Source organism: Temnothorax americanus, unplaced genomic scaffold, assembly GCF_048541705.1.
Source record: "Temnothorax americanus isolate GAGA-0224 unplaced genomic scaffold, ASM4854170v1 Scaffold157, whole genome shotgun sequence".
Lineage (NCBI taxonomy): Eukaryota > Metazoa > Arthropoda > Insecta > Hymenoptera > Formicidae > Temnothorax > Temnothorax americanus.
Window position 1 is genome coordinate 1 of NW_027509294.1, and position 72,089 is coordinate 72,089.

Here is a 72,089-nt window from a genome sequence, read left to right on the forward strand (position 1 = left end):
AAAAATTAATAAAGCTACTACCACCTAGGTTAGAATATATTTTATTTATTTTGAATAAAATTAATGATAATACTACCACTTGGGTTTTTTTTCGAGGTAACAACCACGCGTGTACTTGGCGCCCTTTTTTTTACCTTTTTTGAAAAAGTCTATAGTTTACGTCACGTACACTGTAGCATTTTAGTTAACTAGAGTGAATTTTGGAACGCAGCCCTGAAATTACAAATAGTTTATGTAGAGTATTACAAAGTAAAGTTAGACAATTTATGGAATCTAGACAAATACTTGATGATTCTGATGATGTTAGAGATTTGTAGAATCTTTCGAAATAAGTAAATCTTTTGCAAAGGCTTTAAACTGTTGAACAGCAAATGGAAGCTTTAAAATGTACTACAGAATACATTCAATCTCAAGAAATACCTTTGGGTACACGTATTAATAATATACTTGATAAAACAACAGATCTTTTGTACCAAAAAAATTGTTGAGAGTTGTCAATATGTTCCCATAATTGATTCTTTGTCAATGGTACTTAGAAACAAAGAAATACGCGATGCAATAAAAGCCGAAAAAGAATCAAGTTATAATGGTATTCTTGCTTCCTTTATTGATGGACAACATTTCAAAAATCATCCCTTTTTTCAAAAATATAAGCACGCAATTAGACTTCAATTATATTATGATGAACTAGAAATCACTAATCCGCTTGGCTCTAAAACATGCATTCACAAATTAGGAGTATTCTATTATACTATACAAAATCTTCCGTTTCACATGAATTCTGAGCTTAGTAGCATTTATGTTTTGCTCATTTCTTGTCATGTTGGCATAAACAAGTATACAATAAATAAAGTATTGAATCCTTTTCTCCAAGATCTTGCAAAGTTGGAAAGTGATGAAGGAGTTCCTATAGTTTTACGAAAAGAAAAATATACTTTGCGTGCATCATTAGCCGCATTTTGTGGAGATGCATTGGCTGTCCATGACGTACTCAATTTTCTGAGTCCATCCTGTAACTTATTTTGTCGAATGTGTCTTTATACTACAGAAGATTTACATAACGGAAGTATAGAAATGAGGCAACAAAGGACTGTAGAAGTTTACAACGAGCACTTAAATTTATTACAGAATACTAATTATAACAATAATACCAAAACTTTAACGGGAATGCATGGAGAATGTTGTTTGCATTCATCTCGGTTTTTTCATATATGTAGAAATTATATTTTTGATCCAATGCACGATATATTTTGTAGTATTGGACCCAATGATATTAAAGTTAGTTTTAGAGCTCATTATGTTACAGAAGAAAAAATTTTTTAACATAGAAAATTTCAATGATAGGTTAGTATCATTCCAATATGGTTTTGTAGAAAGGAAAATAACCCTTCAGCAAATTTAATGAAAGATTATTGAATCAAAAGGGAAATACTTTGAATCAAAAAGCTATGCAAATATGATGTCTTCTTCGTGCTTTTCCCTTTTTAATTCTGATTGGGTTCCAAAAGCAGACGAGCATTTGCAACTAATTCTTCTTTTGCTAAGATGTATGGAAATAACATTTGCACCAAAAGTTGCAGTTTTCCTCATATTTTATTTGAGAGCTCTTATCACATATTTTTTGCAGAAATTCAAGAAATTGTTTCCTACTGTAAATATGATCAATAAATTTCATCATTTAATGCATTATCCAGAATGCATTTTGTGGTCAGGACCTCTTCAGTTGTATATAATTGCATGCGTTATGAAGCCAGGCATAATGAAATCAAAGTAAGAGCTCAAGTTGTTAACAATTTTAAAAATCCACCTAAAACATTAATAAGAATTACTCAATGCTCTGAAAGTGCTCGATGGGGAAGAGGAGATGCTACAACTTTTCGAGCTGAAACATATAATGGAGAAACAGTTAATGTGCAAGATTGCAAAAGTCGTACATATTTACATAGCGTAGGATGACGACTTTATATTTAGCACTAACGCTGTAAAAGTAAATGGTGTTGAGTTTCGATTTCGTTTATTAGTATGCCTTGAAGTTGATAAGAAAGAAAAGATAATCTACCACTTTTTGGACGTATAGATGAAATATTAATGTTAGAAAATAATATTTTTCTTGACCTCTTCATGTAAAACTCATTTATTGATACTGATTTTAATCCCTATCATATTGATTTTTAAATGATGAAGCTTCGCAAGTTTTCATAAATTGTCTTTATTTTGGACATTATAAACCATTTTCTATTTGGTCTGAACCAACATCTAGTCGCTCCTACATTAGTCTACGCCATATATTATTATGACTAATGTATTTTTTCATCGCAATTCGTCAACTACAGAAATTTTAGACATTTTGTATTACTTTTAAATATATTTTTCAAATATAAATTTTATTAGATCATACTGATATGTATGGAATATTCATAAACTTTCTAAATTTTCTATATAAGAAATATCTCAGTGAAAACAGCCTAATCAAAATGATGGCAATATGACATCATTTCGACTAGGTTGTTTTCACACTGCAGGGATTTATTAATAATAGCTTTTTTATAAGTCTACTTTCTCTGTCTCTATTCTACATTGTTCTTGTTTTTATTAGTAATTTATATTTCTTGCTAAATTTTTAGATGAAAAAATCGAAGGGTTTTCTTTTCTTTTGCTCAATGAAAATGATTTAAGAAATATGGGATTAAAGATGGGTCCAATAAAGAAAATTTTACAATTTCTTCAAGATTGTTCTTCTCAGGTAACGTTTTTTCTTTGTCTTTTTGTAATTATGTTTTTTATTATTTTATTTATTTCTTGTAATTTTATAAGCAGACATCAGGACAATCATTTCAAGTGGCAAATAGAACATATGAAGTAGGAAAAAATGGAGAAGTAATAATCTCTTCAGGTTTTCCTTTGTTATTAGGAAATTCCGTGGAAATAGAACCTCAAAGTCCATCTATCAGTAGTAATGCTATTACATCTATGTCAACTAATCCTAGCAATAACCAGGAATTTAAAATATCCAAGAAATGTTTTTCGGTAAAAATTATGTTTTTTGCTTATGTTTTTTGTAACAAAAAAATTGGGGAATACAGAATATACTAATACAATAAAAATGTAAATTATATGTTCTAATTCAGTGTTTCAAAACGGTTTATGAGACTCTTTTGAGGCATCTTCAAGGAGCTAATATTTTAAAAGCCTGCACAGATGGCATATTCACAGATGATAGACGAAGCCTCGTGAGGGTTGTAACATCCAAACTGGTAAAAGTACATAATTAGTAAATTGGTTATGTGTTTCTGAGAAATTTATTTATATTTAAACTTGCACCCCCCTTTATTAGGGTGTGTCATTTTGGAACAACTTTTTTTTTATTTCACAAATAGCATATATACTTGCAGGAAGGTAAAATAAGATACCTGTTAAAATTTTAACCTTTAATATTAATATTAACAGGTCGCTCATCGCGATTTTTTATTTTTTATTTAGTAAGATAGAAAAAATTTTATAACTATCTAACAAACAGTAATACAGCATTGCGCCACATAGATTTTCTGTAGTAAATTTACCGTTCTACAAAAAATATCTTTTATCATTTTTTCATAAATTCAACCGTTCAAAAGATATTCAAAGTTAAAGTTTGATAAATTTTATAAAACTTGTTTTTGCTTTTTATGACTTTTGTATCATATCGACTATCAAAAATTATGAAATAATCAATACCTATTTTTGTAGAAAATTTAACGATCCACAAAAAAGGTCTTATATTTTTTTCATAAATATAACCATTTAGACGATATTAAGGTTTAAAGTTCAAAGTATAAACCTCAAAATTAGGTCAGCGTGGTGTGTATGTGCGAGCGAGTGATATGGGTGTGTGCGTGCGTGCGCGCGCGCGTGCGTGCGTGTGTGTGTGTGTGTGTGTGTGTGTGTGTGTGTGTGTGTGTGTGTGACGGTGAATAATGCGGTTTATGATTAAATATAGGATAAGTTTAGATTTTAAAGCGATTAGAATTAAGTACAGAATAAGTATAGAATATAAATCATATATACAATTGTAAAAGGTTTCTCTCTCTCTCTCTCTCTCTCTCTCTCTCTCTCTCTCTAACAACGCCAAGTTTTTTGACAAAAAAAATTTATGTATTTTAATAAAATATTTTAATGTTATACTGTTACCTCTGTAATTCTTTGCGATGCAATTAAATCTTTTAAAATACATATATAAACTTTGTATTTAAATACCTTGTATTCCTTTGTTGGGTTTAAATATTTTAATAAAATATTTGTATTTTGTATTGTTACCTCTGTAATGTTTCACCTCGAAAAAACCTAAGTAACAAGTGATAGACCGTAATCTTTGTATCTCGAAAAATACACTAAGACAAAAAATTTTTAATCTCAAGAAATATTTAGTTCGATATTTTCAACTAAACATTTTAGTTAGTCAACTAAATATTAGTTGATTCAACAATTTATTTCGTATTTTTAATCAAAAATTAATCAATTCAACTAATGTTTAGTTAGCTAACTAAAATGTTTAGTTAAACGTATCGGACTAAATATTTCTTGGAATTGACAAATTTTTTATCTCAGTGTATGTTCTCTCTGTAGTTGGCGCTGTAATTTAAAAAGAGATATCATTTCTTTTTTGTAATTGTAATAGATCACTTGAAGCACGACTCATTTTTTGATAAAGTAACGTAATTTTGTGATGTGTATCACTTGAGTTATAATTTTTTTGAAATAAAAATACTACTGCTTAGGTTTTTTCGAGATTTTTTGAGATACAAAGATTAATTACGTCTACCACTTGTTACTTAGGTTTTTTCGAGGTATGATAATACTACCACTTTGTTTTTTTTCAAGGTAAAGATACTACTGCTTAGGTTTTTTCGAGATTTTTCGAGAAAGATTACGTCTACCACTTGTTACTTAGATTTTTTTAAGGTTCTATATATACCGGGTGTCTGAGACCACCCGCCCACCCCTTTTCTTTTAAAAACTAAACATTTTAGAAAAAAACGTCCCAGACAACAATTGTATGGTTTTGAGTGGAACATAAGATGGTGTCATTGATTTGACTTTGGATGGCATCGTTAAGGACAGGTCAAGGACACCTTCAGTTTCTTAAATAGAACCTCCTATTTTTTATTGCATATTCTTATAGCTTAAAAATGTCTTTAACAATGCCACCCAAGGTCAAATCAATGACACTATCTTATGTTCCCCTTAAAACCATACAATTTTTGTCTGGAACGTTTTTCTCTAAAATGCTTAGTTTTTGAAAGAAAAGGGGTGGGCGGGTGGTCTCAGACACTAAAAAATTCTCACAAGGACGTACAAAAAACCATTTTTTTTTAACGTGTGGAAATCTACTACCACTGGGACACCCAGTGGCCTCCCGTTTGACAGGGGGGAAGACCCCCTCACCCTCCGGGGAGAGGAGTAAGGGGAGTGCCGGATTCCATGTACATCGCCCACGATACTACATGTATGGCCTACCGGCTAAAACCACACGGTCGTCCCTCTCGGCACATCGAGAAGGGGTCCCGGAAAACGTAATGATACCATCCGGGACACCCTCGACGTACAAACAACCAGTAAGAATAATATCTACCCTTTAAAATAAGTAACATATTAAATCGTCATCACGGTAAAAATCAGTTGTTAATTGTATCTACTGACAATTAAAATTAATAAATAATTAAATAATTAGTTTTAATTATAAGAACAATTAACAATTAATTAATTGTAATTTTGTAATTATGTAAAACAAATACATATTCACAAATAACTAATTTAATTGCCAATTGCAATTAACAGTTAAAATTTTAATTTTTAGTTGTTAATTATCAATACGATTTAATTGTGCCAAACACGCGAGAAATCTAAAAATCGTTCTTACGATGTATAAATATATGTATAAAATGTTTAAACCAATAAGTCTGCAGGTATTTGATTCACACAATTCGCACAACATAATTTGAGACTGGTTCGTAGATAGGACTCCGTAGCTTTGTACTTTGAAATGTGGAAGTTTGAAGCTCATCAGAAAAGGATTTCTGTAGTACAACTTGAGTGTTTCACTGGTTAACAAACGAGGAATAAAATAGAAAACAACAATCAAATGCTTGATTATTCGCTTGACTACCTTAGGTGTTTGAAAAAGAAACCGCAATTGACGTGCTCGAATTGAACGGAGTTTGAATGTATTACATATTGGTTATTAAGGTAAATAATTAAAAACTGAGTAATTTATGATATTAAATCAATAATTCCACAATTCCGCAACTGTGATATGCAATACAAGTATTTAAAGGCAATAAAATATCCGATAATAATATAATTTTATATCCAACATGGAAATACATATTATGTACTATACATATTAACGGTATATATACAATATAATTTACGTATATTGCATAAAAGGTAGCATTCGTGCATTGATTAAATTACTTTGTTTCTTCTTTTTTCACTCCACGATATTCATCTCTTTTGTGCATTTCGATAATAATGCGTGTAGGCGTATTTGTCAAATATTAAAGCTATAAATTAAAAAATTAAAACGTAAAAAATATAATAAAATTGTAATTGATATTTTACGAACAAATTTTTTAATTTTATCTAGTCATATAGAAAAAAAATATTACTAAAAAGTATTAATATTTTCCGTGTGCCTTCTTAGCAATTATGTCATTTCTATTTTGTCATCAACGTAAATCATGCATTATGGCCCTACATTTCTGATATGGAGTGGTTCTTCGCGTTTACGTCATGTGAAAAAGCAACAAACGTCCAGCACGCACAAGCAATGGTTTATTAGTCGTATCAAGAGAATTGTATATTTTTTGAAACTTATTGAAGCGTACTCTTTTTTAATAAACTCGCGAGATGAAAATTTTGCGGAAAATGCGCAAATTAAAATCTTGTAATTTCAAGAAACATTTGTCATAAAAACGGTGTTATTAATCACTGACCAACGCAGCTCGAAAAAGAATTACTCAAAATTATTATTCTTAATTAATTAAGCCTAATAAAGTATTAATTCAATGTGAAATATATCTCAATAACATTTTAGTAAAAAGTCCGTGGATTTTTTTTGATAGCACGCCCATGCAAATTTTTTTTTATTGCTGTGTGTATATCCGAATACGTCGTAATTTGGTAATGAATCAGTTTAATATAGCTCTTGCAAATGAACGAATCTCGTTATTAGAGATCCCTGGGTAGAAATTTTGACTGGGCGCTTGCATGGCACTGACCAGCGTGCCACACTGCCACTTCAGGAGCTGGCATGGCACGCTGGTAAGCGCCATCCGCGAAACGTCACGTTTTGCCCGCTAGCGCCACAGATCTGAGGTGGTGCTGGCATGGCGCTAACATGGCGCCAATAAGGTACTATCATAATCTAGACATGGGACTAGCGAGTTTTTAACGTGGCACGTGTATGGCGCTAACATGGCGCCAATAAGGTACAATTTCTAAATTCATATTAAAGATTATTCATTTAATTAGTTATTTTTAACAGACTGCGTTAATTAAACTAATAATATTTCCTACTCCTAAATTTACTTACTATCTCATAAATTAGGAAACATAAAAATAAATATGTATACAATGACAAACGTGACTCTATATCAAGAGATAAAAAAAGTGGTATTAAGTTCAATAGGGTGATAAAATGACACCATTATAATTAAAAATAAAATACCTTAATATTTAGCAAATAATCGCAATTTTACATCGACAGTTTTACAATTATTAATTTTCTATGTTTTATATAGATAAAAACAAAAACTTTGTACTTCTTTTCACCTAACACTATAACTATATAAGGCCTTTATTCGCGAGTACACCTAAATACATTATCTTTATCTTATTGTAAAAGTTCATGATAGCATTTTAGTGGTATACCCCAGTACAGAAATCAATAAAATTAAATTTTAATAAAAAATAAAAAATGGAGCAATTTATGAAATTGGAAGAAAAAACGCAATTGAGCGCTTCTCGCGTCTCCCTTTGTCTATAAATGAAAAAAAAGGCAGTCGAGTGTATATGTCCGTCGACTATTAATTACTGATTGCAGTAAGTACGCAGAAACAGCGAGAAGACTGTACTTTAAACTAAACAAAAATAGAACGCAGAAATAGTCTCTAAGGTGCGACTCTCCGTAAGTCCTTACCCCGCAGATTTACTACAGTTCGTTATATTATCATTTTGTCGAAGTCAAGTTAAGCTTGCTTATTGCGATATGATGCTCATTGTCAGCTTCATTAGCTGAGTCATATAAATACTCATTGAACGAAATCTTACATTCAATAGCTCACAACCGTATAGTTTCGATATTTCTTCAATTTCTTCTACATTTATTATATTGTGCTCGTCCACATCACTCTGATCGCTATCGTTATTATCGATTTCTTCATTTACAATGTAAGTTTCTGAATCACTTCCATCGGAATCACTCAACACTTCTCCTACGGTTATATTGTCATTTATATAATCTACATAACAAATAATAAAATATATTTCTTTATTATACATTTGCTTCGATATTATTCATTGCATGATATATATGAATTATAACCTTCTGATGTTGTTTTTGAATCACTTCCATCGGAATCACCTAAACCTTCTCTTACGTTTACATCATCTGTGTGATCTACATAAAAAATAATAAAACATATTTCTTCACTATACTATTACATACAATACAATATTTGCTTTGATATTATTCGTGATGTATATGATTAATACTTTCTGATGTTGCACCGCTAGTACTTGGTTTATTACATGTATCGTATTTTTCTTCTTCAAATAATGGCAAATAATGGCGTTTAAATTTTTTAATCTGGCGTCGGGCACAGATGACGCGCGCGCAATGGGCCACTTTCCACGCACTTTGTGTAATATAAAATAGGGTGTGTAACACGTGCGGGTTGAGAATTGGACACTCGTGCGGGACACTCGCCTTCAGCTCGTGCGTCTATTCTGCACTCGTGTCCAATTCTCAACTTCTCGCACTTGTTACACAAATAACTATTATATAGATATATATTGGCATAGATATACGCGGTTTACGACGACTTCATTGCTTACGATCACGATCAAAGCGTTACGATAGATGTATTTGTAGCTTATCAGTTCTTCTAAAACTGATTAGCGCCCAATTTAATTATTTATTATTTATTGCCGAACACAAAATTATTTATTTACCATTTATTTATTATTTATTATTATTATTTAATATCATTTATTATTATTTATTATTATTTATTATTATTTATTAGTATTTATTATTATTTATTATTATTTATTATTATTTATTGGCAGATAAATTAGTAGAGCCCTGCCAGCCGAAAGACCCCGGCCGCGGCAGGTGAAGGATAAAATAATCCTGTCTCAATTTTAACGTACAAATTTCTAAAACAATTAGGAAGTCGATCTAGAAGCTAAAGAGAAAAATCTCGACAGCACCTAATGTAGCGCAAGTATGAATCGCATTAAAAACTTAGTCAAATTCAGACTTGCGCCCGTTCAATTTTATGTAAATGCCACATTAGGCGCGGACATGGCTTTGATATGGTTCTTTCTAGTTTTTTAGGATAAGGCTGTGGCGTGGCAAACTTGCATGGCGCTGACAAGTGTCGTGGCGCTAGCAAGGCAATTTCTACCAGGGATGTAATGCTTGATTTATATGGCATTCTTGAACACGCAAAATGAAGGGAATTGTGCCTAAAATGACATAGGCAAAATGACGTGTAGTGCTAGTTTAGTACTTAATATCATTGCTAGAGGAGCGATGGTATATATTATGTTAAAATCCATCGTGTCAATACCTGTTGCAAGTTGGTAGTGAATATACACTTGTGAATGAGATTTTTGCCATCTAATCAAAAACATAAGTTTAAAAAATTGCACATTTTTTTTAGCTTATTACTGTATTTTTTTGTTTAATATCTAATCTTTTTATGTTTCATCATTGAGTTTCCTTATATAAAGCCATGCTATTATTTACTATTTATATTTTTCTAATGTAATCTAATTTTTTTTTTATGGATAGAAAAGTTTTATTAGTGTTAGGGCAGCTTAACCCGCTTTCAAGTCGAGCGACTCGAGATAATCTCGTTAACAACGAAAACGACTTAACGAAACCTCATGGTTATCGTGTACCACGGCTTGAATAATGAGCGCAAGCTCTTTCATTTGTCCCCAAATCATTTCATCCCTGACTTTGGCGTTCGAAAAATCGAACACGTTTTCCAGCAAGCTAAAAACCGTTTCCGTATTAAGCAAATATTTAGTTTGAATTTTATTTTTAGCTAACAAGATTTTAATGCTTTACATATTATACTTTTTGTTAATTAAATCTCATTTCCGAAAATCGAATATTTGCGATTGAATCCCGTTTGATATTGAAGCTGATTTCTACGCTTCGCTCGCCCACGCTTTTTTCGTTCGCAGTTACTTCAAGAGAGAAAATCACATTTTTACGTGGCTGCGCCATGGAAACCGCGAGCAAAAAGGAATTACAGAGATTATATACCACCTCGCCGGCAACTAATTAACGTTACGAAGCAACGTTATGACGCCAATCACTGATGATTGTTACCACGGAATTGTTAAAAGCAGCGATTTGATCATGCCGTTTTATTTTACGATCTCAATTTACTTGTCGTTGAGCAATCCCGACCGCAAGAGAGATAAATGATAAAATGGTATATAATCTTTCGATTTTCCTCTGCGAGACACATCGACACTAACAAGTACGTTACAGTTATAGAGTAATTCGTTACAGTAACCTACGATATTTCCACGTACGACATGTCCCGTTAATTAAATCGCCATTACAGATCTATCCCAGACAGCACACAATATCCTATGGATGTTCATATTATGTCCAGAATGCCTATGGACGTTATATGAATATTTATAGGATATTGGTGCTATCGGGGTGCACCATTATGATTTTATTTTATTATAAATAATGCCAGACTTAAAAGTACGCACTCGTCGATACTGAGAAAGGACAAATCAATAGCTTCGGTAGGTTGAAATATTTTTAATTGTAAACGTGCGTTTGCGAAGAAAAACATTTTACCATTTATTTTATTTATTGATGCAACAATTCTGGGCATGTATTATGAAACTTTTCGGAATGGATTTTGATCAGAATTGTTTAGTTATTTCTATTTGTCTAGATTTCTATTTGTTTTTTAGGGAAAAAAACAGAATGATTCCGATCAAAATCTATTCCGAAAAGTTTCATAATACTTACCTACGTGTCCTGATTTTAAATTCATTGAGATTTGATTTATATAACTGTTCGCTCTTTCTTCTTTTTGAAACATTTATCCTGTAACGTTACGCAATGCATTTGAAGTTTACATTTGTCTGTTGATTTACCTTTCACAAAAATTGAATTTTTCACTGGATATTGCACGTATTAATGAGAATTATGCAACCGTGAAATTAAAATCGAGATTAAAAGTCAACTTAATTTGTAGTTACGAGCACAATTATGACGCTTCTCTCATATCTACATATTTTACCGTACAATTTAATTATATATTCCAAAAATGTATTATTATATAAAGATATTATATGTAAACGTATTATGTTGAACGCGAGAGCTTTTCATCAAATTCCAACAAAATGCTAACGTGAATTTTTGTACATTTTTTGCAAGAGTTTCTGAATGCTGACAACTACACAGTTCCGGCTGTACGCCGGAAACGCATATATATATATCTACTCACTCCCGTATTGAGGTACTCGTGCACCGCGAACCGAAACGCAAATTGTCAAGCATGGTACGTCTCTCTAGGCCAGTTATACATATATTAGACTAATTTAGGGGGTTAACCTTCCAATTAATCTTCCCAGGTTGCAACCACCATAAATCGCTTTAATTTGAGGTGCTATGAGTGGGATTTATTTTGCTTCGCAAAATTAACGCGCAATAAAAAGTTAATAACAATATTATCAATAAAAAACGCGATTTTTGTATTCTTTCTCAAATATCTTGAAAACTAAGCAAGGTAGGGTAACTAACTATACGTACCTTTTTGTAGAGCGTAAAAATATCTACAATAATGATCTGAACAACATTTATCGTCAAGTCAGTCGTTTAGCTTGCATGCGCTGTCAAAGTCCGAGACTCGGATCCCCAAAACCCTCAATTTCATCGGTTTTTGCTTCCTCATAGAGGAAGCTTTGTGATGGTAAAAAAATTTTTTTTTGAGATTTTGATGGAAATAGGTTTGGAATGTTCTAAAATGTCGAGAAATCGTATTAGTAAAAAATATCCGGAAGTATGTATGTATGTGTGTGTGTACGGATTTTTTGTACACGCATCTACTTCTACAATTTTTTAGATATCGGGATGCATTTTTTTTTAATCGATAGAGTATCATAGAAAGTATGTTCTCCTCAAATTTTATTAAAATCGGTTGGCCGGTATAGATTTCATTCGGATTTTTTTTTTTAAGCGTGTTTTATCCTATAGCTTTCTCAATATTTGATATAGCGATCTATATCTAATTCTATTAAATTTTTCAGTTTTTTCTACCCCTATTTCATATATAATTAATTAAGATTTGGTTAATTAGTTCTGGAGTTACAGACATTTCGTACATACATAGAACCCTGATAAAGTTTAGTCTAATCAACCAAATTTTTTTTTTAAATTTAAAAAAAAATGTGCAAGTTGAAACTTTCACATTGCTTCCTCATAATATTTTATGTTGCGCCGGTAATTTTTTTTTGGTCATTTAAAATGGAATTAAAAATTCCCAAAAAATCACTCATTATTTGAGAACTACAAAAAATATTTTTCATAGTGTAACAGATTTTATAGACCTTTTTTCTTTAGTTTGTAGCTATGTAAGCAAAAATTTTGATTTTTTGGAATAGTCTTAGTTTTTCGCTGTTTTCAGGCCTCAGAATTTATTTGAGACAAATTTTATCGTATGCATCTTGTTGTGGACGAAATTTGTAACAAAAAAGGATCCTTGTATTTTTTTCGTATGACGACCGCTGATTTTTTTTATTGACGCGCAAAGTTATCCAATATTGCGCATTGCACAGGTCGGATAATGCTTGTTTTGCCGATAAAACTTTATTTCGGTAAAACAAGCATTATCCGACCTGTGCGCAATATTAGATGACTTTGCGCGTCAATAAAAAAATCAGCATCAATAAAAAAAGTCGTCGTACGAAAAAAATACAGGGGTCCTTTTTTGTTGCAAATTTCGTCCACAACAAGATGCATACGATAAAATTCGTCCCAAATAAATTCTGAGGACTGAAAACAGCGAAAAACTAAGACTATTCCAAAAAATCAAATTTTTTGCTTACATAGCTACAAACTAAAGAAAAATGGTCTAAAAAATCTGTAACACCATGAAAAGTATTTTTTGTAGTTCTCAGATAATGTGTGATTTTTTGGGGATTTTTAATTCTATTTTTAATAACGGAAAAAAATCACCGGCGCAACATAAAAAGAACGACGAAATCGAGGATTTTCGGGATCCAAGTCTCGGACTTTGACAGCGCGTGCAAGCTAAACGACTGACTTGACGATAAATTTTGTTCAGATAATTATTGTAGATAATTTTTTGTTTTACAAAAAATGTACGTATAGTTAGTTACCCTATCTTGCTTATAGTTCTCGAGATATTTGAGAAAAAATGAAAAAATCGCGTTTTTTGTTGATAATATTGTTAATAACTTTTTATTGTGAGTTAAATTTTGTGAAGCAAAATAAATCACACTTATAGCACCTCAAATCAAAGCGATTCATGATGGTTGCAACCTGGGAAGATTAATTGGAAGGTTCGATGTCTAATAATGAGTGGCTTATCTCAATGAAATAAAAAATAGAAGTTTATTCGAATGAGATTGCCTATATTATTCTCCTCTTCTAAAAAAGACATATTATTGATACTCGAATCTATTGAAATATTGTCGCTTTTCCGCGATGCTGATTGGTTCTCTCTCTGCGCTTACTTCATCAGCGGCTGTCATGGCATATTTTGACAGTTGTGTGGTTATATAATAGTGTAATAATAACAGTGAAATATTAAAGTTAAATAGCCTGTGATGTTTATAGTGACGAGTAAAAACAACACAGAAAAAAAAAGAAATGAGAAGAACGTTTGCAAAGGGGACGCTCGCTGATTGTTTCCGTTCTCGATGCGTTTACTTCTTCAAATGATAATACCCACGTATAGCAGAAATATATCATATATTTGTTTTGGAAATGGATGGTAGATTTTTGCTATTATTATTACTCTCTGAAATATCACCCATTTCTGTTTTCTTTGTGATGATGACTCTTTGACAATTTAAAATTAAAAAAAAATGTGTGCGTTATTTATTTTTTGTAAAAAGGAACACATTATATATTTTTAAAAGAAGTTATTTTATTTCCCGTGAATATAGATATGATATTTTTTTTTTTTTTTTTTAAAGCTATAAATTGCTAGAAATATGTGAAAGGAAAGTAAATCTTTAAGGATGTAACATCGGTACAGTCTTTTGTTAGATGTATAGGACATAATTTTCAAAGCGCTACCAAGTGGATCAAAATTTGTGAGAATGTTCTTTTAGTCTTCCTGATGTGCTACAAAAAAATAGAAACAAATCCACTAAACAATTGCTGAAATATTAACGATTTTAATTGAATGGAAACCCGTTCTCGGCGGGTGAACAGGTGGAAAGTTGGAGGAGGCGGAAAGGGTGCTATAGACGTGGGTGTGTGAAGGAGTGGAGAGCAGGAGTAAAGGAAAAGGTGAAGGAGGTTGAGAAAAAGCGGAGGCATTGGAGGTGAGGGCGGATTCGAGGAAATGCGGTCGGAAATCGAGAAGGAAGAAGAGTGCTGAGAGTGAGGTTAGGATGACGTTGAGGAAGTGGGGGAGGACGCCAAAGACGGAAGAGGTGAGAGGCGGCGGACGGAAGAGGATACGTGGGACCCGCTGGTTGGCTGTCGGCGAGAAGGAAGTGCGGGGGAGGCATCGGTCAGAGCCGGCGCGGAGAGTCGACGGCTCCGAAAGAGTACGTTGGCACCACCGCGGGGCGGTAGGACGCGATACGCTGGAGTGCGCTGCGGGCAGAGCAGGCCGGTAAGGAAGAGAGAGGTGATATCGGCGACAGAGGAGATGGCGCAAGAGACGAACGGTTTAAGGCGAGCGCACAAGAGCTCAGCACGACGGCCAATGAGATGGAGCGAATGAAATCGATGAATCAAAAGGATGAGTCGATCGAGGAGGTGAACGGCCAACGTCCGTAGATGGCATGCAGGTAGTGCAGATAGCAGTATGGCCGATGGCGAAGAGAACGTATGACGGAGAAAGGTATCGACGGCGGAGGAAATGGAGTAAGAGGCGACGGACGAAGGTAAAGGCGGGTGCACAATATGGATCGATAAATCGATAAGTCGAGCAGGTCGATGTGGTCGATGCGGGAAGGTGAAAGGACAGCACGTGGCAGATGGTTATGGCGGATGGAAGGGCAAAGGTGACAAAGGCAAGAGTGGACAGGAAAAAGAGTAAGAGAGCGACAAGGGAAGCGAGGAAAAGAGCGGACGCACACACGCGCACACACACACGCAAGCACGAGGGGCAAGAGGAGAGGGAGAAAGAGGTTGGAAGGCAAGTTTTAAGGAGATTTTGTTTGTAGGGAGAGGAGGAATCGAGTGGAGGGAGCCGGGTGTGTGAACGGAGAGCGGAGGGAAAAAAGGAGAAGCAGGGAAGAGAGCAAAGGAGGAGAGCCAGGGAGGTGCAGAGAGAGGAGGCGAGAGAGGAAGAGACAAAGAGAGAGAGGGGCGAGGAGAGGGGACGTAGAGAGGGAAGAAAAGGGAAGCGCGAAGAAGGGGGACGGAGGAAGGAGAGAAGAGATGGAGGAGTCCCAGGGGATGTTGAGGGTGTGGGGCAGAATAGCGGACGAGTTAGAGAGGATAAGAAGAGAGCCGGAGAGAAGGGAAGGGAAGGTGGAGAGAAGGGAGAGCACAGAGGTGAGAGGGCAAATAAAAAGAAGGGAAGGAGACGAGGAGAGGAGCGAAACGGAAGAGAACAAGAGCGGCGAAGAGGGACAGTGGATGGAGGTGATGGGAGGTGAGATTGCAGGGGGGGATTGGGGTGGACGAGGATCTTTCGATGGAAGAGAGGAGGGCAAGGGGGAGGATGCTGGAGAAGGCGAAGGAAGAAGAACGAGGGTGGATAACAGGAGATTGTGGGTGGATGGAAGGGAGATAGAATGGAAGGAGGATGAGGGAAAATGGGAGGAGGTCTAAGTGGGATTGGATAACGTGGATGGCTAGGCTGGGGAATGAAGAGGAGAAGGGGAGGGTTCTAGAGGCAAGAAGGAAAGCGAGAAATAGGGTAAGGGTAAAGATAGTGAGGACAGATCGGTGGAGGCGAGGATAAGAGAGAGAGCGGAGTGGGAAGAGAGATTAGGAGAGAGAGTGGAGGAGAGGAGGAGGGCAGGAGTGAGAGGAGGGCGGAGGAGGAGGAGATCACGAGAGAGTTGGAGGAGAAACTCCGCAGGAGCGTGGAAGAGGATCAACAGACCCAGGGCAGGAAGTAGACAGGAAGGAAGAACTGAGACAGGACGAGGTGGAGGAAGACGAACGAAGACGTGAAAGAAGAGGAGAGGGTTAAGGGAAAAGAAAAAGATTAAATGTGAGGTCGCACATGGCCAGGGAATGAACAAAGGGGAATTCTTGTATAAGAGGTTTGGGTACGTTCCTCAGAAAAAAACGCCTTGTAAACCCTACGGGGACATGCAATAAACGGATACATACATACATAACGATTTTAATTCACTGATTTTACGTAAAATGCCAAGGCTCGTAAGATAAATGCCGAGACTTTTAATTGCCTTGGCGCTACTGGAATAAAAATAACTGTAAAAATAATTGCGTAAACATGTAAAAAAATAATAAAATAACTATTAAATAACTAATGATAAAATACAAATTTTTTTTTGTAAAAAAATACATAATTTTATCAAATATAAAAATGCGAAAATTATCGGTATTTTTTAACAAAGTCAAAAATTCATTTTTTTCCTCCGAGTTTACGGGACGTAATTAAAATAATCTCAGCGCAATAAAATTCACAAGATATTCTGTATATCTCACCGGAGTAATAGAAAGGTCAATAAGTCTAAAAAGTGAAATTAGAGAAAATAACTCCCATATTTCAATCGTACAATCGTTCTGTAAAGAGTGGATGCCCCTTACAATTCCCTCGGCGTTTAAACGCGGTCTAGAAAATCATCGAGAAACCGTTAAAACGGCCACAAGTAGGATAGTAGTTTTACGCTAAGCGAGTCTAGATTAAGGTGAAGTTGACTATTTCTAATGATTGGGAAAAAGATACAACATATATTATGCGCCAGATACACACACACACACACATACACACACACAAACACACACACACACAAAAGACGGTTCAAGAAATACATTTTAAACTTACCGGTAGAAGTAACCGATAAAATTACTAAAGAAGAGATCATTTCTGTGGTATTGATAGCATACTCTCCACTTAGCTCTTTTATGTGGGCAGAAAGCTGCACGATAATTTTTAAGTATTTTATACCATAATAAAAAATTGTAGAAAGTCATTAATTCTTAATTTGCTAAACTTTCGATAGATAAAGATTGCAGATAAATGCAATTGATGGTGCAATATTAATATAAGTATGACGAATTTCGGTTATAACTGCAGTATATTAGAAGACAAATATCAATGGAATATGTAATGTTTCAGCTAGATGTTATTGTAAGATGCACGACTGGTGCTACGATGCTACAGAATGCCTCATGTTCTCAGAATACTTTGTACCATATTACTGAAGATGTTATCACAGTTACGTGCTAACGCAATATTTCTCTTGCTAATTCTTGCAAAAGATAAAATTAATTTTAATACAATAACTTTTCTATGAATCAAGCTCGACTTTATTTATTTACGCTATACTATACGTAGATAGCATATGACACAGTAAAATAAAACGGCCCGTGAAATATTTGTTCCAGCGATTGAGCATGGCAGCTGGGGAGGAATGAGATCTTGCGCTCAACGTTTGTGCGAATGCGATCGTCCGTTAGCCGAGTATCTGAGAAGATATCCTTGCTCTACCACCAAAGCAGTTTGTACCCCGTCACCATAAAACCTCGTGCAGAATCTCTTCATATTTATATAAATCGTGTACTTAAAACAATTATTAACATAGGCCGCGTTTTGAAACGTGAGAAATTCGTTTATTTTGTAACATTTGACTTTTAAGATAAAATGTTTTCTATGTTATCTAATTTATGACTTGTACATACGTATCATGTAAAAAACCAATTCTCAAAAGCCGGTAAAATTTGGATACCAAAGAAAGTACCTAGATTATTGTGGTATATTAAGAAAGGACACAATTATTGCTTATTATAATGCGCCTGTATTTTGGTGTGTGGATACAAACTCTGAGCCGTACACCCGTACTGCTCGGTGATGACTGACTGATCGTCGCCCGGTCCACGCACACACTCTTGCACTCATACTCGCACACCGCTGACACACACATACCATTTGGCGCTGCTCGTACGGATACTACAATTATATTCCTGCAAATTGCACATATTTATAAATAAAAAATGAGGATCCTTGGTAAAAGTAAAGTCCTAAATAATAAGAGAAGCACGGGAGAAAATCCGACGGCTTGCTTGGCAGCCACCAATCACAACCGAGAGTGTTGAGCCCCCAGCTGATTCCGTGTACGAAGTAACGTGTATTATATAAGTGAGAAAGATTAATATTTATGATATTATTAACAAATCTCTTATTTCACGTTGATTACAATGATGGAACTAAAAAAAAAACATTTTTGAATGATCAATTTGTGTCAAATATACAGAGGTTATAATACTTTGTTTAACGGTCAGCTGCGGGCTCAATGGGAACAGTGGGAACCATGGAGGGGGTAAGAAATGCGCTTCTCTTGTTATTTAGAACTCTACTAGCTACCAGACACAGTGGGTCCCCTGTGCAAAAGCAAAAGAAAGCGAGAATCCTCATTGTGCGCTACGATCGATAAAAAAGCGGCTGCGCACAGAAAGGAATAGGAAACAGGGAACAGTTCAATATTCATTACATATGACATATATGTAATTCATTAACACAGAATAGATGAACAAAGGAATAATAGCGCTATTCCACTGTTTGTTTATATTCTGTGTTAATAAATTACATATCCATATCTAAAAAAGATGTTAATAAATTTTATATATTAATACTGAACTATTCTCTATTCCCTGTTCCTTGTTCCATATTCCTTTCATTGTGCCCAGTCTTTTTTACAGTTATTATCACACATTGCAGCGTCTATATTTATTTCGTTCTTCTCTCTATCATTACTTATGCTCTATCAAGAAAAATAAATGCAGAATATATAAAAACAAGAAATTATTGTAGGTAATATTATTTAATAGTAAAATTAATATAATAACAAAATTATTTAGGACTCTACTAGTTACCAGGTACAGTGGCTCCTTTACAGTGGCTCCTCTGTGCGAGAGCAAAAGGCAGCGAAAATCTTTATTGTCCCAATCAGCAAAAAAATATTTTAAAAATATTTTTAAAAACATTTGAAAAACATTTTTGAAAACATTTTTAAAAATGTTAAAAATAATGGGTTAAGGTGGTCCTTTCGCGGATCCAGCTAGTCAAGTAACAGTCCGTCATGAGGTAATTGAAAACAAACATATTGACAAACATTACACAACATCCCAATAATTATAATAATATAACATGATTTTACACACACGATTTAATCGTATTTAATTATTTACTAATTAAAAAAATATCACAATAGTAGTGCGGTTGGACTCGATTTAGGTTAGGTTGTAACCGAACGATACGTTATCGGGTCACGAGAGACGCTGATTTGTCCTATAAGTCATCGGTCGCCACTCGGTTTGCCCTATTTCTACCGAGAAGGTATATAATTGATGTGAACGACAATATGGTTCCTCATGTTGTTTAAACAACTCAATTTTCAGAATCCCGCCACGGGGTCCTCTTCACCATCGCCTGTTATCCGGGACTTGATATCAATCGCCTCCCGGTGTCGTCCAGGTTCGGAGATTGGGCGTCACCCGCAAGATCAGGTAAGTACGCGCACGATAATTCCCTAATTCCTTCTAAATCTTAGATTCCCGCCAGGTGGTCTCCATCTGGGTCGTCTCCTCTCGGATATGCGCTATCAATCACCAGGCTGTGTCAACGTGGGGCCAAGATGGCGCGACACCCGCTCAATCGGCTAAGTCCCAACATCAAAGGTTCAATTAACTAACTAATTCTCTTTTATTTTCAGGTTTTCTCAACACGGTCCTCATCCCCCTCGCTGATGCCATGGATCACCGCTGTCACCGATGTCCAAGGTCACCGCGTATAGGATATACAGCGTTACCCCGAGAACTGTCGCCAGAACCCCAATTAATGTCGTTTCTTTTTAGATTTTTGCGATGCGGTCCTCATCTGTGATCTCCCCCAAAGCAGACCCGATGATAATTTACGATTCGGATGGACTCCTTCGCAAGATAGCGCGACACTCCGCTTGGTCAGGTAAGTAGAAGGTGAGAAATCGATAACTGCGCATTTATTATCACAAATGATTCTTCCATTTATTCATGATTGTCGTTTCACATAGGTGGTTGTTCACAATTTGTTGTTCCCGCAAAAGATGGCGGTCGCACGTCTCGCAAAGTGCGAAGTGTTCGTTTACGGTACGTCCAAACCTTTCGCCTTTCGTATCGGCGACGAGTAACGCGTTTCGCGGGCGTTGCCGGTTGTTATGAGCGCTGTGGTACGTTAAATTCGCAATCCGGTATGTAATCGCGATTATTCTAACGATACTCCGTGATATACGCGCGAGACAGAAGTTATATCTACGAGCGTTCCCGACAGACTGCTTCGAGGAATATTTCTTTCTCGGGCTCCCTACCTACGGCAAGTTACCCCCACCATGGGGTATCGGCCGCTTTCTCCTCGCGGTAATTTTGCGTTCTCCGCGTTAACAATGGTTGTTTACGACTTTCGAATTGCCAGGTGTGCTCCAGATGTTTGCCGCTACGCAGTTACAATATGTGTTGCTCACTCCTGGCTATGCCCTATGTCCGCGGTGGAAATTTCCACTCGTAGTACTATGTACTTGACGCCCGGGGACCGACCCCGGGTAGTGGTATTCCACCTCCTGCAATTATCGACCTACGACGACGCCGACCTGTGCGCACATCTTCTCCTGCGTCACTTTATGCGATTCCGGGTCGACTTCTCGGAGAAGATGTCTACGTCGCGATCGCGACCTCTGCCGTTGACGGCAACCCCCGGGTCTCCCCTCGACGGTCCCTCCTAGCCCGATTCCGGCCTCAGTCCCCGTGGTCGACGTCCGGTTGCCGAGTTCCAGCGACATGTCGCCGTATCTCCCGTCCGGGCGGTCGGATTTTGACGATAACCTATTCCCTGGGTGTACCAGGTCTGGCTTAGCAAGACCCGCTGGTCTTTTCCCGTAGATGACGCTCGGTTACCCATCTGGCCTCCTGGTGGCCGTATCGCGTTTCAATTTGATCGGTCTTCTACCATTCGGTCTCGCGGTTCGGACTCCGTTGCTACACTTGCCGCAGTGCCCCGAATTCTCTTACCCGGGTACCCTGTCGCGCTAACTCGCGACCCAGTGTGCGAATCACGTCGGTTTTTCGTGAGTCAACCCCTTTCGACTTTACAATGCGGACTGCATCCCTATCGTTGTCGCGGCGCACGCCGTTCCATGGCCCCGGTGCACTGTCGCGCTAACTCGTGACCCAGCAGTGTGCGAATCGCGTCGCTTTTCGGTGGGTCACCCTCTTTTGGCTCCGTAATGCGGACCGCGTCTCTATCGTTCTTGCGGCGCACGTTATTCTCTGGCCCCGGTGCACTGTCGCGCTAACTCGTGACCCAGTGTGCGAATCGCGTCGCTTTTCGGTGGGTCACCCTCTTTTGACTCCGTAATGCGGACCGCGTCCCTATCGTTCTTGCGGCGCACGCTATTCTTTGGCCCTGGTACACTGTCGCGCTAACTCGTGACCCAGTGTGCGAATCACGTCGCTTTTCGGTGGGTCACCCTTTTTTGACTCCGTAATGCGGACCGCGTCCCTATCGTTTTCGCGGCGCACGCTATTCTCTGGCCCCGGTGCACTGTCGCGCTAACTTGTGACCCAGTGTGCGAATCGCGTCGATTTTTCGTGGGTCACTTTCTTTTGGCCCCGTAACGCGGACCGCGTCATAATCGTCCTCGCGGAACACGCTGCTCTATGGCCCGGTGCCCTGTCGCGCTAACTCGCGACCCAGTGTGCGAATCACGGCGTTAACGAAAACATAAATTGCCGTCGGATCTGGGAGAATTCATATTAACTATAACTTACGTGCTATATTGAGCCGCTGCTCGGCGACCGCTGTCGCAATCTTGATTCTAAATGCGCCGGGCGGATTTCAGCAGTTTACCCCCCATTACGCGTCATTAAATGGAAAACACACCACAAAGTCTTGGGGCTTGGGCTCCCTATCGTGATCCGTCCTCGGAGCTCTCTGGGAGGGCTGACCTTGGCCGGGGCGGCTTCCTCGTGCTCTGCGGCTTCCTCCCCCGCCGATATGCCCCCGACCTCCTCGTCCCGTTATTCCCTCTCGCCTGGCCTCGCCACACGCACCACCTCCATCGCTATTGCCGACGGATTGCGGACACGGCGCGTGCGGTTGCATACTCCCCGTCAGTCTCGAGTTACGAGTCTCGTCATGCTCGGGGCTTCTCTTCCTCATGCGACCGTAGGTGTCGTGCAGTATCGTATATAGTCTCGGGGCCCTTTCCACGTCTTCTCTCGTCCAATCCCATTTTTCTTCCTCCGCCGATAAGACTTCGATCACGCTCTCCTGTTCCTCCCGTTCCTCATCGGTTGTTGTCTGAAGATATCGATCAACGATCTCTCGCCACGATTCCCCTCCGTCTGACTCGGGGGACTCACCCGCCGGCTGTTCGTCTGGGGCCTCCGTTCCTACCCCCGCCTCGTCGGGACCCATCCATCGTCTCATGATCCGTCTCCAGGGCCCCTCATCGTAATCCCCGTCCTCGTCGGGCGTCTCCTCCCTATCTCCGGTCTGCCCCGGCGTAGTTGCGTCGGTCAACTCGATTACTTCATCTTGGTTAGCCCGGTCGTTTTCCCCTTGCCCCCGCCTGGCTTTTGCTGTGGGTGACCTCTCCTGCTCCTCCCCTGTTATGTTTCCTTCGTCGTCTGCTTGGGTCCCGGGTTGCCACTCTCTCTCCTCCCGGCTTACCGTTGACTCGGAGTCACTCTCGAAGCCTCTCCGATCGTCTTTGCCTTCGGACTCGTACTCACTATCGTTTTCGGCCACCACATCCTCGGTTTTATCCCCACGGGCATCTTCGCTTACTTCCCCGTCTCGCAACTCTTGCTCCTCATCGCTGACCTCGCCCTCGGGGTCACCGGGTCGGTCTTCGTCTTCTTCCATGCCTTCTCCGTGGTCGGGCGGCTCCCCGTCATTCTCGTCCGTTTGTGAGTCTTCGTCCCATCTTACTTCTTCGTCAGATCGGTCCTCACTTTCTGCGATTTCGTCCATGTCTCCCCTCAACATCGCCCTGTGGTTGGGTTTGATCTGCCGGGCGTTGTACACCCCCTTTGTGTGTCCCTCCAGGCTTTCCAAAAGGTAAGCGTTGGGCCGTATGATTCGTTGCACTCGGTACGGCCCGTCATATACGAGGTGTATTTTCCGGGTTAATCGTCTGTTCGCATCTGAACGCCGGTGTAACTTGACCCACACCTCTTGTCCCACTTGGTACGCTGCGGTGCCGTGTTTATCGGCCTGCCTTTTTCGTTTCGCAGCGGTCTCTCTCAGTTTTGCTCGGGCTGTTTCCACCTTGGCATCCCACGGTTCCTCCTCCGTCACCAATGGCTGGAGACGCGGATCGATTTCGAGTCGCCTTGCCTCTCCGTCATTGAACTCACGCGGGGTAAATCCCGTCGACGCGTGTGCAATGTCGTTAATCACCTCTTTGGCCCTCGGAATTATGCGGTGCCATGTGTATTGGCAGTCGCTCGCGTATGCTCTCAGGATACGCCTCAACTCGCGCATCACCCGCTCCACCGGGTTGGACTGTGGGTTGTATGGGGCTGTGCGCCGTACCCCGAAGCCTTTGGCCCGGGCAAACTTGCGCCACCTTTCTGTGAGAAATTGTCCTCCATTGTCGGTGAGTATCATTTCCGGTATTCCTATTTCCGCAAAAAAAAACTGTGTTCTAGTACCCCGGTAATCGTCTCCAGTTTTTTATCTTTCATCAAGTATAGTTTCACGTATTTGGAGAACTGGTCCATTGCCACCAGCACGTATCTCTCGCCACGCGCGGTCCTTGGCAATGGGCCGAATATGTCGAGCGACAATATCTCCCACGAGGCCTCCGGCAGGTCATAGTATTCGTTGCCCACCATTGGGCGGGTGTAGTATTTTGTCGCCTGACACACATCGCATGATGCCACCACGTCCCGGCAACCCGGGCAAAATTTGGCCCGTGAAAATGTCCTTTCAGGAACTCCAACACCTTGTCCGTGCCGAAGTGGATGAGTAGTTTGTGCGCCTGTTGGGTGATCCTCCATACGGCCCTCTGTGGTAGGGCAATTCGATCACCTTGTGGGTATTTGATTCTTATCAACCCCTCCCTCTCGTACACGTGCTGTGGGTTCTCCTGCATTGCCTCCAGGAGTGATGCTTCATTATCTTGCGCGTCCCGAATAATGTCGATCCATGATGTCGTCTCAGCCCCCTCTCGTACATCGCGGATCACCGCGATACACTTGTCTTCGGCCCCTCCGGTCCCGGTAGCTCCTCTTCGAGAGAGGGTGTCGGCAATGGTATTGTCCTTCCCTGGTAGGTGGTGAATTTCCAGGTCGAACTCCTGTAGGAACGCAAACCATCTGGCGATCCTACCATTATTCTGGACGCATGTGCTCAGAAACTTGAGGGTTTGGTGGTCCGTGTAAATTTTGACGTGGCGCCCTAATAATAATGTGTGCCACTTTTTAAGCGCCCATACTAATGTCAAACACTCTAGCTCGGTTACCGTGTAGTTGAGCTCTGCTCCTTTCAGGCTTCTACTCACATAACCGACTGTTTGTTTCTCCTCCGATCCTTCGACGTATTGGAACAGTCGGGCTCTTAGTCCCGACCTTGCCGCATCTACATATATGCCGAATCTCCATCCCGGCCTAATCAAGTATAGGTCGGGCGCTTCTCGGAAGGCCAGTTTAATTTCATTGAAGGCTTCTTGCTGTGCTCTCATCCATTCAAACTTTCGTCCTTTCTTGAGCAATTCCTCCAGTGGTCGGGTCAAACGCGCCATGTTCTTGATGAAGCGTCTGTCCCAGTTCACAAGACCCAAGAAGGATTGTATTTGTCGCTTGTTCCGCGGGCGCTCGAAGTCTGCGATGGCATTGCGGGTCTCCATGTTGATTTCCGCCTTCACCTCATTGAAGGTGTGGCCAAGGAATTTGATTTCCTCCCTGAAAAACTCGCACTTGTCTTTATTCAACTTAAATCCTACTGTTTTTCATTTTTTCCAACACCAAATTTATGTGGGCGAGGTGCTCCTCGAGGCTGTCTGACGCTATTAATACGTCGTCCAAATATTGGATAACGAATTCCATAGGAGTCAATGCGCCGTCCATGGCTCGCGTGAACGAGGCTCCGGCCGTCTTTAAGCCGAATGGCATACGTTTGAAGACGTATGTCTGGCCGTCAAACAAAAAACCGGTGTATTGTTGGGATTCCTGTTCCAACGGTATTTGCCAAAAAGCATTCGTCACATCCAGCGTGCTGAAATATTTCTTCCGCCCGATTCGTCGAAACACCTCCTCTACCGTCGGAGGTTGGGCGTGGTCGTTAGCCATATATTTGTTTATCTCCCGTGCGTCGAGGCATAAGCGGATGTCTCCGTTCTTTTTGATGACCACGACCAGCGAATTCACGTACTGTGTCACCCGCTTTGCAATGATACCCTTCGTCTCCAACTCCTGTAGGTATTCCCTTACTCGCTCCTTGTGTATCTCGGGGATTGGGTACGTTTTCTTCTTGTATGGCTTCGCCGTGTTCATTTCGATTTTGTGACTGTAATGTCGCACTCTGCCTATTTGTCCGTCAAACATCTTGGCGTGTTTCGCGATGACTTTTTGCAGTTGGTTCTCTGCTTCCTTCACCGTGATCGCGCTCATAGTCCTGTCCTCTTCGAGGGGCTCCCGGAATTGTATCTTGACCTCTTTGCCGCATTCCATTTGCATGCGGTGTTTCACTTGGAAGTCGATACCCAAGACGATGTCGTAGGCCAGTGTCTTGACTATACAATATTCGTGGGTGAACTCCGTCTGCTGGTATCGGCCCGTAATCCGTGCTTTACTCGTTACGGCGGTGCTTTTCTCCGCAAATGCCCCTCTTAGGCGGAACCGTTTTATCGGCACTATTTCTATGTTTTCGCCGGAATCCATCAGTCTCCGATAACAGTCTCTTGTGATCGCGGTTATCTGCGACCCAGTGTCGACCAGTGCCTGGATTTTGCATCGTCCGAACTCCAATGTTATCATTGGCACGTCTGGGCATGCCACCTCCGTCTTTTGTGCGCACTCAAAGTCTTGGTCGAGTTCCTCGATCATTTCTCGGGTTCGGATTATACTTAGGCCTTTCACCTTCGTCTCGGTCTTCTTTCTGCATCGCTCTCATTACGACGCAGCATCTTCCTTCGCCCCGCGCACTCGCGGGGTATCTCTTTATCCTCCCCGCGGGCTCCCGCTTCGCTGCTTGGCCATTACGTACGTCCGACATTTCGTCGCTTTTCCTTCGGACTATTCGTACTTTGCGCGCGGTTACCCGCGCGATCCTCCTGCACCCTTTCTCTGATGCACCCGGGTCGGTGCTTTCTGCCGCCTCCCCTTTGTAGGCACCTTCGGCTTGCCTGGCCGTAATCTCGGCCACTCCCTTACCGCGGTCAATCGGCTCGGCTATCATTCCGCCGGGCCGTTGTCCCGGCTGGGTCCTCCCCTTGCCCCGTGGATCACGTGTCGCTTCTTCGAACCTTCCCTTTGAGTTTGCGAATATGGCTTGGATTGTTGCTAGATCCCATCGCTCGCCCTTAGGCCGGTTCCCGTCGCTGTACGCCCCTGAGCCCATTTTGTTTGAGGGGTCTTCCCCCCGTGGACCATGGTCCGTATTCGTTGATGCGGCGGAGTCCCGTCTCAGCTGATTGGTCCATCGCATTTCCTCCATTTCTGCCGTTCGCGCATTCGCTTGCGCCAGGAGCCGTAGCTCGTTTTGCATTGGCTGTTCCATCGCGCTATTCTCCGCGCTCAGGTTGATCGTCTCTATCTGTTGCTCAACCGTCAAACGATCCGTGATCTCCGGTTGAGTCTCTTCGCTTTGCATTTGCAGGTCGTCGACTGGGCGGTCATCGTTTTCCTGTGGTGGTCCTCTGGACCTGGTTTGTACGCGCGGGGGAGAGTGTCCCACCGTCGCCATGCGGGCGTTTGTCGCTCCGCCCTTCTTGATTCTTCCGCCTCTGACCTTCGGCCCTATGGTGCCGAGGTGTTGGGCGCGATCAGTGGGATTCGAACTTGCCTGTTAACATCCGTGCGGTCTCAGTACGCGTTGTATTGGTCGCGTGCGCTCGTTGCGTTACGACCTCGCGTCTTTCTTCGCCCGTTGTAATGACGTTGCAGGTCGGTCTCTCTGTTGCCTGTCCTCACTGTAGATCGCCTCTTTTTCACTCTTCGCGCTTGACTCGCGCACTCCGTGCTTAAACCGCACCTCAACTTCTGCTTTTCGCGCTTGGATGGCACTCCGACTTGTTGCGCCCTTCACGCCCGTACACGTTTTTTGTGATTCGGTATGTCGCGTAGGCAATTAATAGGCCGTGCGGCTTCACACACTTTGTGCACGTTGTGTTGGCGTGTTGAGCTATTGTGTCGCCTCACCACTATGATGCACTTGTCGAGTTTCAATTTGGCGTGCTGGGTTTGCCCCGTTGCTCCGCCGTTGTATGTTCTTTGCAACTAATTGCTTGGTTCCACGACCCCGTAGAGTCCCACGCCGCCGTCGGTCGCTTTTTGCTTCGCACGACGTGCGCGTCTGTACTTCGTTGTGTGATCCCCTCTGACACTTTGCAGGGAGATCCGTGACACTTTGCTCTCCACTCGTCTACACGTTTACGTGTCCTGTCACGGTCGCCATATTTTTTTGTGGGAAGCTCGATTTTAACCCCGCCGGAGCATTGAGATATCGGCACCCTGGCTATTCCGTATCTCTGTATTAGAAAGCCGCAGATTCTTCTCACGTGTGGTTGTGCGACGAGCTGGAGCACGACTTGAGCGCCCTCTACACTGTAACCGAACGATACATTATCGGGTCACGAGAGACGCTAATTTGTCTTATAAGTCATAGGTCGCCACTCGGTTTGCCCTATTTCTACCGAGAAGGTAAGTATCTTTGATATGAACGACGATATAGTTCCTCAATTTGTTTAAACAATTCAATTTTCAGAATCCCGCCACCGGGTCCTTTTCACCATCGCCTGTTATCCGGGACTTGATATCAATCGCCTCCCGGTGTCGTCCAGGTTCGGAGATTGGGCGTCACCCGCTCGATCAGGTAAGTATGCGCACGATAATTTCTTAATTCCTTCTAAATTTTAGATTCCCGCCAGGTGGTCTCCATCTGGGTCGTCTCCTCTCGAATATGCGCTATCAATCACTAGGCTGTGTCAACGTGGGGCCAAGATGGCGCGACACCCGCTCAATCGGCTAAGTCCCAACATCAAAGGTTCAATTAACTAACAAATTCTCTTTTATTTTCAGGTTTTCTCTACACGGTCCTCATCCCCCCCGCCGATGTCATGGATCACCGCTGCCACCGATGTCCAAGGTCACCGCGTATAGGAGATACCGCGTCACACCGAGAACTGTCGCCAGAACCCCAATTAATGTCGTTTTTTTTTTTTAGATTTTCGCTACGCGGTCCTCATCTGTGACCTCCCCCGAAGCAGACCCGATGATAATTTACAATCCGGATGAACTCCTTCGCAAGATAGCGCGACACTCCGCTTGGTCAGGTAAGTAGAAGGCAAGAAATTGATAACTGCGTATTTATTATCACAAATGATTCTTCCATTTATTCATGATTGTCGTTTCACATAGATGGTTGTTCACAATTTGTTGTTCCCGCACAAGATGGCGGTCGCACGTCTCGCAAAGTGCGAAGTGTTCGTTTACGGTACGTCCAAACCTTTCGCCTTTTGTATTGGCGACGAGTAACGCGTTTCGCGGGCGTTGCCGGTTGTTACGAGCGCTGTGGTACGTTAAATTCGCAATCCGGTATGTAATCGCGATTATTCTAACGATACTCCGTGATATACGCGCGAGACAGAAGTTATACGAGCGTTCCCGACAGACTGCCTCAAGGAATATTCCTCTCTCGGGCTCCCTACCTACGGCAAGTTACCCCCACCATGGGGTATCGGCCGCTTTCTCCTCGCGGTAATTTTCCGTTCTCCGCGTTAACAATGGTTGTTTATGACTTTCGAGTCGCCAGGTGTGCGCCAGATGTTCGCTGCTACGCAGTTACAATATGTGTTGTCTACTCCTGGCTATGCCCTATGTCCGCGGTGGAAATTTCCACTCGTAGTACTATGTACTTGACGCCCGGGGACCGACCCCGGGTAGTGGTATTCCACCTCCTGCAATTATCGACCTACGACGACGCCGACCTGTGCGCACATCTTCTCCTGCGTCACTTTATGCGACCCCGGGTCGACTCCTCGGAGAAGATGTCTACGTCGCGATCGCGACCTCTGCCGTTGACGGCGACCCCCGGGTCCCCCTTCCACGGTCCCTACTAGCTCGATTCCGGCCTCAGTCCCCGTGAACGACGTCCGGTTGTCGAGTTCCGGCGACACGTCGCCGTTCTTCCGTCCGGGTGGTCGGATTTTGGCGGCAACCTGTTCCCTGGGTGTACCAGGTCCTGCTTCGCGAGACCCGCTGGTTTTTCCCCACGGATGACGCTCAGTTATCTATCTGGCCTCCTGGTGGCCGTATTGCGTTGCTTTTTGATCGGTCCTCTACCATTCGGTCTCGCGGTTCGGACTCCGTTGCTACACTTGCCGCAGTGCCCCGAATTCTCTTACCCGGGTACCCTGTCGCGCTAACTCGCGACCCAGTGTGCGAATCACGTCGGTTTTTCGTGAGTCAACCCCTTTCGACTTTACAATGCGGACTGCATCCCTATCGTTGTCGCGGCGCACGCCGTTCCATGGCCCCGGTGCACTGTCGCGCTAACTCGTGACCCAGCAGTGTGCGAATCGCGTCGCTTTTCGGTGGGTCACCCTCTTTTGGCTCCGTAATGCGGACCGCGTCCCTATCGTTCTCGCGGCGCACGCTATTCTCTGGCCCCGGTGCACTGTCGCGCTAATTGCAGCAGTTTACTCCCCATTACGCGTCATTAAATGGAAAAACACACCACAAAGTCTTGGGGCTTGGGCTCCCTATCGTGATCCGTCCTCGGAGCTCTCTGGGAGGGCTGACCTTGGCCGGGGCGGCTTCCTCGTGCTCTGCGGCTTCCTCCCCCGCCGTTATTCCCTCTCGCCTGGCCTCGCCACACGCACCACCTCCATCGCTATTGCCGACGGATTGCGGACACGGCGCGTGCGGTTGCAAGGTCAGGCATGACAGTACGAGTAAAGCAATATGCGATTGGATCCACTACTTATTTAACCTCATATATCAGAGCAAAACATTCGGTAAGCCCTTATTTTCAAGGTATGTACAAAATCCGGAAACTTCAGGGAATATTTTAAGACATGAATAATGTATACATCTGATCGCTAAGTACATGTATTATTCGTTGAAAACTTCGGACGTAGCGATTTGCATCATTCTATCTTTCTATCTTTCTCGTTCATTAGATGTAAACAAGGATAGAATGACAACGGCACGCTCCGCGAACGCATGTTTAGAATGACTTATTTCTTGTAAAGTGTCGGTAACCTCACTTGATTTTTCGTACACATGCCCCTTATGACTGTATATTTAACATATATCAAATTTAGGTACCTATCTAATATTTGTTCTCACGAAAGGACCACCTTAAATTCCTTTTTTTTTTTATAAAAAAAAATTCATTTTAACATTTAAAAAAACATTGTTTTAATGTTTAAAAACGTTTATTTTAACGTTTAAGAAAAATGTTTTTTTAAATGTTTAAAAAAAGTTTGTTTTAACGTTTAAAAAGACATTTTTTAGTGTTTGGAAACGTTTATTTTAACGTTTTAGAAAGTATTTTTTTAATGTTAAAAACCGTTTATTTTAACGTTTAAAAAGACATTTTTTTTAATGTTTGAAAATGTTTATTTTTTGACGTTTGAGAAAGTGTTTTTTTTATGTTACAAAAACATTTATTTTAACGTTTAATAAAATGTTTTTCAACGTTTTTTTAATGTTTAAAAAACGTTAATTTAAGATTTAAATAAATATTACTTTCACATTTAAAATTTTTTTAATATTTAAAAAACAACATCTTGAAAATTGTTCTTTTATATATTTATATTTTTAGTTGTATAAAAATTTTAGTATTTGTATTAAAAAAACATTTATCAAACGTAAAATGTTTTTCAAACATTTAAACAATCTTTTAAATGTAAAACAATTATTTTTCAAATCTAAAATAAACGTTTTATAAACGTTAAAAAATATTTTTTATTTATAAACTTAATTGTGTGCTCATTGATAGACTTTAAAACAACAAAGTACTTTATTAAAATTGAAAAAATAAATGTTAAAATTTTATTTTTTTCATTATTTTATTTGAATATATTTCTACACAAATATCTATTATTATTTTATTATTTATATATAGATTTTTTTTTATATGTAATATATTCCCAGTAAGCAAAAAATCATTATTACAATGTTATTGCATCGATATTCTAAAATTTGTAATGTTGTTAAATGTGTAGTTCTTAATGTTGTATAAAACATCATTATGAACATACATTGACCACGATTCCGAAATTTCAGTAATGTTGAAATGAAAGTGCCATAACGTTGCAAATGACATTGCACTAAGGTTTTTCTATCATTCCTCTAAAGGTTTTGGGATAAAAATTTAAACAAACTATCAACTTTATTACAATATCATATCAAGATTATCGTAATATTAATTCTAACATTTAGTTAAAGTTGTTATTGATATTTTGATTTTTGATTGTAAAATATATATTTCTTTATGGAAAAAAGATTTTGTTTTGACAAATTGCTACATATTGCATCGGAAAATTTTAAAATTACGCGAAGGTATCATTGTACGTCATTGCGTCCGCCTGATTAGTTTTCGAACGTATTTGCGTCCATTGCGTTGCCCCATTTGCGTCAGGACGCAAATTAGTATACGATTTGACTGCACTATTTTGCGTCCGTCATGTTTACAACGTCGCACTGCAAAAAATATAATTGTGTTCTAACAGACAATTATATACTTTCCGATATGTATTACAGAATTCTCTTTATTCTCTTTATTTTAAGCAATCCAGCTCAACAAGCTACTCAAAATGTGTGATTTTATCACACGAAAGATCAGTAAATTATTAATTTTACACAATTATAGTAGCAAAACAGGGCAACAACATCCTAATGTACATGCATACGTCAATTAATGTTATCCTGATTTCTTGTTCATCATTGACGTATCTTGAATGATAAACTAATGAGTAAGAAAAATTCACATTTGACAGTGAATCGTTCGGTCGCAAATAAAAACAGAATGTGTAGGGCCCTCATTTGCGTCTGCTCTTCAGAGGTTATGGTGAACTTGAATTATTCTGATAAAACTTATATTACTTTATAGGTTGTGCCGCAGAAAAAAACAGTGCACATCGAAAAAGTGATATTTTTTGCATCATTCACGACAATTTTTAGCATGAATACACTGACGATTCAATTACTTTGAATATTCGAAGCAACCGGACGCACGCATGTACATTAGGATGTTGTTGCGCTGCTTTGCTACTATTGTGTGAAATTAATAATTTACTGACCTTTCGTGTGATGAAATTATACGTTTTGAGTAGCTTGTTGAGCTGGATTGCTTAAAACACTTGGACTTACCTCGTGATTATTTCTCAGGATCCGCAGCAACGATAAAAATAACAGTGACTTTCATCGTCCGATCTACTAAGAATTTACCCTCAGCGCCGCGTATACACAAATGGTCACTCACGGCGCGCACTATGAAAATTAAAACCGTGTTATATTTTTTTAATTTTAATGAAACACATTTTAAAATAGACGCAATTATAGAATATTGTCTATGGAATGGAATAAATATTCTTCATGAATCAATAAGTGTGGATATTAATTGATTTTATTATTTTTAATCAGATTTGGACGCAAATAGGAGCACAAACGCAAATAGCATTTACCTTGTCATAAAAAAGTAGTTTTATTTATATAAAAATATATATATACATATACATAGGTATATAGGTTTTATTATGAGTTTTATTTCGTGTGCCAATTATCTCTGCGAAATATCTCTGCCAATTTATCTCAGAAAGTATTGATCCTAGGAGGAGAAGTTTTTGAAGTCAGCCTTCGGATAAGGGAAATTAAGCTAGGTGTCTTCTAACTTTTCTTTAGGCAATGCGATACAGGTGCTCTAGTTCAATATAATCTCTTTTACTATTTTTCTTCAAACTCTTTTTTTTCTTTTAAACGGATCTTTCCGGATCTTTACCAAACAGTTACTGGAAAATAAGAATTTCTCGTTCAATTTCAGAAGTATTAGTAACATCTTCAGTGATTCATTCTGTGTATCAAAATACATTATGTTACTTTTTTATTTAAAAAAATGTTTTTCTTTGTTTACAAGTGTTTGCAAATCTAAGCCATTCCATTATAAAATGTTCTAAGTCTTTCTCTGTATTACAAGGGATTGTTGTCTAAAAGCTTCTAAAACAAGAAGAATTCAATATAGTTTAGATAAGAGAAAGGTTATAATTTAATATATACATAATTTAATAATAATAAGCAGCTTTACTTACGACTTGCATCTCAAAAGTAAGAAAACTGTCAATAGAAGTTAAGGAAAGATGTTCTCCAATCAATATCTTGTACCAGCGTTTTCCTTATGATATATTGATCCTGATGTTTATCTTAGCCAGGGTCAATTTTTTCAAATGGTAGTTTCTTGAATTTGATACAATTGATTCTGTATGTTAAAATATATTCATTGCCCTGTACATATAAAATATGCTTACAATAATATATTTATAAAGTTGGAGTGTGATAGCACAAATTCTAAATACAATTAACGTTTTACGTTTCAACTTCATATACTTATAGTCTTCTTCAGAAACCTGATACATAAGAGATAATACATAAAAAATAATTAAAAAAAAGGGTGCAAATTACAAACTTGCACATTGCTTCTTCATTATTACAGCTCGCTACCATTGCTCTTATTTTATTTCGCTTATAAAGCTTCTTGAGGAAGCTTTTATTTTATTTAATGTATAATTATTAGTATTTATTTTTTTGGCTTCCTCATAGAGGAAGCTTTGTGAGCAAAGGGTTCTACTTGCACACTTAAAAACTATAAAGAAGCAACGTGCAATTTCTCAATATTTGCGGAAGTTAGAGCAAATTTACCGAAATTTCTATAACTCCAGAACTAATCAATCAAATCTTAACGAATTATATATGAAATAGGGGTAGAAAAGACTGAACAATATAATAAAATTAGAAATAGATCGATATCTCCAAATTTAAATTTACCGAAATTTCTATAACTCTAGAGCTAATCAACCAAATCTTAACGAATTATATATGAAATAGGGGTAGAAAAGACTGAAAAATATAATAAAATTAGAAATAGATCAATATCTCCAAATTTGAGAAAATTAAAGCATAAATAAGTATTTCTGCAAATTCAAAATTTTATTAAAAAAGAACCCCTTGATTATTAGCAATTTTTATTAATTCTATTATATTCTTCAGTTTTTTCTACCCCTATTTCATATATAATTCGTTAAGATTTGGTTGATTAGATCTGGAGTTATAGAAATTTTGGTAAATTTGGCACATACATACATACATACACACACACACACACACACACACACACACACACACACACACACACACACACATACATACATACATACATACATACAGACATTTTTTAAAACTGCAATTTTTCGACGTTTTAGAACATTTTAAACACATTCAGAAAAACAAAAAAAAAATTTTTTTTTACGAAAACAGCTTCTTCTATGAGGAAGCAAAAATAAAAAGAAATAAAATTGCTACAAATAAAAAGGATAGAGAACAAAGCCGCATTATGACTTGCCAGAAAGGTAGCTAAGATTTACAGTTTTTAGAATAAGGTATAAACATTAATTTTTATAAAAAAAACTTACTTTTAAATATTGTTTTCATGTACCAAACTACTCGAAAAAATAATGATTAATTTATAATATACAATAAATAAGGGAATAAACCGAACTTCTAATAAAATATTCAGAAACAAAAGAGAACACAAAATACTTACTTTGGCTGTATTATAGCTTCGACGCAATAAATGCATAATCTCTTATCACTGATTGTGAGTTTTGAGCGCTACTGAGGTGGGAGGGATATTCAAAAGACGATATACAGCAGAGGATATAGATTCGTACCAGAAAAATAGGTTTTAAATAATCGCGTTTAATTATTACGTTTATCCCGCATACTTTTGTCTCTAGTCTGCCTTAAATAAATATGTATTAATGAATAAAAATGTATTAATCACACGGCGATTATAATAAATTATGTAATTACATAATTTTCAATGTACGTAAAACGGATACGTGAAATGTATAAAAAAATTATGTGTATTAGATATTGTTATTAAAGTTGCAGCAAGTATATAATTAGGTAAATATTTTGTTACTGATTTTTTCACTTTAGTACATACAATATTATCTTCGCAGTTTTTACAATAGTCTTCTAATTTCCATATAAGGAAACTGTGCCTAATATCGTACTTCATTTTTAAAAACCAAAATTTTGACTGAAAAATTTAGACTCCTATAAAAATATAACTAATTAGTGACAAGATTTATTGGAAACATGAAATAGAAATAAACTATAAGATAGAATTAAACGTGAAACAAAAGTAAACGTGAGACAGAATTAAATATAAAATAGGCGGCGCCACGCTCAGCGCGCACAAAGCCGATCTCGGAAACGGTGATTACGCGAAATTTATTTCAACCTAAAAAAAGTCAAAAAATGGCTGTTTTAGAACTTTTAGTTACAAATATCTCCGAATACTTAATCTCCGAAACCTGACGTGATAAAGCAATTCTAGCAACAAATTCCGTTTCTGCATGCCAAAATCCTTCGAAAATGACTATCGAGATCTGAGGATTAAAATTAATGTCGGCCTGTTATAGTTATATATCTAATGTTTCTTTCTCTCAACCTTTCATACTTTTATACACTAGTTAATAATTTTTTTTATTACGTGTGTATTTGTGTCTGTGCATTTTTTATTGACTGAAAATATTTTGAGTTTTAGCAGCAATTTTAATACATGTTATTGAAAATACACAATAGTCGAGAATAAATGGCACGTGCTTTTTAAATTCTACTAGTCACTACAGACGCGCGCTTCGCGCGCGCTATTTAGCTTTAACATTATGCTCTTACTATTACACTATTAACTATTAACACTATTAACCCTTGATACACACAACTGTCAAAATATACAATGACAGCTGCAAATGAAGTAAGCGCAGCAAGAGAACCAATCGGCATCGCAGAAAAGTGACAACAATACCTACGACATGCCCTTTTTAGAAGAGGATCAGCTATGAGTTTGTAACGTACTGTAAAGTGTATTAGCTAGGGGAGACCGGGGCTCGTTGGCACAAGAGGCAAGTTGGCAATGCGTTCCGTTTATGTATAGCGAAAAAAACAATGGAAAAGTTATCACAAAATATTTCTTATATGACATAGGTACTTTTCACAAAATTTTATTTTAATCAGACAAGTATTACAATAAAAAAAGAGAAAAGTCTGATTCAAGAGGTAACAAGTAAATTTTCGAGCGTTTCAAAATATCGTATTAATGTTTTTCAGCTTGAGAAGTAAATCAAAGTGACGTATCATTAGTTAAAAGAAAAGTTTCTGTTACTATACGACATGTTATTTTGACTAACAATTGTAATTTATTGTAATAAAACGACTGAAATAAAACGTATGTAGGGATGGGGTATGTTGGCTCATATCAAGACACGCTTAGCTTGACTTGTTGTTGCCGTGCGCGTGAGACCTGTTTGAGCACGTGATTTACTATCTACAATGCTGATAGAAGCTAAATATATATTTATATTAATATTTTTATGATGAAGAAAACTACATCTAAAATAGTTCACAACTATTTTTCTGCAACAACGTTTTGATATTCGATCATTACAAAATAACTTTAAAAGATACAATCTTTATCAAAAAGTGCGTATGTGTTACCCGTTTTGTGTTTCTATTACGTATTCATTAATTTAACGTGGATTTTTGTCGCATACTATCGGGGAAAGTTGGCCACAATGCAGCATGTTCATATTTCATTTATTACAAAGAAACTATACGGTATACAGGAGCGTTCCTAGCATGAAAATGTAAAGAAAGGTTCTCTCTATCATATTAGTACTGTTTAATCATAATAATTAGTTGTATAAAAACTCAAATGCCGAAATTGTAAAAACGGTGCCAACGAGCCCCGGTCTCCCCTATATCAGAAAAAAATTTTGTAGCAGTAATTCCATTAGCGCCGCAATCAAATTGACAATGTTCTATCTTTTTCTTGCTAATAAATCTGCAAGATAAAAGCACGAAATACGAAGCAATAGACTCGTTTATGAAACATTTTTTAAGCAAAACGAATAATATTTGAGGAACAAGCAACAAAGAATGTTTCATAATTTTCTATTATCTTGGCAGTGACAGTTCAACGTTTCAACGTATGTACGCGCGATCATTGCGCTGTGAGAACGATTGCAAAGAAATTTAAAAATAAAAAACAATATGCAATTTAAATTTTCTGTAAAGTAGAGGGATTATAAGGAATAAAAAAGCACACGTGCAAATAAATTTGAAACATTTACGACGAATTACGCGAACAAGTGAATTAAGTACTTGCCTGAGTTTCTCTAACGAAAAACGGAATTGTATTCGTGGACGCATATTTGAGCTTGTTCGCACTGTCGACGTTTGAATATTACTAATATGAATTTTGAAGCAAGCTCTCTAGTTCGCGATTGATGTTCGCAATCGCGACAAACAAAGTGAGAGAACGCTAAACGCGCAATCGTTCTCTTCAATCACTCAATTGATTATTAATTCCCACGTTTAACGAGAGGTTCAAACTATTTATTGAAATGCCTTTTTCCGTGATTCACTCATTTGAAGTAGAAATAATCGAAACGGAGGCAAGAGACGCGAATTCCGAGGTTATCATTTCACTCACGCGACACGCGCGGGATAATGATTCTATTAAGGTTTGGATGTAATATCGCGCTTCAAATTATTCGTTTCTCATGCACAATTCACTTACCAAGTCCTCGGTCCGAGAAAAAGTTACTAGAACTCGAATCGTGTACTACACCAGGCAAATCGGATGAATTTCTCGAATAGAAATCTTGTACAGAGAAATGCATCCTGTCCCATTTTTCCGTACAAGTTATCGATTCAAGTCCATGTTGCCAACGTTATTACTTTATAAATAGGTAGTAATATTGGTCAACGTGACGTTGGACAACAAAAATGTATTTTGAGTTTCATAATCTCTAATAAATAAAGAAAAGAGGATTATTCTTTATTCTACGGGCCATAACCCAAAAGTGGTTGAAAGTACTCGCAGCCTCCGTATTCTAAATAAATACCGAGAATTGTTACATCTTGGTAAGCAAGAATAAATTGAATAAACTTAAAAAAAATTAATTAGTAACCAGCAATTAATAATTTTTAATTAACATTTACGCGTACATATTAAATTAATGCTTATTAAATATAAATTATAATAATTTAAGTATAATAAATATAAAAAAATATAGTAATATATACTATCGCATTAAATAATAAAAATATAAACAATTAATATAATAATAAATCAAAGGGCTAGTGTGAGATATATTATATCGTGCAAATATAATTCAAATCTATAAACGGTATATTTCAAACAATCAAACGTTTCAACCCACAAGAGAGTCGTCTTCAGTGAACATAAACATTAATTGAAATAAAATCGAAAAAATAAAATTATTTTTACCACAACATTTTATTCTCAGACTTAAGGGGATGCTGGGGACAGGTCTGTTTTACCGCGATATTTTCAGACACACAAATCTTTTGATTGATTTCACCGAATAAAAATTTTTTGTCCAGAATTAAAATATGGATGATAATGAAGACTGCAGACACCAATTGCGTATGAAAAACAAGAAGACATTAGAAAATTACAGTTTTATTTTTGATTCTGCGGTCGACTCATGACAACATTTGCTGCACATAAAAGTTTTAGACTGTGTATTACGTATACAAAAACCTTGCAGCAGTCACGGAAATACAATAAAAAAGAATCCTGTGTGGGTACTGCACCAAGGTAGAGGAAAAGAGTGCTCAAGAGCAAAGTCCGTTGCTCGAATAGCTCTCGGGGGGGGGGGGAATCTTGAGGGCTGGCATAGGGATCAGGAGGAAGACCCTGAAATTGCGATCTTTCTTCAAGCCAAGGAAGCGGGGGAACGTCCTCCGCGCTCCGAGATAATCGCAAAAGGGATTGCTGTTCGGATCTACTGGGCTTATTGGGATACACTTATCCTGAAGGACGGAGTTCTTTTTCGGAAATGGGAGGCTCCTAATTTGAAATCAAGTCTTCTCCAACTTGTTGTTCCTCGCAAACGCGTGAAAGAAATTCTGAAAGAAGCTCACGATTCCTCTTCGGGTAGTCATTTTGGGGTGAACAAAACCCTGGAGAAGATCCGAAAACGCTTCTATTGGGCGACTTACAAGCAGGATGTCGAGAATTGGTGCAAGTCTTGCAATATTTGCATAGCCAAAAAAAACCCTTTGGAAAAGGGGAAATTTCCTCTTCTGGTCTATAACGTCGGGGCTTCGCTTGTTAGAGTGCAGATGGATATCTTTGGTCCCCTCCCGACAACTCATTCTGGAAATAAGTATCTCTTAGTCGTTGTGGACTGTTTCACGAAATGGGTGGAAGCTTTTCCGTTTAGGAATATCAGGGCAAAGACTGTGGCGGATGTTTTTGTCAGCCAGTTTGTTTTTAGGCATGGAGTTCCTGAAGAAGTCCACACAGATCAGGGGAAGAACTTCGAGTCAAAACTCTTCGCTGAATTAATGGTTTTTCTTGGAATAAGAAAAACAAGGACCACGGCTTTGCATCCCCAGTCAGATGGATAGGTTGAGCGTCAGCATCAAACCATAACAAATTATTTAGCAAAATACATTTCTGAAAATTAGAAGGATTGGGATCGTTGGGTACCCATGTTCTTACTTGCCTATAGGTCATCCAAACATGAGTCTACTGGTGTTACTCCCGCAGAACTTTATTTTGCCCGAGACTTGAGGCTGCCTCTTGATTTGCTCCAAGGGAGTCCACCAAATCCTGAGAAGTCTCAATCAGTAGGGAATTATATTGGATGCTTGAGAAAAAAACTTGAAGAAATTCATTCAGGTGTTAGGGGACGGATGGAAGTCAAGTCTTCTCGGGTAAAGACCTGGTACAACCGTAGTGCCAAACAAACCCTCTTTGAACAGGGGCAAAAGGTTTGGTTTTTCAATCCTCGAAAGGAGAAGGGAAAGGCTCCGAAGTTGCAAGGAAATTGGGAAGGGCCTTTCTCCGTAGTAAAGAAGTTAAGTGATGTCGTTTATTGCATCCAGAGGTCATCTTCTCGAAAGAAGAAGGTAGTTCATGCCGACAGGCTAGCTCCTTATTTGATTAGGGAAATGGAGTAGATCGGAGCTCGGTAAAAATTAAATTTAGTTTAAATCTTTTTTGTTGTTGTTCGAGTTACTGCGTTTTATGTTTATTTTCGCAGAAGGAGAGAAAGAGAGAGGGAACGTTTGACCTAGGCGAAGGCATTAGAGGCTACAAGAACGCCCAAAATCCTCAATGAAGACCGTCTCGCCCACGGTTTTTGACCGTGGTTTTCCCGTGGGACGAAGGGCGAATGCCGAGGCAGGGACTGGGGAGTCTTGCGAGACGCAGGGTCCACGGAACTCCCCCCCCCCCATGTCCGAAGATTCAAGAAGATTCAACGCTGGGAACAGAAAAGGGTCCACGTTGGGCTGGGAAGAAGCGGTACAAGAGGAGTCGTCCTGAAGCCGGCGAGGGGGAAGTTTGGCCAGCTTTCCCCCAGGAAGAGCCGAGACAGGAGATTCGTGGAGGAGGAGCCCGGTAACCCGCAGCAGCAGCTCGTAGTAGGGCAGGAATTCGTCTCGAAGTCCCGAAAATGTGACCGCTAAAAGGCTGCCCTTCTGGATTGTCGGGACGACAATCTCGAAAAGGGAAGGCAGTGTTGCGCCCGTGCCGTGACACCCGTTACCCGTGGGCTGAACTTGGCTGCGCTCTGCGGAAGCTTCGAGTCGAAGCGCGTCCCTTGACAACGGGACATATTTAATTATTGATTTATTGATTTTCCGAATGACTGTGAGATTTTGTTCTTGAACAGCTGGACCGTTCGGACGTGTTCACGAGCTCTCTTGTAAAAACTATATTTGCTGATTAAACCAGTTCTCTTCCATCCGAGAGTACTTATTCCCGGCAACGGGATTGCGCGCCGCGTTCGCGAGTGTGTGTGCGCGAGTGAGTGAGCAGCGAACGCGCGGACGAACGCAACAATATTTTTCGCCATCGTGTTTTTAATTAATGTTTCCACTTTTCTATTAAAAAATAATTAATAAAATATATATTCTATCATTTTTCATGATCGGAATTATAATTTTTTTTTTAAAATTCAGTCCTAGAATGGAGTGACGACTCCGTCCCGGTAATTTTGACATTTTAATTTTTGCATCTTTGTTGTTTTCACTCTATACCAGTTGAACAAAATGACGTAGATTAAAAATGTCCTTATAAATTTTGTAACCAAGGGTTCACTTTTTACAACGGTATACCTTATTTTACTAAAATTATTTTTGTTGTTAAAAATCAGCAACAAAGAAATAGTTACAACTTCGCCCCGGTCTCCCCCATATGTACTTTAATAATATATTTTTTTCAAAAATTTTAAATTAAAACTGTGGCTCAGAAAAATCAAAAACTTAAAAGTGTTCCGAGATACAGCACCTTCCCCTACTTGTGTTATTTATTTGGCTTCTATTAAATTAACATAAAAATTAGAATGTACAAATTAAGACGTGTAAAATGTGTTAAATTTAAAATTGTTTATTTTTTACGAAAGCATATACAGCTTATCTTTTTTAATAGTATTTTTAAGTAATATTAATAGTATTTTAATAGTGGTTATTATTTGTATCTGTGGGTCTGTTGTTTTCTCCATTGTTTCTTCTGCTGTTTTCTCCGTTGTTTTCTTTGTTGTTTCCTTCGTTGTTTCCTCTGTTGTTTCCTCCGTTGTCTCCTCCGTTGTTTCCTTCGTTGTTTCTTTCGTTGTTTTTTCCGTTGTTTCGTCCGTTGTTTCGTTCGTTGTTTCATCCGTTGTTTCCCCTGTTGTTTCTTTCGTTGTTTCTTCCGTTGTTTCCTTCGTTGTTTCCTCTGTTATTTCTGTTATTTCCTCCGTTATTTCCGTTGTTTCCTCTGTTTTCCTTGCCTTTGCAAGTGAATAAATTGTTGCTTTTAGGAAAAAACACATAAGGCTTAAATTGCTCTGGCTTTTCTAAAATCAACAAATTTATAAGTAATAATATTGTTGCGTGCGCGCTGCCCGGTATACTTCCCTGACTCCGAGCTGAAGCGTGCAACTGGCCGACTTTCGTCAAGATGCGAATCGCCCTTAGTAACGCCTGTTTAGAAATGTTGATTGCCCGATGTTCAATTAAATATTGATTTTCTACCAGATGTTGTTTATACCTGATGTTCAGATTTAGCTGGGATACCGTCACGTTCGGAGGTGTTATCCCGAGCCCCCTGTATTATCGAGCCATTTATTAAAGAAGTTCCTTTCGGAAATAACAATGAGTCTTTCTTTATTTCTGTGAGAGTGACGGAGTGCGCGCCGCGAGTGCTTGTGAAAGAGTGAGAGACCCGGTGAGCGCAACAATATAAATGCTTTTATGATATAAAATTGCATAAGAAAAAAGAAAGAAAAAAGAGAGAAACGCATTTATTTTTATTCTAGAGTAGAGGGGGGCAGGGTCAAAAGTAACACGGAATGAACGTAACAAACGCAATTACTTAAAACCTATTATTCTTGTACAAATCTATCCGCTGCTATTTATCGTCTTTTAAATGCCTCTCTCGCCTCAGTAGCGTTCAAAACTTAGTGTTAAAAGATTATGCGTTTATTGCGTTTACGCAAAAAAAACACGACCAAAATAAGTAATTTGTGTTTTTTTAAATTTCTCAATATTTTATTGAAAATTTGATTTGCCCCCTTATTTATTGTCTATAAATCAATAACTATTTTTTTAAATAGTTAGCTTTGGTAATTATGCAGTATAGGGAAAGCACCTCCGATGACCTTGACCTTGACATATGTTGTCAAGGTCACCCTCCTGAGTGACCTTCAGAAGGTTTTAGCCGTCGCTCGCTATTCGTTAAAAAGTTATTAACAAAAAAAGTTTCGAAAATATAGCAGCTATTTTGAGTATTGGAAGGCATAAATAACTAATATATACGTGTGTGTACCCTGCTTTAAAAAAAATCACAACTTCTATAAAACAGGACATACACACATGTGTGTGTGCCCTGCTTTATAGAAGTTGTGATTTTCTTTAAAGCAGGGCACACACACGTATATATTAGTTTTTTATGCCTTCCAATACTCAAAATAGTTGCTATATTTTCCAAATTTTTTTGTTAATAATTTGTTGTGTTAGTTATTCTATATAATTATCAATAATTTTATAAAGTATTGTAATGTATATTTTATTCATTGATTATTTCAGTTATGGGATACATAATAGACATTGTTTCAAAAAAAGCGTCTATTCGTTTGTTAAAATCAAATGCTCGTTTGAACATGAATTCCGCTAAATAATGGTTGAAGTGATATTCTCTACGGCCATATTGAGGAATAACTCCACGAATATCTCTCCATACTCGTTCAATGTTCTGTGTATGAACACCCGTATGTGAATCAACAAAATTTTCCGTATGATTCACTGTATAATGTTGGTATATGTTCTTATCGATTAGTTGATAAGCTTTCCAACAATCACTATAAATTATTGATCCAGGAGCAATATACTTTTGAATCAATTTATACTTCTATGTAACGAATTTATACTTTTATGTAAACATAGCTCTACGCGAGATTCCTTTTCAGATATATGTATATATATACTACTCAGTTACCGAAATAATTTCACGCTGTGAGGTTGATTTTATGTGGACAATAATTTATATAATATGGCATATTCAATAGACCAAATAAATAAAAATCCTTGGCTTGCGGCTCAAGATGTTGTTGGTGATGCGAAAACTTGGCCTAAATTTATAAGAAAAATGTTTTGGGACAAAAATTTCAAGGATCATAATCGGATGATTATAGTGAATTTTGCATATTTAAATGCAATTTCAGAAGATTTTCTACACGACATTTTAACTTTTACTTTGAAAAGAACATACACAAACGAAAGAAAGCGCAATGTCAAAGATAGGTTTCTTTATTTAAATCACGAGGTAAGTCTTTTAATTTTTGATAACTATATTAAATATATGTATATTTATTAAATGTCTCATAAATTTGTAGGAATTTGGACGAGATCGACGTAGTCGTGTTTATAGTTATCACGTTTATTTCAAAGAAATGTTAGATTTAAATTTTGAACCACGTAAAAATTAATAATATGTATATTAAAAAGAGAATAATAAAAGATAATAATGTATTTACATACTGTTATTTCAATTAAATAATTAAAACAAAGAACAGTTTATGCTTTTGATTAAAGCAGGGAATACTTTATATTTATGCTTTCTAACATATACAATTGTATATATACTTTTCAATATACCAACTATTCTCTACTTTAGATAACTTTTCTTTTAGTATACCAACAATTCACTGTTTTAAATAATTTTCCTTCATTCATACATGGACCTATTTCTACATAAATATCAGTCATTTATGTCTATTAGTACTCAAAATAATTGCTATATTTTCGAAACTTTTTTTGTTTATAACTTTTTAATGAAAAACGAGCGACGGCTAAAACCTTCTGAAGGTCACTCAGGAGGGTGACCTTGACAACATATGTCAAGGTCAAGGTCATCGGAGGTGCTTCCCCTATACTGCATAATTACCTTAGCTTTTTAAATAAAAATCAATGACTAATTCTAACAGTCAGGATAAAAGTAACAGACTGTTACTTTTATCCCGACACGAATAAGTAATCATTGTTATTGGTGTTGATTTCCATTCATTTATATTATACATATATGTTTCTTTTTTATAAAATTACTTTTATTATTAATTTAGAATGCCGAATATACAAACAGAGGTTTAGCAACGCTCGAAATATATATATTGCGACAAAAAAAATCCATGAGGCTTGAATTAATAACAAATTTTATTATGTACTTGCCATAATTATCTCTCTAAGTAGTGATTTCTTAATTTTGTAGCAATTACTAAAGTATTCCATACTTTTCTTTTATTAATTTCTAATTTGTTTAGTCTAATTTGTTTGTCTATATTACTCTATATTAATATCGATCTCAAGGTCTTAGAAATTTGTTACCTTTCAAATTTTTATTATTTACGGGTATAAGTAATTATCTAATCTTAACTCAAAAATAGTTTATGTTATAAAGAAGAAAATCCTTGTTACGTTAAAAACTTTCTTTAATTTTATGTTTCTATAATTTTATGTTTAAAATAATTAAACATGCCCAGACGTGTTATAATTATTTGAGAGAAAAGTATCCTTGTCTTGAAGCAATTATCAAGGCTGAAATAAAACGTTTTGCTACATTGATTATGTTTGTTTCTATTTTATTTTACTCTGTTACAATCAACTCTGAGTCTTGTTACAACTGGCCCTAAAGTTAGGGACAATTGTAACAAATCTCGATCTTCATAAAATTTGATTTTTCTACTTAATTATAAAATGTGATTAGATTTTATCCATCCTATAATGTAAACAAAGAATGTGTTTACCATATGAAGAAGAAAAAGTTTATATGCAAACAAGCAAATGAAAAATATCGATGCAAATAAAGCAAATGTTACTTACCTTTGGTAACTACCCAGGGCTTCGGTTCGGGTTTTGAAGTCATTTTTAAATGTGTACTGTAAACATGATAAACATATCTTATTAGTTAATGTATGCAATAAATGTCTGTACGTACAGTTCAACGACTGGTAATAAACAAAACAAAAAACGGACAGGTATACGCGAATAATAAAGATTTAACAATGCATTTAACATTTAATGTCTGCCACAGAAATTGCGTTTCGCACACCTCCACTGGTATTTTCAACGAGTGGAAAATCACGGTCGCGACCAAAACCATTCGTGCAAACATGGAAAAAATTTAAAAGAGCACAATATCCGCCTGTCGTTAAGCGTCGCAATTAAAATTTCATTTTGTTACTACAAAAAATAAAACTGCCCGCAAGGACGATGCAGTATGGATACTTAGAGCGCGAATGTGTATACATACAATAGATTGATATTTAACATTAGATTCAAGAACAGAAATGTTCAGCATTGTATTTCGTAATTTTACAAGTTTCTGAGTCGTATAAAAAAATATATCGTACAATATTTGTAAGAGAGTTATTATTTTTAAAGTAACAATTTTATTAATATCTCGCCCGCAAATTAATTTATGTGTATTGTCAAAGATATCCGAGACTTCTCACTGAATTCACGCGTGGATTCTCTTTTCGCGAGAAATGACATGCCTCAATGAGCCACCACTTTGAATCGCCTTGCGCGCACACACGGAAGGAGAGTACGCGTGGCGAGAAATACACCGGCAACCATCATCAGCGTCCCTTATATACAGTATAGAACGCGTTAACGAGCGTTTACACGTAAAGTGACACCGCGACCATTCCGGAACGCCACGTTTTGCAAGAGGAGCGTTCCCGGGGCAAGAAGATGTTTCAGGTATTCATAAAGGCGGCTCGTTAATTACGCCCGACGTCTTAAAGTAATTAACTCCAATGGGCCCTCGGATCTGTCCGGGTCGCAACGGTTCCCATATGGTCGCAGTTAATGTAATTCCAGTTCGTCTTCTGATTCCTCCCCCCTCCTGCCTCTTGCGCAATTACGAGAGAGCGCTTCTCTTGGCGATTTTCTACCTCTCATGGATTTAACGCAATATTCCTGTTAACCCAAACTCGAACTCGAACGAGCGGATTGGTTTGAATATAATAGGGATAAGTAAAAGTAATTTCGCCACTGTGTGGGGGATAAATGTGGCATATTTAAACAAATGTTGGAGTACTTTTTAATGATAAATTAAGACAAAATTGCGAAAGAAGCACTTAATAAAGGAACCTATACGATTCTTGGTATATTATGGCTTTAAATTTTCTAAAAATTCTCTAATGTTATCAATGTATTTATTAAAAGCAATCTATCCAGTTTTTTTTTACTATCAATCGTTAGTAATACGATTACAATATATATCGATTAGAGTATAATCATAAATTAGCCGCTAAGCGCAATCAAATAAATAGAACAAAATAAAAATTCTATTTCAGTAGAATATTTTACCAAAAGCAGTTTTGTCGCCCTTATAAAAAGTGCATAATTCCCATTGTGCATTTTAGTACGCGATATAGCAAATTCAAATACGCGTAATAGTATTTAATAGAAACACCCCATATAGGAATGGCCAGTAGTGACCAGAAGTCAAGGCTTGGCCGAAGCTATGGCGCTCAATCATTGGCCAAGAATCTATCAGCCAATACTGGCCCATCATTGGCAATTTACTGGTTGTTGAATAGTCAGGCGTTACAACGAAGGCCCGACGCCTGGCCAACGTAGGGCTGTCGGCTAGATGAGTTCTGTCAGCCAGTACTCGACCAATAGTGGTAAATAACTGACTGCCTACACTGAAAAAAAAATTTGTTTATATTAAGTAAACATATTTATTTTAATATGCACCACCGCGACTGCAGCGCGGATGGGCGACCCGCACACTTCCCCCGACGGCGCCTCGAGGGCCGAGCGGCGCCGCCACGGCCTGGCCAGCCGGGCGGGAACCCGCGAGAGGCCCGCGCGCAACCATCAGCAGCCAAATCAAACGGGCCGCGGGAAAATGGCGGAAAATTGTCTGCAACGTCGCGAACAGGGCGACGCACACGACCAATCGGCGGGGCAGAAGAACCGCGAGCTTGAGGGCGCAAGTGCGGGGGCCCGGCGCAGTCCCACCGAACCGACCACTACTCACTGTCGATCGAGCCGTTGACGAGGAGCCACCCCGGGACGAGCGCCCCGACGCCGCCGAGCAGCAGCGAGCAGCGAGACCTGTAAGATCTCCACTCCGGTGCTACCAAGTAATTGTGGGCTCAATCTCGGTCGCGACCCGGCGCTAGTAGAAGCGTATATCGAATAGATTACCGGGTAAATCGGCCTGATTACGTGTCGTATTTGGCTACCGGCTCCCGCCGTCGTGGGTGCCGGGAAGATTATCGCGGCGGTTTGTCGGGACCGCGGGCGCGTGGCCGGCCGAGATCGTAGCCAGAAACCTTTCTGAAAGCCCTACTCGAGAGCTCGCATACGATCGGCAGTCAATTCGCGGCTATCGCCGTGCGTGTTTTGTGAATCGTGGACGGAGGCGTGCCGCGGGCGGTACACTCCGGTGCATATTGTGTTTAGAGTTGCGTATTCGGGTATATTGTTGCGTGTCGTGTACGGAAGTCCCGTGTGCGTGTCGGGAGGGACCGCGCCAGGCACCTTGTGGTGCATCGCGAGCCTCGCGGATAGTTTGCGTCGCGTGCGCGGGCAAATATCGTCGCGCCTGCTCGAGGAAGAATCTCGCGAGCGCGCCATTGCATGGCGTTGCATATATTGTGTAGTGCGTATGCGAATCGTTGATGTTGAGTCTGTGAGAATTGTTATGTCGGGTGGATAAAAATCGTTCATGTCGTGCGTATAAAAATCGCCGTGCGTTCGGAATCGGGGGATGAAGACGGGGGCGGATTGGCGTTACCGCGTGGTCGCGCGTATCCAAATCGAGATTGCGGGGCTCGCTTGAGAGCCTTGTTCGCGTAGGAAGTCTTGCGGGCGGGAACATCACGCATTCCGCGCGTGCTTTAACGGCCGATCCGATTACCGCGTTGGTACCGGCCATTCGAACGGTATCCGGCCCTGGTTTCCCGATACGATTTGTTCGCCTATTATGTGAAATATATCTACTTAATATTGTTTATTGCCGAGCTTTACTTTGTGTGTCGGTTGTGTCACGCTCCTTCTCCACCTACACCTCTTTTGCGCGGACTTACGCCCTGAGCTCGCGGCGCGCCGCGGCGAGGCCATTGAGGCTACGTTGAGCATTGCCGAGACGTGGTGCGCGTCTATAATCGCACCTGGCGCCCAATCACAAGGTATCGTCCAAGACCTTAGATACAGGAATTACAGTAAGGAATCTGACCTCGGTATCCCCCTTTGAGCTATCGTCTGGCGGTAAGTCAATCCAATTGCAGCCGCGCTCCTTCGGCTAGCGAGACCGAGGGAAATCGGGTTGCCGGAGCGTGGAATCACGACCTAATGTACCGACGTTAGTCGCGACGAGGGAAGAACGGGCGCTCGGAGGACGTACGGCGGAGGAGTCGGACCGACGGGCGGGCTACCGGGGCCTGTTGCTGGGGAAGCGCCAGGAATGTCTCGCACAGCGTAACACGGCCCCGCCGCAGCATAAACCAGAGGGCCGGAGTTAGAGCAGGTGCCGCAGGCTCCGCCGCAGGCGCGACTGCCGCCTCCCCGAACCCGTCAATTAGGGGTGCCGCAACGGGAACCCGCATTAGGGACGCGAGCATGCGATGTTGGAATTGCGAGAAGATGGGACATCGCGCGCGGAATTGTGACGAGGCGCCGCAAACCCACTGGGCGGCAAGCGAGGGTTTACCACGAGGACCTGCCCGGCGTGTCCGGGAAACGCGGAAGGGAGTTCGTAGGATGGGTCCTTACGACCCCGAATTCTGAGACCGAGGCCCGACCGATGGACGCCGACGCGGGGGCGTCCCCGCACTCGTTCGTGACCTTTGAGCCTAACGAATTCCCGCCACTTAGATACTTCAGGCTCGACATAGGCGGACAACCGCTGCTGGCACTCGTCGACTCGGGGTCGAATCGCACTCTCGTCGATCGCAAGGGAATGCGGATCGCGAAAAATCTGGGCGTACCCATTACGCGTGACGACGGGGCGCGCATACAAATGGCGAACGGGAAGACAACCGCCATTCGGGGCGATGACGCTTTGTCGGTGCGGTTGAGGGATCGAGTTTGCGAGATAACCGTGGGGGTGTTGCCAAACTTAGCGGTGCCGTGCATCGTTGGGACGGACTTTTTGGCCAAATTCGATTTAAGACCGACCTCTCCGGTCTGCGGATTAGTGCAGTTGACGGCGGATCAACAGAATAACTTAGATTCTTTCTTGGGGACGATACCAGCCCCCTCAAAAGATCCGGGTATTACGAACTTAGCGGAACACAAAATCGACGTGGAGGGGCACGCGCATATTAAACAACGGTGTTATCTGGTATCGCCGCAAGTCCAAGAGGCCATTCGCGCGGAGGTCGTCAAAATGTTAAAAGCCGGTATCATAGAACCGTCGTCAAGCCAGTGGTCGAACCCTATAGTCATGGTTAAAAAGCCAAACGGAAAATACCGGTTTTGCATAGATTTTTGCGGGGTAAATGACATCTCCAAAAAGGATGCATACCCCATACCGAACATGGTGGGTATTACAAACAAGCTGCGAAAGGCAAAGTACATATTGACCATTGACTTGAGTCAGGCATATTTTCAGGTACCGCTGTCAAAAGACAGCCGCGAGATAACCGCCTTTAGTGTCCCCGGCATGGGACTTTTCCATTTTTGTAGAATGCCGTACGGGCTGCACAACGCCCCGGCCACCTTTCAAAGACTACTTAATTCGTTAATAGGTCCGGAGATAGAGCCGTTTGCATTCAATTATTTAGACGACATCATTGTCGCGACAGAAACTTTTGGGGAGCACATGAAGTGGCTCAAGCGCGTCTTAAATAAGATTGCGGCGGCGGGCTTGACGGTAAATCTGGAGAAGTGCGAGTTCTGCAAATCGCAGGTCCGGTACCTCGGTTTCATTGTTGGGGAGGGGGGCTTGGCGACCGACCCGGATAAAGTGCGACCGATCTTGGAATACCAGGATGGGCGGAATTTGAGACAATTACGCAGCTTTCTCGGGATGTCCTCGTGGTACCGAAAATTTATACCGCAATTTGCCACGCTCAGTGAACCCCTGACCCGCCTGTTAAAGAAGAATAGGCGCTGGGAGTGGGGAGATGAGCAGTCTCGCGCCTTCGACTGCATTTGTGAGCGCTTTATGTCCGCGCCTATTCTTGCATGCCCGAACTTCGAAGAACCTTTCATATTACAGACCGACGCGAGCTCAGTGGGGCTGGGGGCTGTTCTGACCCAAAAGCTGGGGGGCGAGGAACGGGTGATAGCGTACGCGAGCCGCGTGTTGACCGATCCCGAAAAGAAATATTCGGTTACCGAGCAGGAGTGTCTGGCCGTGGTGTGGGCTATCCAGAAATTTCGGCCTTACTTGGAAGGGTACAAATTTACGGTGGTAACTGACTACAGCAGTCTGCGGTGGTTACACAACCTGAAGAATCCCACAGGTCGATTGGCCCGTTGGGCCCTCGAACCGTTGGAATATGACTATACCGTGGAATATCGTAAACGGGCTTTACACCACGTGCCGGACGCGCTGTCTCGTATGTACAAGGGGGAGGGGGAAGATGCCGGAAGCGTGAACGTCGCGGCGGAGATCCCGGAATGCGAAGATACATTGGATAGCTGGTACCGAAAACGATTCACCGAGGTGGCTACCGATCCCCGAAGGTTCGCGCATTGGAGGATCGTGGAGGGGCGGTTGTATTTTCTGCGTCCGAGGCTGGTCGTTTCGGATATCGTGGAGGATCTCGATCATTGGAAACTGGTGTTGCCGCGGGAGCTCCGCGCGGAGGCCTTCCGCGAGTCGCACGATGCCCCTCACGCGGGTCATCTGGGCGTCGAGAAAACATACCACCGGGTAGCCGTTTTGTAATATTGGCCGAACCTATTCAGGGACGTGGCGAGGCATGTGAGAACGTGCGATGTGTGCCAACGAACGAAGGTTGAACAGTCGAGTCCCGCGGGGTGGATGGGCCGCCGCACGGTGGAAAGGCCGTGGACCGCCGTCGCTGCGGACATTATGGGGCCGTTGCCCCGTAGCAAGGCGGGATACCAATACCTGCTAGTAATACAAGATCTCTTTACCAAATGGATAGAAATCCGGGCGTTGCGGGCGGCCAAAGATAAAGGAGGCACTCGAGGACCTGGTCGTGACGCGATGGGGCACCCCGCGAACTCTCTTAATGGACAATGGGACGGAATTTATAAATAAAGTCATGAAGGGCTTCGCGGACGAGAACGGGATAACGCACGTTACGGTACCCCCCTACTACCCTCAGGCGAACCCCGTGGAGAGGGTGAACCGAGTGTTGAAGACGATGATCGTCGCCTTTGTCGAGAAAGATCACCGAGAATGGGATAAGCTTTTGCTGCGACTGCGGTTCGCATACAATACGGCGAGTCATTCCTCATTGGGTACCTCCCCAGCATTTTTAAATTTTGGACGCGAGTTGCTACCGCCCGATGCGTTGCGCGACCGTCGCGAGAACGTTGCCGAAGCAGAGGATGGAGACCCTGCGGAGTGGTCGCGGCGGATGGCGGAAATGAGTGCGGTTAGGGAGTGGGTAATGGAAAATTTGGAGCAGGCGAACCAGCAGCAGGCCGCGAGATATAACTTACGTAGGCGACCGCGTCGGTTTCGCGTCGGCGATTTGGTATTACGGCGACAGCACGTACTGTCGTCTGCGGCGCAGAATATTGCGGGGAAGCTGGCGCCGAAGTTCCAGGGGCCATTTCGGATCAAACGCGTGATCTCTCCGGTCCTCTACGAATTAGAGCGGCCGGACGGATCCCCTATCGGAAAAATACATGTTCTGGACCTAAAGCCGTATCACCTTCCTGTTTCCGATGATTAGGGTTCGATTCGGAATCGGTGGCGTGGATTCGGGGTGATTACGGACGGGGACGGGTCGGGAGAGCTTCCCGAGTTGATGGGCAAAATTCGTTTCCTATTGTGATTGGAATGGTGGCACTGACCGGTGCCGGAGTGGTGGTCGCGGTTGTCGGGGTCGCAGTCCCCTTGGCACTCGTCTGGGAAGGGGAAGTTGTGACGTGACATTTGTCCCGTCCTCCGCCCAGACGGTAGCTCGGCCGAGGGAAGGTCAGGGATGGCGCCTCGACTCGAGTCGAGGAAAGGCCACTCGCGTTAACCCTTTTAAGCTAAATTCCGTAGGGATGACAGGTGGTGCCGGAGCGTGGGATCACGACCTAATGTACCGACGTTAGTTGCGACAAGGGAAGAACGGGCGCTCGGAGGCCGTACGGCGTAGGGGTCGGACCGACGGGCGGGCTACCGGGGCCTGCCGCTGGGGAAGCGCCAGGATTGTCTCGCACAGCGTAACACGGCCCCACCGCAGCATAAACACGGGTGCACCACCTGTCATCCCTACGGAATTTAGCTTAAAAGGGTTAGTTAACGCGAATGGCCTTTCCTCGACTCGAGTCGCGGCGCCATCCCTGACCTTCCCCTCGGCCGAGCTACCGTCTGGGCGGAGGACGCGACAAATGTCACGTCACAAATATTATTTCCTTGATTTAAAGAAATTGTAACTTTATAAAAAATTTATTTTATACTTGCAAATATTTATTTAAATATTGGAAATATTTGTTTAACATTTTATTTTTTTTTGTTTTTAAGTATACAAATTTTTAATTTAAATATTATTTTCTCAAAAACAGCAATTTGTTTTTTAACATAAAAAGCATTGCTTTTTTTAATATATATTAATAAAACAAGTTAAATAAATATTTTATTAAATTTACGAACTAAATTTCTTTATTTAAAAAAATTAGATACTTTGCTTTACTAAACATGCAATTATACTAAAATAAATAAATAAAAACTTAATGGAAAGAATAAGTTATTTCAAATAAATTAATGACTTGTCAGAATATATTTAATTATTTTTTTCAAATAAGTAAATAAATTACTTGCACGTGAAATAAATATATTTTTAATGCAGACAAATAATTATAAAAATCTGTAATAATAAAAAATATAAAAATATATTTTTTTCAATAAAAGAAATAAAAGTATTATGATTTTAGTAATTAATTTTCTTTAAATAAAATTTTTAATTTAAATAATATTTTCTTAAAAACAGCAATTAATTTTCTAACATGAAAAAGATTGCCTTTTTAAATATTAATATCATAGTTTCATTAAATAAATATTTGATTAAATTTATGAACTGAATTTATTTATTTGAAAAAATACATACTTTGGTTTACTATAAACATGCAATTATATTAAAATAAATAAATCAAAGCTTAATGGAAAGAATAAGTTATTTCAAATAAAATAATGACTTCTCTGAATATATTAAAAATTATTTTTTTCAAGTAAATAAATTAATTACTTGCATATAAAATAAATATAATTTTAATGTAGACAAATAATTATATAAAAAAATCTGTAATAATAAAAAATATAAAAATATATTTTCTTTAATGAAAGAAATAAAAATATTATGATTTAGTAAATGTTGGCGAGTGATAAATCAGAGTTTGTTTTATTCAGATTACTATATCGATTATGATTACAACGATTACACGTTGTCAAACGTGCGACGTCAGAAAGAGAACTGAACTAGAATCTATAAGTATCGAAAGTAGAATAGATACACTGATAAAAAAATATTTTTCGATGAAATAAATACATTACATTGAAATATTAAATATTTTGACTTAAATAAATATTTATTTGCGCGGCGAGAGTTTGGCTCGCACCCGTTACGCGGAGCATTGCCAGTATCATTTTGGCGTAATTAAAATTCAACATCGATTCCTATAACTAGGGCCGCTCAGCAGAGTTTCTCCAATCACAGTGCTCTCACACTCAGGGTCGCCAGTCAGGGCATGCTCACCCACATGTATTATTCAATTTTCAATTATAAATCTGTATAATTCTTTTTTAGGTTAAAATTCTTATTTTTCATGTAGTGCTTTTAAAAATTATTTGTTCAAATTGGTTTAAACATTTTCTTTTTTTGGGGGGGGGGTTTTAATTTGAAAATATATTTTGTTGCTATAGATTTATAAATTAACTTTTTTATTATATAGAAAAAAATAATTTATTTCTAAAATGATATCGTTTTTCAAATTTAGTAAACATAGTTTTTATTTAAAAATGAATGTTTTTATTTTGAAAATATATTTTTTTTTTTGAAAAATAAGTTTTTTTATTTGAAAATATATTTTATTATTGAAAGTTTATAAAATGTATTGCTTATTTAATTCAACTAACAATTTACTTAAAACAAAAAATTACTTTTTTAACTTTAGTAATGATTTGGTTCAAAATAGCAGTTTTTTGGTTTAAAAATATATTTTCTTATTACTACTGTAGAAAAAAATCAAACCTTTTAATTCATTAAAAAAAAAGATTTACTTATTTTAAACATTTGCATATTTATTTGAAAAACAAAATTTCTTTTATTTTGTAATGCGTTTTATAATTTAAAATATTAGTTATTCAATTGAAGTATATACTTTTTGTTTAATAAATAACATTTGCTTACTTTAAAGAAATAATTTTTCTACATTAATAAATGTTTTTTTTCTTTTTAAAAATTCAAATGTTTCAAATTATGAAAATAATTTTCTTGCAAATAGTCAAAACAATGGTTTTCTTGATTCAAATTTAATTTTCTTGAATCTAGCAATTTTTTTTTTCAGTGTACCTATAGAATAGCCAGGCGTTGTGACGAAGCCTTACGCTTGGCCAATGCTTGACACCCGCACATCGCTCAATATTCTGTTAGATAGTACTGAAAAATCACCTAGCAAATGACTATCACCCAAAAAAATGTATTCTATTTACAAAGTAAAATTTCCTGTAATCCCATATTCTAAGCGAAAATTTCTACAGAAAGAATATTCCTCTGTCAATAAGTGGACTAAAAAATCTATTACATATTATTCTAACGGGTTTCCTCTTGTATTAAGAGGAATATGTTTATTTGAAGCGGAATGCCTTCTGAGAGAGAGAGAGAGAGAGAGAGAAATTAAGCGTTACTTCTATATAGTAATAGAATACTTTTATCTTACGATAATTCACTCGTCTATGCGGAGTGAATCAAGAGACACGGCAATGGGTGTTTCCGACAAGTACTTACGTTTAAAATGCGCATACTTACAGTTTCGCCCCACGTATCTTCTCATTTTTTCTTTGCAGTTTCCAAAATATTTTCTTTAACTTGCATCGTATTGATCACGTGCACAGTATCGCGCCTTGCAACATTCTTTTTCGTTTGTTTATTTTACAAATTCTTCCGATGCATTTTCTGCGAGACATGTCGTCTTGAAGTCGAAAGATGAAATGCTCGATTTTCGGGAGCCTATTACACTAGGAACAGCTTTCTCCTTGGCTCTCAGTAATGCAATTATAAGTTTTTTATCTATATAAGATTTCCGGCAAATGACGTGCACAGTTACACAGTTTAATCCCCTTAGGAATAATTGTTTATTGTCTTTTCTCTCTCTACTGGTTTTGATGAGAGTTTTAATCCCTTTCTCTTTGACATCAATTGTATCACCGCGGGATAACGTCTCCTCACAAATAAAACACTGCTTTAAATTCATAATTTTATTTTAGTATAGGATTACGTAAACACATACAACGTCGACCAAAGCCAATGCTATATAAATTTTGACCTGAGCCCAGCCACCGAAAGATATATTGTAAACAGGACATTGTAAACAGTGAGATAATCGTCATAACTATATCTTTTAATTTATTTAAAATCTTGGATGCTCCCCCCTCTCTCTCTCTCTCTCTCTCTCTCTCTCTCTCTCTCTCTCTCTCTCTCTCTCTCTCCCTCTCCTCCTCTCTCCCTCTCTCTCTCTACTCCTCTCTCCCTCTCCCTCCCTCTCTCTCTCTCTCTCTCTCTCTCTCTCTCTCTCTCTCTCTCTCTCTCTCTCTCTCTCTCTCTCTCTCTCTCTCTCTCTCTCTCTCTCTCTCTCTAGCTTTTAACAAGGAGTGTTTATAGCATTGTCGAGTAAATAATACAAAGCCAGATGTGTGAAACGACAACGGTTCACTAGCACAATAACAACGCTATTTACCTGAGAAGTGAGATACGGCGAGATAGAATCGCTAAAACCGTTTGTTACAAAAAGTATCTTACTCCTCCCGGCTTTAGCGCCTAAACTATTGGTCGTAGAAAAAAACCTATACTTTCTTTTTTGTAGAGAATTTAATTCCCTACAATATTGCATTAAACTATTTTAGCCTAAGTCTAATGGAAACCGAGATATTCGCGAAAAACCAATTTTTCACCCCTTTCTTCCAAGATGGCGGCCGAAGCACACCACGAGAGAGATCAAAAACTTAGTATGTCATTACTGACACCCAAATAAAAAAATTAAAATTTTTTGCAGCTTTGTCCTCTAATTAGTCGATTTATTTGTCATTTTTAACGACGTGCCGACTAGACTACTTGCTTGTCCGAATAATGTATTAATTCTTGAGTGACTTTTTACGTACAATTCTTTTTGCCCAGGCAGATCACGCGCCGTTACTTTTAAACATAACGCAATCTCAATCAAAGGCAGAACGATACAATCATATAATTAAATTGATGCCTGGTCTGCCTGGGCAAAAAGAATTGTACGTAAAAAAGTCACTCAAGAATTAATATATTATTCGGACAAGCAAGATCCAATCCTGATCGATTACGGCGTTTTCCTTTTGTTTTATTGTGTATCTTACACGGTTTTATAATCTCATACTTATTGTTTATAACTTATATTTTATGATCCTTAGAAGAAGATATTGATAAAGAGGCGTTTCTAAGTATAAAAAAAACTGAGACCGAGGTGTCAAGAATAATTACTACGATTGGAGGGATTCGCTGTTTTCTTGAGAAAAGGAAATTATTGATGGACAGTATTAAATTGGTAAGACAAAAATTTTTATAATAATTTTGGTGTATGCGTTTCGAGGCAAAACATAATTACTTTTCTATTTGCATTATTTTGTTTATTAGGTGAATATTGATGATCCATTGGTACATATATAACACTTGTGATGTGGGTGAAAGTTCTTCAACAAATAATCAAATTAGTATATTAAGCTTTATATTATTTAAGACTTAGTATATATTCTTGCCCTTAGTTTGCTACACTCCATTCCGTGAGACTGCTCGACATATCGTCTTGTTATTTTCATTTTAATTAATATTTTTAAGCTTGTAATGTAAGAATAAAAAATATCGAATAAAAATGAATTGTTAATAATAAAAGCAGGTTGACAAAATGGATTTAAATAGAAATTATTATAAAATATGCAAGAAATATAAAAAATGAAAAAGTGAAGCACTTCAGGCATCCACTGGACCAGAGTGTGGGTAAGCTACGGTTAAAAAAGTTGTTTCTCTCATTTTAGTGCTAACAAAGTGACTTTGCTAAAAATATTTTTGCAAAATAGTTTATCACATAGCCAGTTTATATTATAATAATTTTATTTTTAATTATATTCTTGATATATTTTTTAAATTTTGCTCACTGGAAAATTATCTGTTTTTTGTTGTCAGCTTAAACTCGACTTTCGCAAAAAAGTATCCAGAAAAAAATTCTGTATTAGTATTTGCTTGGGAACAATATATGCCTTTTCTTAAGCAGTTATTAAAAGCAGAAATTAAAGATATATATGAAAAAAAATTATTTAAAAAATTAAATGATGAAAAGCTATTTTTGGGTTTGTAAAAAAGCATTTAAAAATATTTTTTTGTATGCTTCCTTCTATCTTAAAATCATAATTTTATAACTATTTTATTTTATTATAGAATCAGCATCTGCTTTGACATTATTTTTATTGCCTCATATGATTCCACCTAGAAATAAAATTAAATGTCACTCAGGGGAGAAGTTGAAAGCCAATGTTACGGAAGCTCGGAATGCTTTTATCCTCCAAGCAAGCTAGTGTAAGATTATTTATCTGTATTAACATACTATTTGTAAATTTTTCATTATGTATTCTGATAATATATGCATTTTGTATTTTCTACAAATCTTTCTCAATTATTGAATGTTACGAAGTAGCGCTAGGAGTTAGTTTTGGTTAGAGATATGTTGCCTTTCTATAATCAAAGTTTAATTTCATGTTCTACTCTAATTGTACCAGAATTAGAGTTTGTTAAAAGTATAGTCTTTAAAGTAGTGACAGAGGATTATCAAGACAGTCAATTTTGTCAAGAACCTACAAATATACTATTACATTTATTAAATAATATATTTTCTCAAAGACGATAAAATTATCGATTCTTGACAAAATTCACCATCTTCATAACCCAATCACTATTTGAGACAATTGGGGCAGAACATAAAATACTTTGATTATATAGAGGCTACGTATCTGTGGCCAAAAATTAACTCCCAGCGCTTCTTTGTAAACACCCATTATCATTACCATGTTTTATATTTGTAGTAAGTTTTTTAATTATTTATGTTTTAACATGCAGGTACCTGGAGATCTAATACCTGCTATAAAGAGAAGACAGGAAGTGGTTTTAAAACTTAACAAAAGAGTGCAACCTTTTATTGCTGTTGTTGGAGCCTCTGTAGAAAAATTTGATACGTGTTATGTTGTCATAGACAACATTAAATACATTCAACAGCATCGTGAAGGCATTTGACGTATGTTTCAATTAAAGCTATACACTCCTTTAATACCGAATATTCATATGAGGCTAAAGGAGCTTGGCTTTTTGTTCAGCAAGCGTTGTACAGAATATCCACTTCTAATGATAAAAAAAATTCTGCAGTAGCTGCACTGGTTAAGTCATTTCAAGCTGTATGTAATACTTTTACTTCTTAAGTTGTTTGAAGTTCAGTGATCTCGATCCATTGTGTTGAAAAAAATAGATTAAACTAAGCTACTTATATGACTGTTATGATGTATATTGTGTTGTGTAACAGCTGAAGAACTTGTCAATGATCAATAGTTTTAATTCGACGGTTTTTTAATAGTGTTTACATTAAAGTTCACATTAAGTGACCTGTTAATGATTTGATAATTATTCTGACTTCCATTATGGGACTAACTTGCTATATATGTCAAAGTGTTTCAAAGACCCCTTTGTCTCTAATTACACACATAAAAGTATTTTATCCTCTTCAAGCGCATAGTGCTGTGACATGCCCTGTTTATATAACTGTATTAAAATGTGTTCTTTATTGCGAGCTTTTAAGCGACATTTAGTAAAATGTTACTCTAAAAGAGTCGATAGTTCACATAACACGACATTGTTTTTTATATTAAGCATTTGCTTCGACATTATGCATGACCTGATTTTACTTTGATTATGGTCCGACAGAATCGAGTAATACTGTGCTACGTATAAATAGAGAGCACTTGCTTAGTGTAAAATTAAGGTTCTCTTCCACTGAAATGTTGTGTTTCGTCAGATATTTTGGACTAATGATTGGCGATTTAATTCCCAAAGAAGATGATTGCTAGCTTCTTTATGTAAAACTTAAATCAATCGTGGATATTATCACAGCTCCTTATGTTAACGTTAAATCATTAAAATACTTGGCTACTTTGATATCAGAACATCATGAAATGTATCTAAGTGCTTTCCCCCACATGACTCTAAAGCCTAAGCATCATTATATTTTACATTATTCTCAGGTCATGCATAATGTTGGTCCGCTATGGTTCGTATGTTGTCTTCGTTGGGAAGCGAAACACAGGCCTTTTAAACAAGCAGCTCGTGCTACTAATTCACGCAGACTGGGCAACATGCCCGTGGTACACATCAGGTTACGCAAATGCTGGCGGTATCGTGCTGAAATCATAAAAAAACAGGGGTTACTTTAAATTATAATATCTCGCTAAATAATCGGCGTAGGACAAAGGCTTTTCTTTATTTGAAAGGGCAAAATCCGTACTTTGAGATGGTATTAATGATTATGTTCTCTAATTTTTTTGTTGACGGTGGAAGACTGCAAATTTCAAATTTTTGAATATCTCAAATACGTCCTTATTCAAAGCTGACCACGCCTTTGAGTATTGACATGAGTGAAAATTGAACAAAAACACCTTATAGTAGAGAGCTTGCCCTGTAAAACCTTTTTTTAAACTTCTTTTTACGTTAATTATTCGCTGAGTAATTACAGTTTAAAAATGAGCAAAAATTTACTAACAAAAATAAACCTCTAATTTTTTTTAGCAGTGTATATTGTAGCAAACATAATACCTTAAAAAAGTAATATGACATTATTTCAATTAAGATATTAAAGTGAGACAAAGAGAGAGAATTAAGTTACTAAATATATTTTTCTTACTTCAACAGGTTTGAAATTATTGGGTGCATCCAGAAGCACGACCGCTCACTAAGCTGCTAAGTAGCAATTGAGTGTAATTTGTTGGATACAAAGGTAAGAATCAAAGTCTGTATAAAATAAAGTTTTTGAAGTTGCTGAATCCGAATCTAATATTATAGATTTGCAAAACTCAAAATGGCGAATTTAATATGGCCGATTAAAAGAGTCAGAATTGAATAAAGAAATAAAGTTTTTGATATTTACACGATACATACAATTAAATAACACTCATCAATTCGCTATACCGGGCCTATACAATGCCTTTCTCTTCTTTGACGAATTCTTGTTCGACGGTTTTCATCACGGTTAGCACACATATATACACACACAAATACACGTAAACACAAACACACATTCAATACCAGATAGGACCAAACACTATAGAGAATCTAGGCAGGTATAAACAAAATTTTATTGTCCCCACAATGATAGAATGCTGAGGAAACTTGTGCTGTATCGATTCAAAGCACGTCTCACTAAAAGGGCTCTAGTTTCGTCAGTTTTATGAATTCGTCGATAACACTTTGGGAATATATTCTTGAAACCTTATACTATTTATTTATGCGCAAAAAAATCGATTTTTTTACCAATCAAACTGGAATCCCCCCAACAAGAAAAAATTTATCGGTGTTGGAAAGTTTATAGTTATGCATATTACAAAACTATAAAGACAAATTATTATTCTTAAATTTAAGTATAATAGCCATAAAATTTTATTAATGCATTCTATATTTATATTACAGTAATCTGTTTAAAGTTAATTTATATTAAGATAATTTTTCAAATTCATTGTTATTGTTAGGAAGAGAAACATAATGTGTAGAATAAACCGCATAATGTTAAAAGCAAATCAAATAATTATTTATTAACATGTATATATACACGTATATGACATTTGGGTATTTAATAATAGTATTTGTCTTCTATTAAAGACTCTAAGAAAAATGTGACATTTTCGTTATTTTTTTTTTTTATGTCATTTTTATTTATGCTCAACCTGAATTGCATTTGCAATTATAATATTATATGTATAATAGCATAAAATGTTACCAAATCATAGAATTACGAAATTTATTATAAATTTAGTTATTAATATAGATTAATATATTATTAAAATAGGCAGAACGTGTAATAATTGTTACGGTAGAGTTTATTTAAAGCATGTGCTATGTTTTACTACATAACTTTGATTTATTAATTTTATTTCCACACGTGTTGCGTTATTATTGTTTTCCGTTATTTAAAGTAAAAATTAATTTCTCTTTTGCTTTGCGTTGCAAGCAGAAACTAAGGCGTTACAACTTTAATAGAGGTGTTACTAAAACGAATTATTACTAGAATTACTATTAGAGTTATTTATTTATTTATTTTATAATTTATATTGATGTGTAGCAGGCGCATTATTTCGTGATTCAACTGTTTTTCTTCTATCTTTCGCATATGTGACTCAAACTGTTTGTATAAAGTTTCCGGCGTGTTTGAAGAATTTCACATCTAAGCGGGATCATAATGCGGTAATTTGATCGAATATGCAGGCTCATTACGATTGATAACCCAAATCGATCCGTTTTTACCCTTTTGAATCGCCATAACTGTAGACTGTGCCACATGCACAACACTGCAACAAATGCGTTAGGTTCCCAAAAAGATTTTGATACAATTTTCTTATTACTATGTTATAATAATATAATAATGATAATGTTAGTCATTTTTGTATCTTTCTCTTAAGTATATAGGATATTTACATGTGCGTGTTTTTAGTGCTAAAGGCAATATTAATAATAAAACAATCAAAAAGTGCATTTGATAAGAAGAATAACGGCATTCCTGTCAGTCAAAAAGTAATCATTCTATATATAATCCTAATTATAATTACAATTATAATTATAAATTAGTAGCAAACGTGGTTGCTGTGCTAATTATAGGTATCATATGTGACCGTTCTCATTGTATTACGTGTTTTGTATACTTACGATTGAGGGTTATGAATAACTTTGTATTCCTCATTTATATTCTCTAAGAATTTAATATAATCTTCGTCGATAAAATCGAGACATCTGCCTACATCATGCACGGCCATTGCCGTTTCTGTGAAACCAGGACATATTGTTAGAATGCGAACTCCTGTTTTGACATAAGATTTCTGAAAAAAGATATTAGGCAGTTTTTGCAATACCGTCTTTCAGGTACGGTAAACGTTATCTGAATTGTTCAGATACATTCACTCTGTATCTGAACAATTCAGATACGATTGCCGTATCTGAAAGACGGTATTGCAAAAACTCCCTATTACTTTAATAAGACTTTTTATTATTACAGAGGGCATGTATTATTCTCATGATAAAGTATTTTAGTGGTATGTATAAAGATTATAATTATAAAGCTAAAAGAAAAGAATGCAACAATCGTATATAAATATGTCTATAAGATGTTCTTTTAACTCTTCGAGGCCACACTGGGTGGCGGCCACCCAGACAGAAATTCAGGCCCGATATTTTTAAGATAGGCTTTATAATCAGTGTCTCTCCACCTAGGATCTCTAGATTGAGTCTCTCTCTTGAATGTCCGTACAGTAGAAAGGCTTTAAGCCATGTCAGTTATGTATTCACCTAGTGTGGCCGGGGCGTATTAAAAAAAGAGGTGTGGCCTCGGAGGGTTAAATATCCTTTATGGGTTTAACAAAATTAGAATATCTTCAAAACTTCTTTACAATTTTTTCTATTATTTGTACGCATGATTTTTCATGCTTTCTTTTGAAAGAATAAAAAAAAATATATTTATTGTAAAAGCCTATTTATATATTAGTAATATTGCAAGAGAGAGAGTTGAGAATTCATATTGTATAAATATAAATTACCTTAAGACTGGATCCAAATCCGACGACAGCATATTTAGAAGAACAGTACACCGGACATGTACAGAAAGGCTCCAACCCAGCTATAGACGCTACATTTACTATGGTACCTCCTTTGCCACCTTTATGTTTACCCATATAATCTAAGGCCAATAGCGAACCGCGAATTACCGCTATCTATAGAAATAAAATGCGTAAATAATTTACGCATCACTTTTAATATATGTATACGAGTACATATATTTGTGATTAAAAAAATTGCATGTCATGTTTATATAAATACGAACAATATATGTATATAATACATGCTAATGTATTTATTTATAATAAATAAATCAGTCACTCTATGAAATATATTATATTCCACAATTCTTATTTAATGATAATCTATTTCCGATTAACGTTCTTAAAAAGAAAATCTTAATAAAATTAGTAAATAATTCAATTAATCGGTTGAAGTTTAATGTTTTATTACTCACGACATTAACAGCAAACGTTTGCTCAAAACAATGATCATTACATATTCCAGCATTGTTAACAAGTATGTCAAGACCATTGAAAGCCTTAATAACTTGCTTGAAGGTTTCTGACGATAAAAATAATCGGTTAGTGTATTTAATGCTTTAATTTAATGGATATCTCATGTTCAAAAATGCAAAATAAAAGATGTAAATAAAAAATAGTTTGATAAAAATTATTTAAGAAATTCGCGGCACTTACCGTTGTACGCTTCCAAGTTTGTTACATCAATTGGAAAGAAGATGACACGTTCTTTTCCAAATTTTTCTTGCAATGTTACTGTTGCGTTGTAACAACGTTCTACCGGCAAATCGAAAATGGCGACTTTCTAGAATTATTATAATAAGGTAGAAAGATAATATATACCGTTTTTCTCCATTTTTTAATTTTTGGTTGTAAAATACCTTCGCGCCTTTACGCAACAAATCTTCTGTAATGTGGTAGCCAATGCCGGCGCCGGCTCCTGTGACTATCGCCGTTTTACTTTCCACGTTGTCCATTACTTATTGTCGATATTGTATTAAGAAGATTAAATATCAAAAAGATTGTGAATAAGAAGAAATCCTCAGCCGTACGATGCTTTTATATGTCAATAACAATCAGACTTGCGCGCAGTTAAGTTATAAGGAAGATAAGAAAAACGCTTTAAACTTTTAAATATGTTTTAAACTTTTAAATATGCTATATTTAAAAACTATAGCTATATTTAAATAAATGTTTAAGTTTAGAAGAGTTTTGAATTTCAATTATGTTATATACACATTACGTTCTATAGTAGAAGCATCAAGGCGTTCAACACAGATATAGAATACAAATGTAGCAAACATGTATTATGTACTGTGTATTGTATGTATTTTTATGTGTACAATCACGTTTCTGTGATAAAGAAAAAGCAATCGTAAAAGTTCCGAACGTTTGGTTTACTTTGAATTACTTCTAGTAGTAAATAAAAATTATCTTATTTTTTATGTGTATTCGAGTAATTCTATATAAACATATAATAATATAAAATAAGATGCAGTGAAAGAAATAACAGAAAGAAAGATATTTATAAATTTAAAGAAAACTGTTTGCAATAATCGTAAAAGTGTATACATTAACATTCATTGCAACTCTTGGATCGAAATTCTAATTACCAACAAACAAGTTAAAGATGTTTATCTTTCTTTGTACAGATTCAAGTATAATAAATTATTTTGGTGGAGAGATTTAAACTGATTTACATTTATCATTTATTTCGAATTTTATATAATAGATACAATAAACTTCGAATTTGATAAGAGCCTTTAGTTTCAGTAATAAATTATGAAAATTGTTACGGTATGTAAACTCGTGGACACACAGAAAGGTTGTCCGACTTATACACCCGTATTCATACTATGAATACGGCCCAAAGTCGGACAACCTTTCGGACAACCTTTCTGTCCGCGACCATACATCACATTTTATATTTTAGCATTCTATGTATCACATTCATTTTGTTTAAAAATAAAAAACAATCTGAAAAAGTCGTTATTATTATCGGCGCTATTCTATATTTAATCTCATAAAGTAATAAAATGGATACATTATTAGCTGCTGTATTTTGCCACTATTAAAAATTTCAATATTTAATTGGTTACTATAAATTTTTACTATTAAATATTTTTTATCTATGGGGCTAAATCAAATTTCATGAAAATACAAGCAGTAAAGAATCTATTTCAATGTCAACTTTTCAGAAAAATAAATAAAGCCTTAGCAGTTCCATGTTTTTTTCTAACACAAGTGCATCGTGTATCACGTTCATCGAAATACATAATTCAACGTCGTTGTTTCTCAACTTGTTACAAGTAAATATATACATTTTTTATCATGCACACACACATAAAATATATAAGTTTTAATAAATAAATTTTAAGTCTAAACGAATTGTAATGCGGTATAAATAAATATTAAATGGTCACAGAAATATGCAGCGCTGCAAAACCACAAAATGTATTTTTTAAATTTTGCTGGAACCATGTATTTATTTTTAAAGATTTTGGAAATATAGAGATGCCGGTGTGTTACAGTGTAATAAGGACTCGTCATGATTGCAGACTTTACACTGAAATCTCTAAATCGATCAGTTTCACGATAGCAATTGCCACGTGTTCAGGTCTGTCAAACGAAAGAAACACTATTATGTAAATCTATTAAGGTTGCGTTTCGATATTCACTGCCAGTACTGAAAATATATAGTACCTATACGTGACGTAAACTATAGCTTTTCCAGTACTGATAGTAAATATCGAAACGCAGCCTAAAAATTCTTTTTGTGTATCAATAATTTCTTTGGGTAATTATGCAGTATATATAGGAGAAGCACCTCCGATGACCTTGACCTTGATATATGTTGTCAAGGTCACCCTCCTGAGTGACCTTCAGAAGGTTTTATCCGTCGCTCGTTTTTTATTAAAAAGTTATAAACAAAAAAAGTTTCGAAAATATAGCAGTTATTTTAAGTACTGAGAGGCATAAACGACTAATATTACGTTTTTCTTTAAAGCAGAGAATAATTTATTTCGCGAGAAAGTCGCTGCTTTACCAAAACACAACATTTAAAGCAGTAAACTGTTGATAAATTGAAATTTTTTTGTTAAAGCAGAGAATACATTATTTTGCGAAAAAATCGCTGCTTTACCAAAACACAACATTTAAAGCAGTAAATCGTACCTATGTAGGTTAGTGACGCGCTTTAAAAGTATTTAAGTGTTTAAAGCGCGTCAACTAACCTATATATGCACCTATATATGCTATACTTTCCAAACTTTTTTTGTTAATAACTTTTTAACGAATAGCGAGCGACGGCTAAAACTTTCTGAAGGTCACTCGTGGTCATGACCTTGACAACATATATCAAGGTCATTGAAATCGGTGAGGTCGCCAAACTTTTTTTTGTTAATAACTTTTTAATAAAAAACGAGCGACGGCTAAAACCTTCTGAAGGTCACTCAGGAGGGTGACCTTGACAACATATGTCAAGGTCAAGGTCATCGGAGGTGCTTCCCCTATACTGCATAATTACCTTTCTTTGATTAATATATATATATAATCAAATCATAATATTAAAAAAAAATTTATTTATAATTTATTTTAAATATGGTTTATGAGAAGATATATACATTAATTTATAATTTAATTTATAATTTAGATTTAATTTTTTAAATTTATAATAATTAAAAAAATGCAGATAATATATTAGTTTTGTATTATTTTAAGATTTATTTTAGTTTATTCTATTTCTTTAATTATCTAATACAAAAATAATTTCTATTTGTTACAAAACAAAATAGTATTTGCAACTTAATATGTGTTTAGGAAAGCGATAACACTATCACATTATCCATTCTTTGTAGACGGCGGGGAAGGAAGCCTAGTTAAAAAAAATACCTCGTCATTCGTAGGCGGTCGCCGTTGGTCGTAGAATAAACATTTCTTATCCACATAATATTAGTATGTACATAATTGTACTAAAAAAGAACATAAATTAATTACAAATTTGCGACACACAATTTTTAATGTTCTTAATTACTGTCGGATGCTGAAGATGGTCTAAATATGGACTAAAAAACGTACGAAAAACATTAAACAAACAAATAAAATTTACGCACCGTCAACAATGAATGGCTCTTAATTAGCCCGTTTTCTTCACGCTTATAAATTTAATTTAATTATTATTGTAAAACATTAATTATAGTTTTTACGATATATATAATATATGTGTATATACTTATTATAAATACATTTTATTCAAATTGATATTTATTAATGTTTAAACTTTATCATAAAAGCTGTTATATAGAATATAAAATTATAATGATGACAAAATAACGAAGAAACGATTGAATTACGATAAAAAAATTAGTTTTTATAGTAATTTTTTTGTTATATTTTAACGTTATTGTAATTTTTTGTTCTACACGGAAAAAGGGTTCTTAAAATAATATTAGCATCGGGCCTCGAAAAATCACCATTCACACTTGTTAATAATTATAGCATTCCATAATGATAGATAGTTAGAAAGATAGGTGATCATGTCAAGGACCATCCGCAATTTTGACGTCTGCTGATCAAGAGACACGGTAGTGTCTCGCGCCAAGTACACGCGGAGCGAGACCGACCGTGACTCTTTTACGCGACGCGACGGGTTGCGAGTACCCGAGATGTTGAGATCTCGATAACGAGTGAACGGATCAAGTTCTAAGTAGGCTTGATCGATAGCTTGGGATCCAATTAGGGGGGGGTTTCTCTCATAATATTCCGCTACGTGCCCTACGAGCGGAGATATTGCGACGCAAAGTCCAAATGTGAAAATTTTTTATTAAGATACTTCTACTTCTAACGCCGACGTCTGATATGATGACGTCATAATCAGAAACGTCACTTTCATTTTTTCGACGCTGGCGGCGCAGGTATCGCCAGTTTCGATATCGCGCGCGTATTTCGAAATTAGGTCGATAGACTTATCGGTCAGAAAGAAGATTTCTATTTAGGTAAATTAGGTACTCAAAAAATAATTGTTGCACTACATTGAAAAATCTTTACATTGTGTCAATTAGAAAAGAATGTATAATAACAATTTTATAAGATTAAAAAATTTTATTTAAATTTAACAAGGGAATACAAGATATTTAAATACAAAGTTATTTACATGTGTATTTTTCAATGGCCACAAAGAATTACAGAAGTAACAGTACAAAATAAAAATATTTTATTAAAATACATAAATTTTTTTTGTAAAAAAACTTGGCGCTGCTAGACCTTTTAAATAAATAAAAACAACAATAAATAAAAATAATTCAGAGAAGAATACAATGGGAGTAATATTAAATGATTATCAGCGTGGATGTGGGAGTGAGTGATATGGGTGTGCGTGACTACGCGGACGGCGGATAATGCGGCTTATAATTAAGTATAGAATAAGTTTATTTATTTATTTAAAATTTCGAGGTCTAGCAGCGCCAAGTTTTTTTACAAGAAAAATTTATGTATTTTAATAAAATATTTTTATTTTGTACTGCTACTTCTGTAATTCTTTGTGGCCATTAAAAAATACACATGTAAATAACTTTGTATTTAAATATCTTGTATTCCCTTGTTAAATTTAAATAAAATTTTTTAATCTTATAAAATTGTTATTATACATTCTTTTCTAATTGACACAATGTAAAGATTTTTCAATGTAGTGCAACAATTATTTTTTGAGGCAATATACATGTTCTCTCTGTAATTGGCGCTCTAACTTAAAGAGATATCATTTCTTTTTTGTAATTGTAATAGATCACTTGAAGCGCGACTCTTCTTTTTGATAAGGTAACATAATTTTGTGACGTGTATCACTTGGGTTATAATTTTTCGGAAATAAAGATACTACTGCTTAGATTTTTTCGAGATTTTTCGAGATATAAAGATCTACCACTTGTTACTTAGGTTTTTTCGAGGTATAATACTACCACTTTCTTTTTTTTTTTAGGTAACAACATATACACTACTATACGTGTACTTGGCGCCTTTTTTACCTTTTTTTAAAAAAGGTAATTTTGTGCGGATATCACGACTTTTTGTAGTATATTACGCATTGTATAAACAGTATGTACAGGATAAAGCTATTTGGAGGTATAATACTACCACTTTGTTTTTTTCGAGGTAACAACATAACAGGGTAACAACATAATACATATACACTATTATGCGTGTACTTGGCGCTCATTTTACCTTTTTTTTAAAAAAGTAATTTTGTACGGATATCACGCCTTTTTGTAGTGTTACGCAACTTAATCTTATAAACAATATATCTTATAATTTCATAAACCGTATATAATACAAGGTATGAAGCTAAAAGCGTTACGGACTATTATTTCTAAAGAAAACAACAATTTAATATTTTGCTTAGTTATTTTTTTTTAAATAATAATCTGTAACCCTTTTAGTTGTACACCTTGTATATATTTTTCAATTTCAACATAAAACATAATCGCAATAAAGCATGATTAATGTTAATAAATCGTTAACTGTAAAATTCTTTATTTATTTTTATTTGCGTGTCTTACTGAATGTTGTTCGCAACTGTATATGTATGTACCGATATCTTCAGGTATCGATATTTTTGATAATTATTTTTACGTCAGACATAATTTTAATTCATCCAATTTTTATTATGTTTAGACATAATTTTTGTCCAATTTTTATTATGTCTAGACATAATTTTAATTTAGCAATTTTTATTATGTCATGACAATTCTAATTCTGCCGCTAGGGAAATTTTAAGTCGATTCTTATGAATCAAGCTTGCCGATGACGAGGTCCACATAGCGCGCTCTATAGTTTTCGGTGTCCAGGTGTATTAATACCTTGAATTTGATGGCCACGTGTTCCAAGTTGCCGATGACGAGGTCCACATAGTGCGCTTCGTAGTTTTCGGTGTCTACATGTATTAATACCTCGAATTCGATATCTACGTGTCCTACATTGGGTGCGTTCAGCCGATACTTTGCTAGCCTAGCAATCGTGAGCAGTCGCTCGTTTTCGCTCGTTTCCTCTTTTTTGACTTACTGGATTAAAAAGAGAAGAAACGAGCAAAAACGAGCAACTACTCACGATTGCTAGGCTAACGGAGTATCGGCTGAACGCACCCATTCAGATTTAAAGTTATTAATACACCTAGACACC

At 37.6% G+C, this 72,089-nt stretch overlaps 2 protein-coding genes and 2 long non-coding RNA genes across 7 annotated transcripts; 3 read left to right on the forward strand and 1 right to left on the reverse strand.

Annotated features, from left to right (window-relative positions):
• Positions 1-18,156: 18,156 nt before the first annotated feature.
• LOC143895391 (uncharacterized) lies at positions 18,157-42,102 on the forward strand. 4 transcript variants are annotated; one of them, XR_013256320.1, is made up of 5 exons: positions 18,157-19,988; positions 20,051-20,158; positions 20,214-20,431; positions 20,507-20,615; positions 41,215-42,102. It is a non-coding gene; the product is annotated as an uncharacterized LOC143895391 (long non-coding RNA). The 4 variants fall into 3 exon arrangements; XR_013256318.1 differs by having other exon boundaries at positions 18,157-19,736; positions 19,887-20,158; XR_013256317.1 differs by having other exon boundaries at positions 18,157-20,158.
• A 10,809-nt stretch (positions 42,103-52,911) lies between these two features.
• LOC143895398 (uncharacterized) lies at positions 52,912-53,550 on the forward strand. The gene has a single exon (XM_077402470.1). It carries the CDS (start codon positions 52,912-52,914, stop codon positions 53,548-53,550), a length of 639 nt encoding a protein of 212 aa, XP_077258596.1.
• A 4,824-nt stretch (positions 53,551-58,374) lies between these two features.
• Positions 58,375-59,386, forward strand: LOC143895401 (uncharacterized). The gene is made up of 3 exons (XR_013256322.1): positions 58,375-58,594; positions 58,684-59,043; positions 59,230-59,386. It is a non-coding gene; the product is annotated as an uncharacterized LOC143895401 (long non-coding RNA).
• Positions 59,387-63,155: 3,769 nt separating this feature from the next.
• Positions 63,156-65,987, reverse strand: LOC143895395 (15-hydroxyprostaglandin dehydrogenase [NAD(+)]-like). Its single transcript, XM_077402466.1, has 6 exons — positions 65,801-65,987; positions 65,598-65,724; positions 65,357-65,463; positions 64,881-65,054; positions 63,997-64,166; positions 63,156-63,641 (listed from the first exon to the last, which is right to left on the reverse strand). Exons 1-6 carry the CDS (start codon positions 65,894-65,896, stop codon positions 63,518-63,520), a joined length of 798 nt encoding a protein of 265 aa, XP_077258592.1. The 5' UTR covers positions 65,897-65,987; the 3' UTR covers positions 63,156-63,517.
• Between the last annotated feature and the right edge of the window lie 6,102 nt (positions 65,988-72,089).

Bases quoted from the DNA above. Each gene is read 5' to 3' on its own strand.
- LOC143895398 (XM_077402470.1), top strand. From the start codon at position 52,912: ATGAAGGGCTTCGCGGACGAGAACGGGATAACGCACGTTACGGTACCC.
- LOC143895395 (XM_077402466.1), bottom strand. From the start codon at position 65,896: ATGGACAACGTGGAAAGTAAAACGGCGATAGTCACAGGAGCCGGCGCC. The intron at 65,464-65,597 runs GTAAGTGCCGCG...TTTTATCGTCAG, and splicing joins AAACTTGGAAGCGTACAACG to AAACCTTCAAGCAAGTTATT. The intron at 65,055-65,356 runs GTGAGTAATAAA...TTATTTCTATAG, and splicing joins AAACGTTTGCTGTTAATGTC to ATAGCGGTAATTCGCGGTTC.